This window comes from Lepus europaeus, chromosome 17, assembly GCF_033115175.1.
Source record: "Lepus europaeus isolate LE1 chromosome 17, mLepTim1.pri, whole genome shotgun sequence".
NCBI classification, from domain to species: domain Eukaryota; kingdom Metazoa; phylum Chordata; class Mammalia; order Lagomorpha; family Leporidae; genus Lepus; species Lepus europaeus.
In genome coordinates, this window is record NC_084843.1 from 10,353,951 (window position 1) to 10,426,039 (window position 72,089).

The window sequence follows — 72,089 nt, forward strand, 5'->3', positions numbered from 1 at the left end:
CAGCCCCTCCCTTTACTGGGAGCTTTTCTGCTTCCCAAATGAAGCTTAGAAGCTTCTCCCGTCACTGCTGCATCCCGTCTCGTAAACTTCCCGCAACTCCCGGACAACCCCTGGATTCATCTCACCACTGGTAGCATCCCTTTGCCTTTCACTAAATCCTGCTTTCCTGCTCAGGCCTATCTATGTCTCCTGGTTGTATTCCTACATGCGGAAGACAAGAACCTGGACTAAGTCTAGCCGAGGGTCTCTCCAAGCCCAGCCAGGGTTCTTGATCCCCACAACAAAAATATTCAAAAATCAAACAACTATTTTAAGTGTCTGAAAATTGTCCTAAGGCTGCATAGCAAATGAAGAAACAATGACTCAAGAAAATCTGTGCAAAGTTGGTAAGAATTCTGAGTCTGTGGCATTTGAGCCACCATCTACTCCCTCCCTCCCCTTAGCGCAGGCCACCCCCAGCTGAGAACAAACCGCCCCTCAAAAAGCTGCAAGGTATTCAAGAGAAACGCCGGCTAAGGCCTGGGTGAGGAGGGCTCTCTCTTAGCCCCCAGGTCAGTCTGAGTCGGGTGCAGGTGTGTGCGTGGGGTCTGCTCTGTCTCAGCCACCCAGAGCATTCCTTTGTTCTCTATCTACACTCTCCGTACCCATTTCCCGAAATCAATCAGAAGCCTTCATTGCACAGCTTCCTTCCAGAGACCACCCCCTCCCTGTCCCTGAAGATGTTCTGAGCCAATCAAATTCTAATTTGCAACCAGTAAGAATTCTTCCCTTCTCTGCTGACCTAAGGCCCGCCGTCTGGGGGCCCAGCCAGTGTGTGCACACTGTGTAATTCCTAAGTTCCAGCTAGAATCTGACCATTTGAAGCACTCCCCAAGCGGGGCTTGTGTCTCCAGGGCTAGACGACTCACACTGCCCTGAATAAACTTGGCATTTAACCTCTTTACAGAGCTTGTTTATTTCTGCCTGCGTCATTGCTCTGGGCAGTTCTCAGCTCCTAAGCCTGGGGTCCAGCTGCCAGGACACATCATCCCCTCCAAATCCATCAGGAGAGGGTGAATTCCTGGTGAGCACAGCTGAGAAGTGAGGGCTGCTCTCCTCCACCCACCCCTGCCTCTTGCTCTCTTCAGATGGAGACGACCCCATACTCAGCAGGCCAGGATGCTGCTCTCAGCCCCTTGTCCACACCAAGGCCAGGGGCTACTGCCTCGCCCATCGCCTGCAGCCCAGCCCTTGCCTGGGGATCAGAAGCTTTTTCCAGAGCAACTGACTGTTTTGGAAACCCAGTGTAGGAAAGTTAAGGCCTCCTGGCTCTCTTAGCAACGATGGAGATTGGGAGTTAAGGAAATAACAGGAGGCTGGGAGCTCTTTTCAATGAAGAGCAACAAGCCAAAACCAGAGATGCAGGCAAAGAGACAGCTACTGGGGTCCCAACAAACCACCCTTGCCCCCAGTTGGGTCAGACCCTAGAGCAATTTCTGCCCCAGGGCATCCTTGAAACCACAGAGCAATCAGTGGGCACTTGGTGGGCATGGTGCACACTGGATGAGGGAGGGAGACAGGAGGGCTCCAACACTTTCCCTCTGTGGATTTAGAAGTCAATACCTAAATTAAGTATCTCAAGGACGAAGAATAATTCTAAATCACCACATTTGTGGAATTAATTAGGTGCTTAAGTTACATAGTGTTCAGAAAAGCATTTTGCAAACTAAAACACACCGTGTGTGTTGGGTATTATTATTTAACAGAACAACCAATATAAGTGCATTAATTCTAGGGTCAGGCACATGGTCCAAAGCCACCACTTCATGACATTAGGGGTTGCCTAACTTCCCAGAGATGCAGCTACTTCCTCTGTGAAATGTGTCTCTCGGCCGGCGCCGTGGCTCAACAGGCTAATCCTCCACCTTGCGGCGCCGGCACACCGGGTTCTAGTCCCGGTCGGGGCTCCGGATTCTGTCCCGGTTGCCCCTCTTCCAGGCCAGCTCTCTGCTGCAGCCAGGGAGTGCAGTGGAGGATGGCCCAAGTGCTTGGGCCCTGCACCCCACGGGAGACCAGGAGAAGCACCTGGCTCCTGCCATCGGATCGGCACGGTGCGCCAGTCTCAGCGTGCCGGCCGCGGTGGCCATTGGAGGGTGAACCAACGGCAAAAGGAAGACCTTTCTCTCTGTCTCTCTCTCTCACTGTCCACTCTGCCTGTCAAAAATAAAAAAAAAAAAAAAAGGAAAAAAAAAAATGTGTCTCTCCCCGAGAAGATGCTTGTGAAGTTCTAACACGTTGCCTGGTACCCAGCCAGTGGCAGCCAGTGATGGTTTAGCAGAACATCAAGTCCACTAAGACCCAACCAAGTTGCCGCAAACATAGAATGTTCTAGAACCCCAAAACCAACGCTGGAAATAGCGTTTGATGCTAAGTCATTAAGTTGTCAGAAGCAAACAAGATCTGAGGACGATGCGCCTCCGCTTTTTAAAAATGCAGTCCCTGATCTGGCAGGAGTTGCTGGTACATTTCCATATTCCCGGGAAGGGTTCACTTTGTAAAGAGAGTTTCAGGGGGCATCCGAACGGGATTTGCCGATGCTGTACAGCCATGTACATTGTGGTGCTTTTGATTGACATTAGAAAGACTTTCAAAATTCTCTCAAAGGCACTAAAGGATTATTCTTTTGTCCTTCAACTTCCCTTTGATAGAGACCATACGAACAGTATTTAGCTGGAGCCCTGTTGCTTCTGGCAGAAACGCTGGGTGCCCTTTTTGCTTTTGTACCTGAGGTCGGTCCCTGTCTGGCCACCTTGTTCTCTAGATGAAAAGGTGACTCCGTTTCCATAGAAGAAACGGTTTGATGGTTCCCATCAATTCCGGAGGAAAGCAACATAGCCTTGTCACATTAACATGCTTTTTAAAGCAAGCTGCCCTGGGAGTTTTCTTTGATTACAGCTTCTGAAATGGATGTCACATCTAAGTGTTGACCTTCCCTAGGTATCTTGTAGATAATAAATCATCTCCAAACACTCATATTTACCGAGACATACCACACACTGCGTATGCGTTCATGCTTTAAACTTCCACTCTAACTTTACCTACTGAAAATACCCCCAGCACAATACTGCTTCGTTCTTTTCTGCATCCCCAAGTCAGAACACAGTGCACAAATGAATCTTTATGCTGCCTGACTGGGGTGAGATGGATGTGCCTTTGATAGTTTCATCAGGTCAAGTTGTTTTTCCAAAGCATCGCGACATTGACTGGGATACAGAACACACTCATTCCTCGTGGCTTTCACATTTTCAGTGTGTAGGTCACTGGACTCTGCCTGACAGCTACAAGTTAGGTCCCTGGGTCACTGCGCTGGCTCAGACACCTCTTCCCAACCCCACCAGCACACTCAGGCTCGGGCCTCCACCCTGTGTCACCCGGACTGATGCAGCAGCCTCCTCACGGGTCTCCCTGCCTCCATCCCCAGCCCCCACCAAGCCCCCACCAAGCCTCGCAGGGGAGGCAACAGATGGCTGCAAGGTACTAGCCCTTCCCTGGCAGTCCAAGCAAGCTAAGTAAAGGACGTTCCACAAGCACCTGGCCAATTCTCTCGCAGACCATCAAGGTCACCAAAGACAAAGTCTGAGAAACTCTTGGGCAAGAGGAGTTTGAGGGACGTGATGGCCGAGTGCAGTGGAGAACCCTGGACGCGATCCTGGAAGAGAAAGGCAGACTTCAGATTCCAAAGGAAGGGACTCTGAACCAAGCGTGGACTTCATTGATATCGATACTGACTGATTCCTTGCAAAAACGGGCGGACTGACGGGCTCTGGGGCAGATGGGAATTCTCTGTGATTACTTTAAAACTTTCGTAGAAACCTAAAGCTGGTGCTCAAAGTCCACTTCAAAAGACAGTGGTCAAGTGCTGGCACCGCGGCTCAACAGGCTAATCCTCTACCTGCGGTGCAGGCACACCGGGTTCTAGTCCCGGTCGGGGCGCCGGATTCTGTCCTGGTTGCCCCTCTTCCAGTCCAGCTTTCTGCTGTGGCCGGGGAGTGCAGTGGAGGATGGCCCAAGTGCTTGGGCCCTGCACCCCATGGGAGACCAGGAGAAGCACCTGGCTCCTGGCTTCGGATCAGCACAGTGCACCAACTGCAACGGCCATTGGGGGGGTGAACCAACGGCAAAGGAAGACCTTTCTCTCTGTCTCTCTCTCAAACTGTCCACTCTGCCTGTCAAAAAAAAAAAAAAAAAGACAGTGGTCGGACACTTGGAAAGTGACCCAGCACTCTGTCTCTGTCTACCTGTGCCTGCTTCTCTGCCTCTCAAACCTCAGAAAGGATTTTTGCAAAAGGCGCTCTGTCGTCGCAGGACACGGCAGGAGAAGGAAGTGGCCCGCAGAAGGCCCTCGATGAAAGCGACAGGGCCGTCGCCTGTCGAAAGCAAATTCAAATCACAGGGAGTCTCTGTTCCGAGCAGACCCAGCACCCACACGGGTGACAGTCTCACTGGGGCACACCCCAGGGTGGCTCCGAGACACAGGACACAGAGGCTCCACCAACAGTCCAGGCCAGGGAAGCGCCACACCGTGGCCACTGCTGTTCACAAGGCGAGAGAGCTGCCACCTCTCTCAGTGCACGTGGAGTGGAGCTGGGGGCCGGTCCGCACCCCAGGAAGGCTGCCAAGCTGTGACACGTCTGTCCCCAGCCTGTGCTGGGCCTGTCAGGGCGAGCCAACTGGTAAGAAAAGAAATCACAGCCTCCACACCATCCAGCCCCAAGCAGAGACGAAGCAGGGAGAGAGCCACACGGCGCCCCTGGCACAAAGCACTGCTCCCAGGCTGGAGGGGTCTGCATTGAGCTTTTCAGGCTGAACTGAGCCCGGAGCCACTTAGCAGGAAGGGAGAAGGCATCCACTGATGACATACATGGACTTCTTAGGCTTGCCTTCGAAATCCACATTCTCGATATAGATTCTGCGGTTTTTAGAAAGGCCTTTTTTTCTCCAAGGACATTGGGATCTGTCCTTGTCATTGCTTTTGAAAAGCAAAATCAACAGTTTCTCTTATTGGGTGAGAACCACAGGAGCCCCCAGGTGGCACGTTTGGTCCCCAGACCATGCCAGCCTCTGCGCACAGGAGACTGGGGATGCAAGGCTCGGCCCTGGGGTCAGCCAGGCTCTGGCACAGGCCGGCCATGTGACACTGGGGCCATGGGAAGGGAAGTGGGCAGCTCTGGGAGCTGCTCTGGAAGTCAGGCCCCTCACCTACAAGGCTCTGCATTGTGCTTACAGAGAAAGACCCTGCTGTCTCTGTGGCCAGCACGGGGCTCCCAACCTCAAACCACAGCAAAGTCCTCTCAGCTTCTCACCCGGCCTGGAGGTGAACAGGCCCGTGCAGCAAAAAGACACTGCACTGCCACCCTGCTCGGAGCAGCCTGACAGCTCAACGAACACCTCTGCAGGGCCAGATCCACGGACCTATCTCCTGCAGCCTGGCCCTCACCAGCCTTTGACTAAGGCAACACAGAGAAAGGAAACTATAAACGGAAAGATGGATCGAGTCTGCTTCTTAAAACCTTGGAAGTGTTCATAGGAAAGCATTCTGTAAATAAAGTTAGAAAGCAACCCCAGGCGAAGATGTCTGCACCTCGGGCCAGTGTGGCGGCCCAACGGGTTAAGGCACTGTTTGCCACGCTGCCATCCCATGTTGGAGTACCGGTTCGAGCCCCAGCTGCTCTGCTTCTGATTGAGCTTCCTGCTAGTATGCGTGGAAGGGCAGTGGAGGACGACTCAAGTGTTTGGGCCCCTGCCACCCACCTGGGAGACCTGGATGGAGCTCCAGACTCCTGGGTTTAGTCTGGCCCAGTCCTGACTGTTGTAGGCGTTTGGGGAGTGAACCAGCAGATGGAAGATCTCTCTCTGTCTCTCTCTCTCTACCCCACTTCCTTTCAAATATTCACATAAATAAGTAAATCATATATATACATATATATGTTAATATTGGCAACCTACTTCATGGATGAAGGATCAATATCCATCACATATCACATGGAGGAAAGAAAGAACTCCTTATCCTTACAGATCAGTAAGAAAAACAAAATACAGAAGGGAGGCCTGAATAACAGATTGTACCCCCTCATACTGAAGGCTCTGCATCCAGGAGAAGGAGGATGGATAAGAACATGCGGGCAGGACAGCACTGTGGCATAGTGGGTAAAGCTGCTGCCCACAGTGCCAGCATCCCATATGGGCACCAGTTCTAGTCCCAAGTGTTCCACTTCCAATCCAGCTCTCTGCTGCGGCCTGGGAAAGCAGTGGAAGATGACCCAAGTCCTTGGGCCCCTGCATCCACGAGGGAGACCCAGAGGAAGCTGCTGGCTCCTGGCTTCAGATTGACTCACCTCCTGTCTTTCCTGTCTTTTCAGCCATTTGTGGAATGAACCAGCAGATGGAATATTCTCTCTCTCGCCATCGCCCTTGCCCTCACCCTCTCCCTCCTTGTAACTCTTTCAAATAAACAAATAAATCTTTAAAAAAGAAGAAGAAGGAAGAAGGAAGAAGAAAGAAGAAAGAAGGAAGAAGGAGGAGGAGGAGGAGGAGAAGAAGAAGAAGAAGAAGAAGAAGCAGTGAGAACAAACAGGACTCAAAGATGAAAAAAAAAAAAAAAGAAATTCCCTTGGGACACAGCCTGGGCTGGGAGCAGGGCAGGGCTCCCCTCCCCACCAGTGCCCACACACCTTGGCTCATTCCCTGGGTTGTTCAGACCCTGCAAGGAGCCTTTCTCCTGCCCTGGGTGGCAGTGGTTCCTAGCCCATGATCCAACCACCATACCCACTCTGATAACAGACCATAAAAATGAAAGCTTCAATTTTTGGTTTCAAGAAATTGGGTAAGTGATTGGGCCCCTGCATCCATGTGGGAGACCCGAAAGAAGCTCCTGGCTCCTGTCATTGGATTAGCCCAGCTCCGGCTGTTGCGGCCATTTGGGAAGTGAATATCAGTGGATAGAAGACCTTTCTCTCTGTCTCTCCTTCTGTCTGTAATTCTACCTCTCAAATAAATAAATAAATCTTTTTTTAAAAAATTGTGTAACTTTCAAGTCAACCAAGCCTCAGTGTTAATAAGAGTACTCATTATTCATTTTCCCTGTGGATAGTGGGAAAGGTCACAGCCTACATCCTAATCATAGACTGTGTGTTTTGGGAAGAAAACTTTCATTTAAATTTCCTAGGTTTGGCTTTGTAGCCAATTCTGACTTTATTTTAATCCACTGTGAAAGAAAATCAGTACAGGTTGTGGCAAAGATAATTATATCACTTTCCCAAATGTCAAGGGTTAGCGCTTTTGTATTCCATGAGCTATCTGATTGTAGAAACCTGCACTTCTTTGTAATAGCAATTAAGTCAAAGTTGTAAGAACCCGTAATTTGGGGCTTGAAGTTGACTCTAGTGAGTGAACATGTTTATTTTTCCTTTGCGCTTTCCAAGGGCTTAGTAATGAATTAAATGCAGGGCTCTTTTTCTTGATTATTGCTTTAGAAAGAAATTGTCATGCCTCACTACTCATTTTCAAAAAGAGATGATGGCATACTTTATTATAGGATTTTATGTATTGCTAATGTCTAGAAAACTCAGCAGAGTAATTCTTCCTTTTCAAGGAGAAACTGATTGAGTGAATTGGAATCTGTAAAAGCCCATCAGTTGTGACCTGAAAAGTTTATAGGAAAAGCACACAAAGAACCTCCTCAGTAAGTATAACTCTACCACCAGGGATACACAGATAGTATAAATTACCTGTGGGAGATAGTAGGCATGTGAAAAACAACTTAAAATGTACTGAGATGGATAAGGAACATCCAAACTAAAGAAGCTCAATTATTTATAAGCATTTAAAAGCCAGGCATGGGGGCCAGCACTGTGGTGTAGTGGGTAAAGCTGCCACCTGCAGTGTGGGCATCCCATATGGGTGCCGGTTCTAGTCCCGGTTTCTCCACTTCCAATTCAGCTCTTTGGTATGGCCTGGGAAAGCAGTAGAAGATGGTCCAAGTCCAAGAGACCCAGAAGAAGAGACTTGCTCCTGGCTTAGGCCTGGCCCAACCCCAGCCATTGTAGCCACTGGGGAGAAGATCAGCAGATGGAATCTCTCTCTCTCTCTCTCTCTCTCTCTCCTTCTGTCCCTGTAACTCTGCCTTTAAAAAATAAATGAATAAATCTTTACTTTAAAAAATGTGGCATCAGTAGTCACAGAAGGTCCAAACCTTGGGCAGTGTGTGGTGGAAGAACACTGGCTCCAGTACCTCCTTCACCTGGGTAATGCGGACCCCTTGGTGTGTGTGTGCCCAGATGCTTTAAGGAAAGGGAGAGTGTGGCTTTTACTCCCCAGCCACTTCCCACCATCAGTTTCTACTGCCAAAGACCACGGCTCCTGTCAGATGGTGCTCCCAGGAGGCAGGCACTGTGGCTTCAGGCCTTGGGAGGTTATGAGCTGTTGAAGGTACTGTAATATCCCCTGCCGGATTCCCTTAATCCTCTCAAATACCCTGACAATAGTCCTTGTGTTAAGCTCTTTTCAAATTACTCATATGGACTGCACCGTCGATCCCCTGGGTGGGATCCTGGCTGGTGCCCCTTCTCCAACCATCCACACTCAGCTCCACGAATGAGCCTGGCCCTGGTGGTTCTAGGCTGAGACCATCCAAACAGCTGGTGCTTCCTGCAAAAACAATGCCTCTTTTTTGACTGCTGGAAGCAGGCTCAGATCTGTATTTGGAAAGCAAACTGTAGCGAGAGCATGCAGAAAGATGAGGAAGGAGACAAAGGCGGAGGCAGGGAAACCAGCTTTGTGTGCGTGCCTGCTGGATGCAAGGCACTGTGCTAGGTCTCCAGGGCAAACACGGAATAAGCAGCGTTATTCAGATGGCATTAAATAACCGTCTGAAGAACCCGCTGAGGTCGGGAGCCCAGCTTTGGCCTGCTACGGCTGCTGTCCCAAGACGGCGACCCCTCTGGGCAAGTGCTTCCGCGCTGGGAACGAGGTAGGATGCTGGATGTGCCTGCGGGGAGCAGCGGCTGCAGGGAGAGGCGGTAGACTTCGACCACCAGTCCAGAATGCTGCCCTCAAAATGCCCCCTTCCGGTGGAACGCCCACAAATGCTGACATTGTGCTTGCAGACCTGCAGAAGTGAAAACAATTAACGTGCAAACAGAAACCCCGGCTCCCCTAGCGCCCTCGGCGTCAGTAAGCTTGCCAGCAGAGCACAGGGGAGGAGGAGGAGAAGCCGAGCCAGGCCTGTGCGAGCAGTGCTGGTGTCTCCTAGAGGCCCAGCAGCTCTGCCAGACGGCTCACAAGACGGTTAAAGACTGGAAATGGCAAGAAGAAGACATCGAAGTCATGGAAGATGCTGTTTCGATACCAGGCGGACAACAGCAAAGGCGGAGAGCGGCGTGCGCTGAGCCCTGTACAGGAAATACGAAATATCTGAAGCGCATCTAAGGGAGGAGGAAAGCCAAATCACACCGCGGCAGCAACCACGGGAGGAGGCCGCCCTGCCAGCCGGGTCCACACCGCCCAGGACCCTCACCGCATCCAGCCCACAGGCTCCGGCCCAGGCAGGCCCGGGGAGGGAAGGCAGCCTGTGTTTGCTGTTGGCTCTTGTGAACAGTAGATCTTAGACTTGGACAGACAAAACACCCAACACAACAGAACGAGAGAGTAATTGAAAAGCTGACTGGCCGGCTTCCGGCCACCACGTCCTCCCCACAGCCCCTCTGGAACAGTCGCCTTGCTGGTTTTACGTTGGAGACTCCCTTTCCCGCTCTACCTTTCACTTCTGCCTTTCCGCTCCTAGCCTGTCTCTGCCATCCTGCTTTGTAAGTGGCTACTTTGCCTTCTAGTGATTGAGAGAAACTTTTCTATCTTTTCTTCCAAAATAAAAATAACAAGCGGTGACTCCATTTATTTATTTATTTATTTATTTATTTTTGACAGGCAGAGTGGACAGTGAGAGAGAGAGACAGAGAGAAAGGTCTTCCTTTTCCGTTGGTTCACCCCTCAATGGCCGCTGCGGCCGGTGCACTGAGCTCATCTGAAGCCAGGAGCCAGGACAAGCGGTGACCCCTGAGACCAGAGCAGCAGACAGAGCTCCCACTTTAAATTTGATTTTTCTTTTCTTCTTCTTTTTCTTCTTAATTTTTTTTTGCAGAAGGCATGGCTTGAATTAGTTTTATTTTTCTAAACTTTAAATATATATATGAAAAAATATATTAAAATGTTCTCTACATATTGACTGCTTCTTGTAGGTCTCTTTTTACTACATCATGGCCACTGTTCCCTCTGAGAATAGAAATGTAACACCTTCCCCACCAGCCATGGCCAGGCAGCCTGAGCTTGACCCTGGCCTGATTCACAGCCGGAATCTCCTGCCTGTACAGCCTGTGTGTGCAGCCAGAACTTGGCTCTGAGGGTTCCTGATGGCGTCTTCGTTTGACCTGTGTGTGTAGTGGTCTTACGTCTGGCCCAGACCTCAGGATTCTACCTCTTTTTCCTTCGTGGTACTAGAAGAGCCTCCTTGCCACGCTGTCCAAATGGAAGAGTCTGCTGCCCTTTCTCCTGTGCCTCTGTGCAAAGAACTCTTTTGCACGGCACATCTTAGCTCCTCCTCCTCTAGGGGTGGTTTTCTTTCATAAGAAACCTGGTGCCCATCTACCCTGACCTCTCTTCAAATCTGGATCCAGAGCCAGTAGCAGTAGCCCAGAAAGAGGCTTGGATGGCCTAGACTTTCTGTCCTCCGCCACCTTCCTGCTCTTAACCGTGCCCCCCACCCAGTCTTACAAACTGATGACAGTTTATATCTGATCAGCTGATGTTCAGAAAGCCTAGAAAGAATTTTTGGACTTTAGCCCACCAGGTGGTCTGGTTTGACAAACCTGCTGAGAGCCCAAACTGACACCCGTTGCCCCTGTGCCTTCAAGGGCAGTGTCAGGGGCTGGTCGTGTCACCCTCTGAATATCAGGCACCGAGTAGGGTAGGGGTGATGCTCATGAGACCAGCTAGAGCTCTGGGGGTGGGGTGGGGGTAACTACTATTTTTTGGCCATGATCTCTTTCTCCTTCATTTTTTAAAATTAAATAAATGGATCAAAATTGAATAATCTAAGCCCTGCCTTCAAAAATGAAAAAGCTTTTTAAAATATTATTTAGTAAAAACAATGAAACTCAAAATTGTTTAATCATAAAAAAAGTTGAATCCGAAGTATTGGTATTACTTTGATCTGGGCAGGCTCTCATTTGCAAAGTCAGCCCAGATTGAAACGTCCTATGCAGTAGTTTCTGAATTACTTTTCTAAAGTCGTATTTAGATAGATCAGAATACTCCAGGTGGGGAGGCGCCATTTACCTGGCTATTTCAGCCCTTCTAGGCATGATGCATTGTCTGATTTAATCTTCATGGTAGCAGAAGACAAAGCTTCTATTCTTATCCCAATTTTACAGAAGAAATGATCACACAACCAAGAGCTAATAGGGCTGCAGTTCAAACGCAAGAAATTCTACTTCCATACACTTGACCATCTTGACCTCTGTCATATACTGTTTCTTTCTTTTTTAAAAAAGTTTTATTTATTTGTTTGAAAAGCAGAGTTATAGAGAGGTGGGGGTGGCGTATCTTCCCTCTGCTGGCTCACTCCCCAGATGGCTGCAATGGCAGATCCAAAGCCAGGAGCTTCCTCCATGTCTCCCACATGGGGGCAGGGGCCCAATGACGTGGGCCATCTTCTACTGCTTCCCCAGGCCATAGCAGGGAGCTGGATCGGAAGTGGAGCAGCTGGGACTCAAACCAGTGCCCTTATGGGATGCCAGCACTGCAGGCAGCGGCTTTACCCGCTACACCACAGCGTCGGCCCCCTATACTGTTTCCTGCACACCAGTTAACACACCACCCAGGATGCCCACATCCTTTGCCAGACTGCCCAGGTTTGAGTCCTGGCTCTGCTTCCAATTCTAGCTTCCTGTTAAAGCAAAACATAGGAGGCAGCAGGTGATGGCTCAAGTAGTTGGGTCCCTGCCACTCACAAGGAGGAGACCTGAATGGAGTTCCAAGCTTCTGGGTGGACCTGTTGCAGGCGACTGGGGGAGTGAATCAATGCATGAAAGATATCTGTCTCTGTATCTCTGCCCTTCAAATAAATGAAAACATTTTTTAAAAATAATTACTAAAAATCACTATTAAATGGTTTAGTGGGAGAATGGAAATCCCCATAAAATTCACACTTCAGAAGCCATCATCAAAATGCACAGGCATATTTTCAGTGTTCACAAATCATCAAGCCGAGACATTATTCATGTCATTCCAGGGATGTTATCACACATTTCAACAAAGGGTTCTTGGTGAGGACTCTTAGCTCAGTCTAGTCAGGACCCAGTCTATTTTCCATTGCATCCAGAATACACGGCGACAGCTGGAGGCTCTCTGGTTCAATCCAGTGTTAGCACGGAGAGTTCAGTCAGCATTTCATTATCATTAGTTATGACTGAGCTGCAACACAACACTTTAATGACGTGCATATAATGTTCTCTTTATCATTTGCATTTGCCATCAAACCACGGGACTGTAAAGCATGTAACACTTGGGTTTTAGAAAGACGTGGGCACTTAGCATTGATTAGAGCGGCCTATTTTGCACCTGCTTCTCATCAGACATAACAGGGACTCACTGGCTTCTCTCCAGAAACTGAGGGATAGCATTTGCTGCATTAAAGCTCACGCTTTGCTTAAGCTGTCTCACTTCACTCAGGTGTTCAGTGGTTAGGAGTTAGGACACAAGTCCTGGGGATAGAAAAGGAAATGGATCCAATGGAGAAGAGAGTGGGGTGGCATTTGGCACAGTGTTCAAGACACCACCTGAGACATGTGTGCCCCATATCAGAGTGCCTGGATTCAAGTCCTGGCTCTACTTCTGTGTCCAGCTTCCTGCTAATGAATACCCAGGGAGCCCACACGTGATGGCTCAAGTCCCTGGGTCCCTGCCATTCGTGTGGGAGATCGGAGTTGAGCTTCTGGCTTCTGCTTGACCCAGCCCTCACTGTTGCTTGCATTTCGGAAATGATCTCTTTCTGTGTCTGTTTTTCAAATAAATAAACGAATGAAATAAAGACAACCCTAGACCATCAAAAAGAAGCCAAATTTTGCCTGTCTTTACTTGTTTCAGTGAATTTACTGCCACGGCTGAGTCTGTATTCTATATTCTAGGACTTTTATGAGAATATTTTTGTTTTTAAGAATATAAACAGGCGCAGTGGGTTAAGCTGCCGCTTGCCATGCTGGCATCCTACACTGGAGTGCTGGTCCAGATTCCAGCTGCCCTGCTTCTGAACCAGCTCCCTGCTAAGGTGCCTGGAAAAGCAGCAGAAAATGGCCCAAATACTTGTGCCCCTGCCACTCACATGGGGGACCTGGGTGGAGTTTCAGGCTCCTAGCTTTAGCCTGGCCCAGCCTTAGCCATTGTGGCCATTTGGGGAGTCAATCAGCAGGTGGAAAATCTTTCTTTTTCTTCCTTTCTGTCTGTAGCTCTGTCTTTCAAATAAATAAATCTTAAAAAAAAAAAAAAAAAAAAAAAAAAAAAAAAAACAGAAAAAGGCGGCAGCTCACTACTAGGCTACTCCTCTGCCTGCGGCGCCGGCACACCAGGTTCTAGTTCTGGTCGGGGCACCGGATTCTGTCCCGGTTGCTCCTCTTCCAGTCCAGCTCTCTGCTGTGGCCCAGGAGTGCAGAGGAGGATGGTCCAAGTGCTTGGGCCCTGCACCCGCATGGGAGACCAGGAGGAAGCACCTGGCTACTGGTCATTTGGGGGGTGAACCAACGGCAAGGGAAGACCTTTCTCTCTCTCTCTCTCACTGTCTACCTCTGCCTGTCAAAAAAAATAATATAAAAAAAAGTGGCAATTCAAGAATTTCAGAGGATCCATCAGACTACAACATTTCACTCATGACTGCCCAAATTCATGTACTTCCCATATAAAGACATTAACTTGATCGCAATGATTCCAAAAAAAAAAAAAAAAATAGAAAAAGGCAAAGTAGAGTGTACCTATTACAGCTCCAGAGTTCCCCATATGCCCACTCTGTTGTGGCTGGCAAGGTCACTGATTCTTGCCAACCCTAAATCAGACAACAGGCCTAGAAGACTTTAAACAAAACACACAGAGGTATATTATCAGCAGGCAGAAAAACTGAAGAAATAATGAAAATTAATGATTTTTAGATGCATGTATTAAAGAATATTTTAAAGCATTTATAACTGATATGGAGGGGAATTTTTAACTAACAATTGCATTTAGCTTTGTACAGAAGATAAGGAAAATATGATCAGGGTATAGTGAAATCAATAGGCAATTCCAATACACATTAAGCTCTAGACTGCGTTGAGATTATTTTTCAAGTAAGATCTCTATTGCTAGAGTACTTGCTAAGAGATACGTTACAGGAATCTATTTAGGGAAAAAAAAAAAAAAAACCTACTCAATTGCGAGGTGACCATAATTCCCTGAGCTAATGCAAAGCCACAGATGTAATTCCAAGTGTTAACACAGTAGTGAAATTTTAAACACCTTGAAGCAAAATGACCCCTTATTTTCCAGGCACTTTTTTAGGACACATTTGCCTCCAACCGTCCTTTCACCACCAACATCTGCCTCCTTGGCCATCTGTCCTCACCATCCAAGATAATCACTGGAAAAACACGGGCCCACAGCCAGCACAATTCACAGGCATCATCAATTTCCTGGAGTAGCTAGTCCTGCCTGAGACTCTGTGGGGTTCCCAGGAGTCTCCTGGGAGATGAGAAAATAATATGGGGAGAATGCTGCCTAAAACTCAGCTCTGGGGCAGCAGGTGGTTAGCCTACAGTTAGGACACTGGCATCCCACACTGCAGAACCTGGGAGGGATTCCTGGCTTTGACTCCTGACTTGAGTTCCCTGCCCGCAGAGCCCGGGAGGCAGCAGGGATGGCTCAAGTTCCTGGGCTCCTGCTATCCTCCTAGGAGACCTGGACTGCACTCCCACCCAAGTCCAGCCCCAGCCACTGTGGGCATTTCAGGAGTGACCCAGTGCAAGAGGGAGCCTTCTCCTCTCTCAAGTAAATAAATCAATAAAAAAAATTAAACTGGAACTGTGAGATTTACAGTAAATGCAAATGTACTGCAAGCTTAGTTATAAACCTCTTTTCCTGTAACTATGAAAATTATACTGTCTTCAAGTGTCTTGGGGACCTCAAGATATCATAAAATGGGAGCTTTTCAGAGGTCAAGTGCAGTATAAGTCTCCTGAAGCTTGCAGGACTCACTCCAAAATTTGTGATTATTAATAATCCATGGAAGGCCTGCTCTCCCCTCTTGTCCAATGACAGTTGTTCAAGATTTTAATGTCTTTGCCTCCATAAGTCAAAGAGGACCTCGATGTGGTCCTACAACGTGGGTGACTCAGAAACATCCAAGTCAGGTCTGGCAGTTCTGGAAGGCCAGAAGTAGAAACCCGAGCACACATTGTTTTGAGAAGGATCTGAAAAGTCTGGTTAGAAGGGACCTTCCCCCCCCCCCCCCAATCCTGGATGGAGTCTCCAGGACCCAGCAAGGAAAGCAGTGCCAGAAACTTGTGATCCTCAAGGGAACATCGCTGGCCTCCTCACAGTATACACAGGGACTTCAGAATGTTCGTGGAAAACACGTCTTAGGAAAAAAAACTATGCATGGGTTTCAAAACTTTTTGCACCAAAATAGAATTACCTTTTAGTTCCATTTTCCACAGGCTCCTTGAGAGAGAGACAGAGAGAAAGGTCTTCCTTCTGTTGGTTCACCCCACAAATGGCTGCTACAGCCATTGCACTGCGCCGATCCAAAGCCAGGAGCCAGGTGCTTCCTCCTGGTCTCCCATGTGGGTGCAGGGCCTAAGGATTTGGGCCATCCTCCATTTGGGCCAGAGCAGAGAGCTGGACTGGAGGAGGAGCAACCACAACAGAATCCAGCGTCCCAACCGGGACTAGAACCTGGGGTGCCGGCGCCGCAGGCAGAGGATTAGCTTAGTGAGCCGCAGCACCGGCCACTACTGCTTCTAACATCTGGCTTACGTGAGCTCCCTAAAGTCTGATTTCTCTTCTTTCCATGTCACAACTTGCGCTCAGATCATTGCTGGCCAGACTCTGTGTTCCTGTTAAGTTTTTAAGATCTTTAGTAGTGAGATCCTATCAGGTCCATTCTCTGTGCTGAGGGAAATATCAAAGGTTCAGGTATTTTTAGGAGCGATAATGTTACTCCTTTTCAGTTGCATGAATATTGTATTTCTGACAGAAGCAGCTCCAGGCTTCACTGTCATTTGCTTAGCCTGACAGTTTGTCAACCCTCCTTCCAAATGCAATTGATCAGCGCTTCTCACTCACAGGCTCGGTAATGGGCTAGGACACTCCTCATCAATTTTAAGCACTTGCCTTACCTTCTGGTGTAGAAAAACTCATAAGCCACTCAAGAACTCTAAGCAGGCCTGCGTTCACTGTGTACTGACTTCATTGTGAGGATGGACAGATACTCTGTACTCCACTTACCTCAAATCAGAGACACATCTCAATGACTCCTGCTCTGGCCACTTTTATCCCCAACTCCCTATGCATGGCCTGATCACCGGCAGGCTGAGCTATCTGCTCACGCTTTTAATTAACTTCTCTAGTTTCACTCTTTTGGAGAAATGAGTCCATAATTTGCTTAGGAGCTAACTGCATCCCAAGAAACCAGTATTTTCTCCCCTTTGAACGTAACATCGAAGCCTCTCTTGGGTTCTGATTGAATTAATCGCTTCTCGACCTTTTGGCTAAGATCAAGTGTAGTATCTGAATTCATACTATTATCAATGGGATACCAAGCACGTTTAGGGACGAGTGCTTAAAAGTCATACAGAGAGCACCTGGAAGAAAAGAATGAAAATAAATAAAAGGCTGCAAAAGCAAGACTTGGAAGAGGCTAAGTGAACTGAGCAAAAAGGCAGAGAAGGGAGTCCCTTATGCTACCAATCTCAGTGGTGTGAAAATCTCAAGTGTTTAAAAGCAGTTGTTTACATAAGTTACTGAGTTTCTATTCAAATCTTTCTGTTCCAAGTCCACAACACCATTGTCCTCTACCTCAAGATGGATTGAACTACCCCGAGTTTAAAGAAGTCTACCAATTGTGTGGCCCGGCTTAGGGTAATGTGACTATTACCCTCCAAAAGTTCAACACTTTGAGTTCCCTCATATAAGAGCAACTAAAAAACAAGATCTTAACATCAAACCATGAAGAGTGAGCGAGTTCTCTCCCAAGAACAAAGGAAAAATGTCATCCTTTGTATTTCCAAATCAGTCACTAAGATGCGCACATTAACCAGTCAACGTGTCTGATTTTTAATTCTATGCAAGGTACTGTCACTTTGAGCTATTTTTCATTTTTCAAGATTACCCAAATATTCCCCATCTTCAGGCTGCCCTTTTGAAGCTGTAGCTAGCACAGTGGCAGGCATACAATCAGTGCTCCATAAATATCTTGTGAATGGATAAGGTGGTGCGTGTGTGACACACAACCTACCAGTGGTTAACTGGTTAGTATAGCCCCAATGTAAACTGCGGAGTTAGACAGGCAATTCTGACCAGAGAACAAAGTTACATACAGTTCACTGTTTTGTTCAGAAGCTTCTACAGCACTGGCCCCTTTTTCTAGCATTTTATTCTTGAGAGTCTTCGGAGGAAATTAGTTAAACCAAAGCTGGTTGAAAGCCAGTGTGGACTCTGAGATGAAGCAAAGGAAAAGCATTTTGTGCTTGACTCCCTTACCTTGAAACTTTCAAGAAAGGAAAAAAAAAAAAAAAAAAAAAAAAGATGACGATAGAGGAAGGAAGAAGTCTGCTTCGTTGTCAATGGATCTTACTAATGCACACCGGAGGAGGCCCTGCCTCCCCTCTGGGTGATCCTGATGGAGTTCTTGGCTCCTGGCTTCAGCCTGGCCCAGCCCAAACTATTGTGAGCACTTGGGGAACGAACCGTTGGGTGGAAGATCTCTCCCTGTCTGTCTCTCTCTCTCTCATTCTTGCTCTCTCTCTCTTTCTGTTGCTCCACTTTTCAAATAAACAAAATTAATAAATAAAAAGAAAAAATACGAGAGAAATCTTTGCAATGTTGGTGTATCCTGCCAATTTTTAGAACACAAAAAGTGCTAGCAGCAAAGAAAAAGACTTCACTGAAAATAAGTGTGTTATTCAAAAGACATTACTAAGAAAATGAAACACTAGCCACACCAGGAGAAAATATTTGCAAAAATGGAAAGGACGCTCTGTCACCTTTTAATTCTAAATTATAGATATTATTGATAACATATTTACAAGGTTACTTAAAGAAGTTAATGGAAAATAGAATTAAAAGTTAAGTTGATTTCAATGCAAAAAAATTTGACATCTATACAGCTTTTACATAATGTGCATTTTCAATCATGTTTTTAAAGACCCCTATATGTGTGGATTTCTGGACCAGGACTTGTCTCTTAATTCCATTTCCACAAACTTTTTGAAATACCCGCATATAGGGGCCGACGCCATGGCACAGTGGGTTAATCCTCTGCCTGCGGTACTAGCATCCCATATGGGCACCGGTTCTAGTCCCGGCTGCTCCTCTTCTGATCCAGCTCTCTGCTATGGCCTGGGAAAGTAGTAGAAGATGGCCCACGTGCTTGGGCCCCTGCACCCACATGGGAGACCTGGAAGAAGCTCCTGGCTCCTGGCTTCGGATTGGCGCAGCTCTGGCTATTGCGGCCATCTGGGGAGTGAATCAATGGAAGAAAAATCTCTCTCTTTGTCTCTCCCTCTCACTGTCTGTAACTCTGCCTCTCAAATAAATAAATAAAATATTTTTAAAAATAAAAAAAATACCCACATATATAATTTATAATTACATAATACGGCCAGCGCCGTGGCTCACTTGGCTAATCTTCTGCCTGCGGCACCGGCACCCCAGGTTCTAGTTCCGGTCGGGGCGCCGGATTCTGTCCCGGTTGCTCCTCTTCCTGTCCAGCTCTCTGCTGTGGCCCGGGAAGGCAGTGGAGGATGGCCCAAGTGCTTGGGCCCTGTACTCACATGGGAGACCAGGAGGAAGCACCTGGCTCCTGGCATCAGATCGGCTCAGTGCGCCGGCCATAGCAGCCATTTGGGGGGTGAACCAATGGAAGGAAGACCTTTATCTCTCTCTCTCTCTCTAACTCTGCCTGTCAAAAAAAAATTACATAATACACTTATATTTATGTAACATTTGTTTTATATTATCTAATATATGTATTTATTTTTATTTTATTATTTACTATATATTTTCTATAATTCTAAAGATGATATATACTTATTGGCATCAGTATTGTGGCATAGCCAGTAAAGCCTCTACCTGCAACACCAGCATCCCATATGGGTGCCAGTTCACGTCCTAGCTGCTCCACTTCTCATCCAGCTCCCTGCTAATGAGCCTGGGAAGAATGCAGAAGATGGCCCAAGTGCTTGGGTCCCTGCCACACACTTGGGAGACCTGGATGAAGTTTTAACTCCTGGCTTCAGTCTGACCCAGCCTTCGCTATTACAGTCACCTAGGGAGTGGAAGTCATCTAGCAAATGGAAGATGTCTCTCTCTCTCTCTCTCTCTCTCTCTCTCTCTCTCACTCTGCCTTTCAAATAAAGAAATATTTTTTAAAGATTTATTTCTTTATTTGAAAGGCAGAGTTACAGACAGAGGGGGAGAGAGAGAGAAAGGAAGAGAGAGAGAGAGAGAGAGAGAGAGAGAGAGAGATCTTCTATCCATAGGTTCACTCCCCCAAATGGCTGCAATAGCCAGACTTGTGCTGATCTAAAGCCAGGAGCCAGGAGCTTCCACCGGGTCCCCCACATGGGTGAAAGGGTCCAAGAGCTTGGGCCCTCTCCTACTGCTTTCCCAGGCACATAAGCAGGGAGCTGATTCGGTAGTGGAGCAGCCGGAACTCAAAGCAGCGCCCATGTGGGATGCTGGTGCTGCAGATGGTGGCTTTATCCGCTACACCACAGCATCAACCCCATACATATTTATTAAAAAGATGATATATACTCATAGGTAACCAATCTACGTTTATTCTTATAAAACACAAAACAGTCGTTTTTGTCCAAGTTTAAGTTTCAAATTAACTGTGTGCAATAATTAAGATGAATAAACATAAAAATGCAAATCCTTGTGCCATGTGCATAAACAGAAGCCTCCGGAAAGGCACAATCGCTTTACATTCCTTTGGTGTTAAAAAATATGCTGGCCTGCCAGTGATTCTCACTGCTGCAGAATTTAAATTCTTAACATCATGAAAAGTACCCTCAGAGATTATTCATTTGTTGTTTACAGTTTGGAAAAAGTATCATGGTAAATAAAATACTGCCGTTGCAGAAAAACTAACAACCGTGATGACGGCACAACTGCACAAAATAGAGCTCCTCAAAAACTTACCACGGCCCGTGCTGGGCGTCAACTCGGTGGAGCCAGTTGGGTTTTAACAGTAAAATGATAATACTTGCCATCCCAGATTGCCAAACCATGATCATTTGAATGCATTTTACACATCTTAAATAATAATCATCACCCTCGTTTTCTACATGCTAGCTTTCATTCTGTGTTAAGTGGTTACAATTTGCACTCTCTGCTTCTAACTCCTGTATTTCTCTTCAACACCATCAAGCCCAGGAGCCAAGAGAAATGTGTTTTGGGTACTCGACCAGATCTTAGGATAGCGAGAAAGGCAATAGCCACATCTTTGCTTCCTCCACAAAAATAGCACTTTTCGCCCAATGTCTTCACTCAAGAACTTTGTGTTGTGATAGCTATAGGCTGCAGGTCTGTAGTCAGCACCATAAAGGCCTGCAGGACACTCCACTGGCACTGAGTACGCAGGGGTTGGGCCCAGAAAACAGAATGCCACAGACAGAGTCGAGGTTGGAGAGCCCTGGGTCCAAATTTATTGACCTCAGCCAGCGCCGCGGCTCACTAGGCTAATCCTCCACCTGCGGCGCTGGCACACTGGGTTCTAGTCCCAGTCGGAGCGCCGGATTCTGTCCCGGTTGCCCCTCCTCCAGTCCAGCTCTTTGCTGTGGCCCGGGAGTACAGAGGAGGATGGCCCAAGAGCTTGGGCCCTGCACCCCATGGGAGACCAGGAGAAGCACCTGGCTGCTGCCTTCGGATCAGCGCGGTGCGCCGGTTGCAGCAGCCACTGGGGGGTGAACCAATGGCAAAGGAAGACCTTTCTCTCTGTCTCTCTCTCTCACTGTCCACTCTGCCTGTCAAAAAAATAAAATAAAATAACAAATTTATTGACCCCAGACATCCTTTTCAGCTCCCTAAACCTCAGTCTCCTACTCTGTCAATTGGGAATAACTTTCACCTTGCAGGGTCCTATTAAGTGGGCTCAGTGCCATAATACATAGAGCAAGCTTCACGTGTTGGGAAAACAGTACCCCAACAAATGTCAGTTCTCTCCCCCTGGAGCCCTGATTTCAAAGGTCTTACAGCCAGCATCTAGCACACCACAGAGGAGGAAAAAACATGCGAGGAAAGCCCTACCTTTCACCAAAACATTCATGGAGATTAACAACTTTAAGGTTTCAAACGAAACTCTTAAAAGTAATGAAAAAAAAAAATTGGAGCTGTAGTTTCATTATTTCAAAATGAGAGAGCCCTTTATCAAACTGGGTAGGAAAGACACAGTTAAACAAAATATTAATGTAATCGGCACTGCAAAAATATAAATATTTCTGTATGGAAAAAATAAAAATTCTCCAAGTTAAAACATAAAAAGAAAAATATTTGTACTCTATACAACAAAGAGGTAATATCTTTAGCATATCAAAAGTTCTTCAAAATCAATAATAAAAAAGAAAGCACTCCAGAACCAGCATTATGGCACAGAGGATTAAGCCACCAGTTGCTACACCTGCGTGGCGTATTGGAGTGCCAGTTAGAGTTCCAGTCGTTCTGCGTCCGATCCAGCTTCCTGAAGATGCACTTGGGAAGGCAGCAGAACTTGGGCCCTGCCACCCACGTGGAAGACCAGGATGGAGTTCTGCCTCCGGGCTTCAGCCTGGCCCAGACCTGGCTACTGCAGCCATTTGGGGAGTGAATCAGTGGATGGAAACTCCATCTCTCTCCCTCTACTCCTCCTCCCTCCCTCCCTCCCTCTCTCTCTTTCCTACTCTGCCTTTCTTTTTTTTTTTTTTCCTTTTTTTTATTTAGTAAATATAAATTTCCAAAGTACAGTTTATGGATTACAATGGCTTTTCCCCCCATAATTTCCCTCCCACCCGCACCCCTCCTATCTTCCACTCCCTCTCCCATTCCATTCACATCAAGATTCATTTTCAATTATCTTTATATACAGAAGATCAATTTAGTATATATTAAGTAAAGATTTCATCAGTTTGCACCCACACAGAAACACAAAGTGTAAAAATACTGTTTCAGTACTAGTTATAGCATTACTTCACATTGGACAACACATTAAGGACAGATCCCACATGAGAAGTAAGTACACAGTGACTCCTGTTGTTGACTTAACAATTTGATACTCTTGTTTATGGCATCAGTAATCTCCCTAGGCTCTAGTCATGAGTTTCCAAGGCTATGGAAGCCTTTTGAGTTCGCCGACTTCGATCTTATTCAGACAGGGTCATAGTCAAAGTGGAAGTTCTCTCCCTACTCTGCCTTTCAAAATTTTTTAATGTAAGCGCTCTACAGGAAACAAATAAGCAAAGGAAGTGAAAGGTAATTAATTCAACATCCAGCATATATTTGAGCTGTTTCTTTGTGTCAAACATTCTTCTAGGAAAAAGAGAGAGAAAATAAACAGAACGGATGAAAGCCTCAGCCACGTGGAGCTGACCTAGTAAATAGGAAAGAAATACAAGTAGAGCAGAAATTTGATCGAGACTATAAAATTGAAACAGTGAGTTCCCACTAAGAATGAGGGATTGAATAGAGATGAGCAATATGGCATGTTTTAAAGGCTGCACACCTACTTCTCAAAATCCTTCCCTTAAGAATCCATCCTAAGGAAGTCTGTAAACACGCAGCCTGACTTTTGATCATATAAAACTGAAATAACCCAAATATCGACAAATAAGACATTGACTCAATAAATTACAAAACACCCATTCAATGAAACACAATATAGGCACTAAGAAATCATGGCATCCACAAAATGTGTCCACAGCACATTGTCAAATTTAAAAAGCAGGTTTCTAATTTTGTGTATGGTATGTTTATGTTAATGTTTATGTTAAAATATAATGTAGATACAGATATCCCTAAGTATAAAAAAGACTCTTGGCTGGCTATATATAAAAATATTATATTAACAAGAGAAATTTCAAGGTAGAAAGTGTTTTTTAAAGTATTTTAACACTTCCATAGGTTCTAAATTGCTGACCATAAAAATATATTTAGAAGCAGATAAAATTAGCAGACTACTTGCACCAGCATATGTTTTAAAAGCTTATAATCTAACTAAAAAGATACAGCAACAGGAAAACTGAAATGCCCAGGAGCATACGCAACCTGCCAGAACTATGCTCAGAGAAGTAAACACTCCACTATTGAATTTGGAACACCAATACCCAGAAGTAATACATCAGGCAGGCAAGAAATGTCTTCGCCTTAACCACTTCACAGGAAATGCCAGGCTCAATGGCCAGGGAAACCAATGAAATCAGACTCTGGGGACAATAAGGGAGTTTGTGCTAGAAACAAGATGTTCAGCTGGAAGAAAGGCAAGCCCAGGGCACAGCCAGGCAAGTTAAGTGAATATACAGCACCTGTGAAAACAGCCATTCGCAGAATACTCGCCCCACTGGACCATGAAGACCCAAGGAATTAGACTTAGAAGTGCTCTTTATCCAGGACACTCAATTTTTAATATGTGAAATCCAATTCTCAATCCCATTTATGAAAATCTGCTCCAATTAAATCACAAATCTCACAGAGTTCCATGGAGCTTCTATGCCGCTGGTCTCTTTAACAGGAAGCACTGAAATTATTTTTATTTCAAACTCATTTAAGTTTCTGTCCCTGGCAGTAACATTTACACCATACCAGGGGACTCTGCGGTTATCTGTGTTTCTGCCTCGTCTCTCCACATTTCATTTTTTCATCAAAATAAAGCCCTTTTATCTCCCAGAATATGCATATCATGTTCATAATGAATGCGTTTTTAAAGACAGGTCTCCTGACCCTCCTCGTTAACAGTGCATCCTCAACATGTATTATTAACCAGGGAACTAACACCCTTTTTGAGAAGCATATATATTCAAAGGGTTTAAATCAAAGGGGATTTTCCCCCTCTTTCCAAAAAGCACCACTTTGCTTGGTAACAGACCTGATAGGTTGCTGGAAAGCAGAAATCAGACAGCAGAGCAGCTCAGAGAGTGGGAGACGGGGATCCAAGACGGCTGGGTAAGAAAATCCCAGGACCACAGGCTTCACTGCCGAATTCTACCAAACGGTTAAAGAACTGACTCCAATTCTTCTCAAGCCACTCAAAACAACTGAAAGGGAAGAAATCATTCCAAACTCCCCCTGTGAGACTGCTATCACCTTAATTCCAAAACCAGAAAAGGATACAATAAAGAAAGAGAACCATAGACCAATATCCCTGATGAACATAGGTGCAAAAATCCTCAACAAAATACCAGCTAATAGAATTTTTTAAAAAAGATTTATTTTATTTATTTGAAAGACAGAGTTACAGAGAGAGGTAGAGACAGAGAGAGAGATCTTCCATCCGCTGGTTCACTCCTCAGATGATCGCAACGGCTGGAACTGTGCCGATCTGAAGCCAGAAGCCAGGAGCTTCTTCCAGGTCTCCCATGAGGGTGCAGGAGTCCAAGCATGTGGGCCATCTTCTACTGCCATCCCAGGCCATAGCAGAGAGCTGGATCAGAAGTGGAGCAGCCGGGACTAGAACCAGCACCCATATGCAATGCCGATGCTTCAGGCCAGGCAGGGCTTTAACCCGCTGTGCCACAGCGCTGGGCCCCCAGCTAATAGAATTTAACAACACATCACAAAAGATTATTCCCCAAATCAAGTGGGATTTATCCCTAGTATGCAGGGATGGTTCAACAAATCCAAATTAATAAATGTGACACAGCACATTAACAAATTGAAGAATAAAAACCATATAATATCTCAATAGATGCAGAGAAAGCATTTAATAAAATACAACATCCTTTCATGATTAAAAAAAAAAAAAACTTAAACAAACTGGGAATGAAAGGAACATTCCTCAACACAGTCAAGACAATGTATGACAAACCCACAGCCAGCATCATATTGAACGGGGAAAAGTTGGAAGCATTTCCACTGAGATCCAGAACCAGACAAGGATGCCCACTCTCACCATTGCTATTCAATATAGTTCTGGAAGTTTTAGCCAGAGCCATTAGGTAAAAAAAAGAAATCAAAGGGATACAAACTGGAAAGGAGGAAGTCAAGCTATCCCTGTCTACAGTTGACATGAATCTCTATATAGAGGATCCAAAACACTCCGCTAAGCAACTAGTGGAACTCATAGGAGAGTTTGGTAAAGTTGCAGAATATAAAAATCACACAAGAATCAATACCTTTGTGTATACAGACAATGCCATGGCTGAGAAATAACTTGTAAGATCAGTACAATTCACAATAGCTACAAAAAATGGAAATACCTTGGAATAAATTAACCAAGAATGTGAAAGATCCCTAAGGTAAAAGTTAGAAAACATTAAATAAACAGAAGAAGACACAAAAAAATGGAAAAATCTCCCATGTTCGTGGATTGGAAGAAATAATATAATCAAAATGTCCATACTATCCAAAGCAATTATAGATTCAATGTTTTCCCAACCCAAAAATCAAGGATATTCTTCTCAGATTGGTCTATCTAAATATATATAATTATATAATACATATATTATATATAATTATATATTATATAATATGAATAATACTGTGAATAAAATTCATATGGAAACACAAGAGACCTTAAATAGTAGCCAAGGCAAACTTAAACAACAAAAACAAAGCCAGAGGCATCACAATACCAGATTTCAAGACATATTATAGAGCAGTTATAATCAAAACAGCCTGGTGCTGATACAAAAATAGACATACAGACCAAAGGAAGAGAATAGAAATCAGAGAAATCAATGCACACATCTACAACCAACTAATGGTTTAGCAAACAAGCTAAAGTTAATCCCTGGAGAAAGGACAGTCTCTTCAACAAATAGTGCTGGGAAAATTGGATCTATGCAGGCAGAAATATGAAACAAGACCCCTACCTTATACTTTATACAAAAATCAACTGAAAATGGATCAAGGATCTAAATCTGTGACCTGATACCATCAAATTACTAGAGGGAAATATCAGGGAAACTGCAACGTAATGGCATAGGCAAATACTTCTTGGAGAAGACCCCAGAAGCACAGGCAATATAAGCAAAAACCAACAAACAGGATTACATCAAGCTGAACACTCAACAAAGTGAAAACATGGGGCTAGCGCTGGGGCATAGTGGGTATAACTGCCGCCTGTGGTGCCCACATCCTGTATGGGCACTGGGTTTGAGTTCCAGCTGCTCTACTTCTTTTTTTTTTTTTTTTTTTTAATTTGACAGGTAGAGTTACAGACAGTGAGAGAGAGACAAAGGTCTTCTTTCCGTTGGTTCACCCCCCAAATGGCCGCTACGGCCGGCACTGTACCGATCCAAAGCCAGGAGCCAGGTGCCTCCTCCCAGTCTCCCATATGGGTGCAGGGACCCAAGCACCTGGGCCATCCTCCACTGCCCTCCCGGGCCACAGCAGAGAGCTGGACTGGAAGAGGAGCAACTGGGACTAGAACCCGGCACCCATGTGGGATGCCGGCGCCACAGGAGGAGGATTAACCAAGTGAGCCACAGTGCTGGCCCCCCAGCTGCTCTACTTCTCATCCAGTTCCCTGCTATGTGCCTGGGAAAGCAGCAGAGGATGGCCACAGTACTTGGGCCTCTGCACCCACATGGGAGACCTGGAAGATGCTTCTGGCTCAGGCCATTGCAGCCATTAGGGAGTGAGCCAGCAGATGGAAGGTCTTTCTCTCCTCTCTGTAATTCTTCCTTCCAAGTGAAAAATAAATAAATCTTTTTTTAAAAAGTAAAGATGAAACCAACAGAATGGGAGAAAATATTTGTAAGCTATACAACTAACAAAGGATTAAAATCCAGGGTCTATAAAGAGCTCAGGAAACTCAGCAACAACAAAACAAATAATCCAGTCAAGAAACGGGCATTTTAGAACTGTACCTATAAAATACATGAAATCTGTTCTCTTTATATTTTTTTAAAGATTTATCTTTTTTTTTTTTTTTGAAAGTCAGAGTTACACAGAGAGAAGGAGAGGCAAAGAGACAGAAAGAGGGGCCCCTCATCTGCTGGTTCACACCCCCACTGGCCACAACAGCCGGAGCCTCACCGATCCAAAGCCAGGAGCCAGGAGTCCTCTCCAGGTCCCCCATGTGGGCGCAGGGGCCCAAGGCCCTGGGCCATTCTCTACTGCTCTCCCAGGCCACAGAAGAGAGCTAGATCAGAAGTGGAGCAGACAGGACCTGAACCGGTGACCACATGGGATACCGGCGCTGCAGGCAGCGATCCCACCCGCTACACCACAGCACTGGCCCCTGTTCTCTTTATATTTTAAAAAAATAAAAATAAAAACTCAAAAGGGCCCAAAAAAGGCAAAAAGAGAGAAGAGAAGAGAAGAGAAGAGAAGAGAAGAGAAGAGAAGAGAAGAGAAGAGAAGAGAAGAGAAGAGAAGAGAAGAGAAGAGAAGAGAAGAGAAGAGAAGAGAAGAGAAGAGAAGAGAAGCGAAGCGAAGCGAAGCGAAGCGAAGCGAAGCCGGAGCCATGCATCAGGGACCATTTCAAATGTGTTTCCATCCATCCTGTGCTTTCTCTTTTTGTGACTGTCCACAGAGAGAAGCAGACCCCTCTGCTTGTGACAGCTGGTTTAGAAGGTGGGGAAAGTGTTGGTGCTGTGGTGTAGTAGGTTAAGCCCTGGCCTGAAGCACCGGCATCCCATACAGGCGCTGGTTCCTGTCCCATCTTGCTCCTCTTTCGATCCAGCTCCCTGCTAATGTGTCTGGGAAAGCAGTCGAACATGGCCCAAGTGCTTGGGCCCCTGCACCCACGTGGGAGATAACGAAAGAAGCTCCTGGCTCTTGGCTTCGGATCAGCCCAGCTCCGGCTGTTGCGGCCATTTGGGGAGTTAACCAGTAGATCGAAGACCTCTCTCTCTCTCTCTCCCTCTCTGTGTTTGTAACTCTATTTCTCAAATAAACAAATCTTTAAAAAGAGCCTTGAGGTCCACATGGGGGATCCTCCCCCAAAAAAAAGAAAAAAGAAAGAAATGGAAGAGTGGAAGAATTTCCTCTTCCTCCCACATGCACACAGGAGAACAGTTTGTCAGATGGACCCGGGTAAGTTCAGCTGAGACTGGAACAGTGCCTGGTGCCCAGGGCAGCTGTTACCTCAAGAGCTTCATTTACTTGAGACTTCTGGGGAAGGCAGGGAGGCTGCGTGTGGAGTGGAAGACACGGCTCCTGGTCCAAGTTGTGACAACATGGGGGTGCTTTAAAAAGTTCATGGAAAATAACATGGAAAGATGAGCTGATCTTGGTAGAAAAACATCTCGAAATTCATGCACAAGTTTTTTTTTTTCTTTATTTATTGTATTCATTTGAAAGGGAGAGAGAGAGCTAGAGATAGCATGTTCTTATTCACTGTATCATTCCCCGAATGCCTGGGATTTAGGAACTCAATCTAAGTCTCCCACGTGATTGGCAGGAACCCAGTCACTGCAGCCATCCCTACTGTCTCCTAGGTTGTGCATTAGCACAAAGCTGGAAACAGAGTGGAGCCAGGACTCAAACCCAAGCACTCCCACAGGGGGCACAGGTGTCCTAGACGGCAGCTGAACTCTGTCCCAAGCACTCGCCGGCATGCACATTTTTTAATACCTGTTTTCCAGGAACTTTTTGAAGATCCCTCATATGCTTGGACTTCAAAATATGTTGCACCACAACAAATGCACCATTTAATTCCATTTTGCAGGAGCTCTGAAGCACACTCGTATGTTCAGAAGTCTGATTTTATCCTTTGCCCTCCATTTCCCCATGTGCTACTTACAAAAGTGTGGCTTAAGGCAACCAAACAGGCTAACGCAACAGCTGCTGAGCTGTCACACTCCAGATGTGAAGAACAGAGGAGGGGAAGCCCTTACTGCTGTGTGTGTGTGTATATATATATATATTATATATTATATAACATATATGTTATATATTATATAAATATAATAATTACATATAAAATATTCCAGTTACATATATAATATTCCAGTTATATATATAATATTCCAGTTATATATATTATATTCCAGTTATAATATAGATGTAGACATGGATCTGCATATACTTGCATGTACTAATATACCACATGTTACATATAATGATACTATACAATGAGTAACTATATATAATTAATTGTATGAGCTATAATTTTATAATATAAATTATAAAGTAGGTACTATACAATATAAAAGACAAAATCATAGTAAATATATAATAAAATATTACACTATAATATGAAGTTCCATGCATATCTCAGAGAGAGACAGAGATAATAAAACCAGATTCTATAGATATTTTTCAGATAAAAACACACTCCCCCACTGGGCAACAGCACTGAACCCGTGGTGCTGCCTGGTACTACTCCATCCAGTAAAGGCCACAAACGTCACAGTTTAGCCACTTCAGGTTCAACCCCACTCAGGGATTCAAAGTTCCATAAAGATTTTGGACATAAGAGGCAACAGCACATAATCTATGTCAAGCCTTCGACTGATCGGTTTGCTGATTCCTGCTCATTAGTTCCATGTCAATAGACAATAGGACAAAACGCACAAACTTACCTGAAAGCTGCGAGTGGCACAGCTTACTGATGTTCACACCCACTGACCACAATGGAGTCAAGGGCAGAGCCGCAGTAACCACCTGTCCGCAGACTGTGGGAGTCCACCTGAGCATCTGCCCACACCCACTGTGCGGACGCCATCGGTGCATACCACTCACTCCTCACCTAAACACTCGTGAGTTTTCATGATGAGGCCATTAAACCCATGACTTTTTAAAAACTTTTTATTTGAGAGACCTTCTGTCTGCTAGTTCACTCCCCAAATGCCTGGGAGCTGGACCTCAATCCCGGTCTCCCATGCAGGTGACAGGGAGCCCTCACTGCTGCCTCCCAAGGTCTGCACTAGCAGGAAGTGGGAGCCAGCAGCCCGAACCCAGAATGGAAGGCAGGCATGCCAAGGTGGGATGTGAGCGTGCTGCCCTGCAGCTACGTTCCCACGCCCTTGTTGCTTGGCTGTTGAAAGACAAATATCTGAACACAGGTAAAAAGATTAAAAGGCTACAAAAAGGAACAAAATTGAAGAAAGTTACTCCCTCTTCCCAGCCAGTCCCTCTCGCCAGAGGCAACCAGAGTTGGCAGTCAGAGACGAAGCTGAAAGGGTGCGAGGGTGCTCTTCTGATGTTGTGCTGCCTAAAACACCCCTTAGATTTGACTGATGATGGGGGCAGCACATAACAAAATCCCGATGAAGTAAGCTTTGCTCCCAGGAAATGAGAGGGCCATCCTGCCCTCTGGGGAGTAACTCACAGCCCCACCCACATCAGCCTCTGCAGGAGCCCCCAGGCCCCAGGCCCGGGATGGGGTGGGGCACCACTGACAATTGTTATCAGCATAAAGGTGCCCATAAGAAATGCTTGCCAGGGCCAGGGCTGAGCCTTGGGTCTACAGCTGCATGTATATCCTGTCTCGGTGGTCATCCCAGACAGAAGGCATGGGGCCGGCCACCAAATAGGATTTCCCATGAGCCCTTTCCTCCAGCACCTTTGGTATTAGTAGATGAAGACAGCCTGGGACACCTGCTGCGTGTGCAGGGGAGGTGTGACGACACGCATCTGGACTCCAAGTCCTGTCACATCTCCTTCACCCCTCAAAGCCCACGAGAACATCCTCACATTGGTTCAATCACAAACATTTACCAGGCATTACCAGGAGCCTGGCCTCCTGCTATCAGCTTAGTCTATTTACTCCTATCTGAGGTCACAAAGATTGGAAAGTGGCTTACAAAGCAATACACGATGAAAGAGCAAATGCGGCCAGCGCCGTGGCTCACTTGGTTAATCTTCCGCCTGCGGCGCTGGCATCCCATATGGGCACCGGGTTCTAGTCCCGGCTGCTCCTCTTCCAGTCCAGCTCTCTGCTGTGGCCCAGGAAGGCAGTGGAGGATGGCTCAAGTGCTTGGGCCCTGCACCTGCATGGGAGACCAGAAGGAAGCACCCGGCTCCTGGCTTCAGATCGGCCATTAGGGAGTGAACCAACAGAAGGAAGACCTTTCTCTCTGTCTCTCTCACTGTCTCTCTCTCTCACTGTCTAACTCTACCTGGCTAAAAAAAAAAAAAAAAAAAGCAAATGCAAAATATAAACCAGATGCAGAGGGAGTACCCATGAAAACACAAGATCCATACCAGCACAGGCAATGAGAACGCAGTGGTGTCGGGGTAGCACCCAATCGAAGACAAAGCCTGAGGGACAGGGGCACCTTCACAGATGCTCTAAGATGGTTCTGGGTTCTCGCCATGACCAGAACTCCTAAAACCCATTTCCGATTGAACAAGGCAAGTCTCTGGATATGGAACATTTAAGGAAACAGTAGGCCAATAACCAACTCTGGTTTCTACCGATGCCAAGTTCACTAGGTGCCCCATGTTCTATAAGGCCCACACCACGAGAAGTAATTCATGCAAAAGACATTTCCAATTTCATTGATTTGATATGTGCTCCTATAAAGCATGATTTAATGTTTTAAAAATTTCATCTACCAAGACAGTGTTGGAAACATGTCCATATCCTTTCACTGAATCACAGAGAACCAGTGTTAAACTTCTGACCTTCTCTCTTCTCAAGAAAGCACACACGCACGCACAGGTATGCTGCAGCCAGGAGCAGGGCTGCAAAGCTGACCCCAGCTGCAGAGTGGAGCGTGAGCCCCAGCAAAGAATGTGGCAGTGGGATGCACTCGCAGCTACTGAGGCGACAGCCACCTGCAAATCCGACCTGTGCAGTACAGCAGGCTTGTCTGCCCACAGACGTGTGTGCAGATGTAGAGCCTGTGTGAATTTCCAAGCGCGATGTCATCACCAAGTCAGAGCAGACTGTCCTGCGAGGGCCCTTCCCTTCACGACAGATTGCCAGTCCTGTCAGGCTCTCCCGGAGGGTTCTGAACAAATGCCAGGGCCCAGGCTCTACCCCTGGAGAATGACTTGGGCGGCCTAGCACGGAGTCCAGCATGAGTAAGGGCTTCCCAGAGGATTCTAAAATGCAGCCAGTATTGACAAACATGATTCAGGATGGTCCTTAAAGAATTATAACATTTAAAGAAACTTTAGAGAAATTTAAGGCAAATGCTGTTACCTTGCCTAGTTTCCAAAAACCTAATGATCTCTGTAGCCTGAAACATACAAAATGTCCAGAGGCACCTGCCATTCACCCACAGGTACAACTCCCCGCACAGTCACCCCCATTCACCCACAGGTACAACTCCCTGCACAGTCACCCCCATTCACCCACAGGTACAACTCCCCGCACAGTCACCCCCGTTCACCCACAGGTACAACTCCCTGCACAGTCACCCCCATTTACCCACAGGTACAACTCCCCGCACAGTCACCCCATTCACCCACAGGTACAACTCCCCGCACAGTCACCCCCATTCACCCACAGGTACAACTCCCCGCACAGTCACCTGCTGTTCACCCACAGGTCCAACTCCCCGCACAGTCACCCCCATTCACCCACAGGTACAACTCCCCGCACAGTCACCTGCTGTTCACCCACAGGTCCAACTCCCCGCACAGTCACCCCCATTTACCCACAGGTACAACTCCCTGCACAGTCACCCCCATTTACCCACAGGTACAACTCCCCGCACAGTCACCCCCATTCACCCACAGGTACAACTCCCTGCACAGTCACCCCCATTTACCCACAGGTACAACTCCCTGCACAGTCACCCCCATTTACCCACAGGTACAACTCCCCGCACAGTCACCTGCTGTTCACCCACAGGTACAACTCCCTGCACAGTCACCCCCATTTACCCACAGGTACAACTCCCCGCACAGTCACCTGCTGTTCACCCACAGGTACAACTCCCCGCACAGTCACCCCCATTTACCCACAGGTACAACTCCCCGCACAGTCACCCCAACACCTCACTGTCTGCCTGCTCTGGCTCGTCCTTTGGGGCTCAGCAACGCCTCCCTTCTTGGGCAAAGTCCTTCCTGACACTCTGGCCGGGCCTGGGGACCCATAATCAGGGCTCCCCCAAATTCCCTTCCAGGTTTCCACACTGGGCTGTGACTGGTCCACGATATCGTGCCCACGAGTCTCCTGAGGACACAGACTCTGCTCAACAACGTTATTTCATCCGCTTCCTGCACACAGCAGATGTCCAATAAAAACTCGATGGAGCCATTCATTCTGACTCCTACACTGTCCCGCAGAAGAGGAGCTGACCACATGACCGTTTATAAAACACACACGAGCAGTATATTAGATACTACACTTGATCTTAGCCAAAAGGCTGAGAAGTGATAAGCAGTACATTAGAAAACTCAGAACAGGCACAATGCTGCCAAAAAGATGGAAAGGGAAAAACCGGTACGTTTTTGTAAAGTTAAAAACTTACTTGAAAACAATAATGAGATATTTCACCCAGAGTGGGTATCATTTAAAAATGGGTATCTCTGGGGCCTGCATTATAGCATAGCTGGTAAAGTCGCTGACTGTAATGCCAGCATCCCACGTGGGTACCAGTTTGAGTCCTGTCTGCTCCACTTCCAATCCAGGTCCCTGCCAATGACCTTGGAAAGCAGTGGAAGGTGGCCCAAGTGTTTTGGCCCCAGCACCCACACGGGAGACTCAGATGAAGCACCTGATTTTGGCCTGGCCCAGCACTGGTCGTTGCAGCCATCTGGGGAGTGAACCAGGGATGGAAAATCTTTCTTGCTCTTCCTCACTTTCAAATAAATAAATATTTTTTTTAAACTGGGTATCTTTTAAAAGTAGGACCGTTAAGAGAATGAAAAGACAAACCATGGACTGGAGGAAATATTCACAAAACATATCTAATAATGGACTGGTATCCGAAATATAAAAAAATTATTGAAAACAGACAATAAGAAAATAAAATACCCAATTTTAAAAATAAGCAAAAATCTGAACAGATGCCTCACCCAAGAAGATCGTCCGAGGGTAAATGAGCACGGAAGATGCTCCATTCCACATGTCACTGGGGAAATGCAAATGAAAACAAAACACCACTACACACCCATTCCAACGATCAAGACCATGCTGCTGGGGATGTGGAGCCCAAGCACCACTGCTGAAGGGAATGAAAAATGGCACAGGGGCCAGCACTGTGGTGCAGTGGGCTAAGCCACTGCTTGCCACATCGGCATGCCATATCAGAGGGTTGGTCTGAGTCCCCGCTGCCCTACTTGTTACCCAGATCCCTGCTGTGTGTCTGCAGGCAGCAGACAATGGCTCAGGGACTTAGGTCCCTGCTGCTCGCAGGGGAGACCAGATGGAGTCCTCGGCTCCTGACTTCAGCCTGGCCTCGCCCTAGAGGTGGCAGTCACTTGGGGAGTGAATCAGCGATGCACAAAATCTCTTTATCTGTCTGTTGCTCTATCTTTGAAATAAGTAGACCTTTTTTTAAAAAAGAAAAATGTTATAATCCCTTTGAAGACAGTTTGGTAGTTTCTTATAAAACTAAACATCATCTAACTATACAATCTAGCATTCATGCTCCCTGGAATATACCCAAAGGAATTTAAAAAAAAAAAATTATGTCCACACAAAAATCTACACACAAAAGTTTATAGTAGCCTTATTCATTATTGCCACAAATTGTCATCAGTGGGACCAGAATTGTGGTGCATAGGGTTAAGCCACTGCCTGTGATGCCAGCATCCCATATGAGTGCTAGTTCAAGTCTTAGCTGCTCCACTTTCTACCCAGCTCCCTGCTAATGAGCTTGCGAAAGCAGAGGGAGACAGCCCAAGTGCTTGGGCCCCTGCCACCCACATCAGAGACCCAGATGGAACTCCAGGCTCCTGGCTTTGGCCTGGCCCAGCCCCAGCCACTGCCACCTCTTGGGGAGTGAACCAGCCAATGGAAGATCTATCTATCAATCGATCTATCTATTTATCTATCTTCTATCTTTCTGTCTCTGACTCTCCCTCTCTGTAGCTCTCTGCCTTTCAAATCAATAAATAAATCTTTTAAAAAATTATAATCAACTATGATGTTCTTCAATATGTTCATGATAAAGTGTTATGCATCCAGACAATGGAATATGACTCAATGATAAAAAGAAATGAGGTGTCAAGCCATGAAAAGATAAAGAGCTTCCCCACTTAATGCTGTATAATTGTTCAAACCTGGTAAATGCCACTCTTAGGATCATTGGTTACTATCCTCACTCTGTCTTTTATGACCTTGTCTAAATATGATCAGAGTCAGCAAACTTGGAAGGCTTCCATAGCCTTGGCAACTCATGACGACAGCCTAGGGTGGTTACTGGCGCCATAAACTAGAGTGTCAATTTGTTGGGTCAACAACAGGAGCCACTGTGCACTTGCTCCTCATGTGGGATCTCTGTCCTTAATGTGCTGTACATTGTGATTTAATGCTATAACTAGTACTCAAACAGTATGTTTCACTTTGTGTGTCTATGTGGGTGCAAACTGTTGAAATCTTTATACTAAATTGATCTTCTGTATATAAAGAGAATTGAAAATGAATCTTGATGCAAATGGAAGGGGAGAGGGAGCGGGAGAGGGGAGGGTTGTGGGTGGGAGGGAAGTTATGGGAGGGGGAAGCCATTGTAATCCATAAGCTGTACACTGGAAATTTATATTCATTAAATAAAAGTTAAAAAAAAAAGAAAAGATAAAGAGGAACCTCAGGTGCGTCTGAAAAGGCTACGTCCATATGATTGCAATTCTGTGATATTCTGGAACAGGCAAAACTATGGAGACAGGAAAAAGATCATGGTTGCCAGACGGATGGTTAGGTGGAGCACAGGGGATGTTTAGGACATGAAACCATTTAGTATGACACTGTCATGGTAGATCAGTGGCATCATATATTAATCAAAACCCGTAGAACTTTATGTAAACAGTGAGACCTAGTGCAAACTATGGGCTTTATTTAGTTAATAATATGTCAATATTGTTTCATCCAATTTTTTTAAGATTTATTCTATTTGAAAAGCAGAGAGAGAGAGAGATTGACAGAGAGAAGAGAGGGGCAGGGAGGGAGAGAGGGAGAGGGAGAAGGAGAGGGAGAGAGAAAGAGAGGGATCTTCACCTGATGGTTCACCTCCCCAAATGGTACCAATGGCTGGGGCTGGGCCAAGCCAAAGCCAGGAGCCTGGAGCTCCATCTGGGTCTCCATGTGGATGGCAAGATGCAAGTCTGCTGCTTTCCCAGGCACAGAAACAGGGAGCTGGGTTGGAAGCAGAGCAACTAGTACTTGAACTCACACTCATATGCCATTTGTGGAGTGAATCTGCCTTTCAAATAAATGAACCTTTTCCCAAAAAAAGATGGTAATGATAGTGAAATGGGGGGAGGGGCACAAGGGAAATAATACAGGAATCTTTCAGTTTTTGATCAATTTTTTTGGTCTAGGAAATAAATCCCATTTGTTTAATTTTTTTGTTCCATTTTCAAAGGCCCTCGTCCAGCAGCTAGACTCAGGTGCACCATGCCCATGCCCCCAACTAGATCATGGTTGGAGAAATTCATGAGATGAGCAGGTTGAAGGGTCTTGTGTCTGGACGTCCTCACCCCTTCATTAACTAAGCTGCCTGAGGGGGACCTCCCTGCAGCCATGCTTGACTGAACGCCGTGACCAAGCAGGACAGAGAAAGCTGCAGTGGTGACGGGAGAGCTGGAGACACTGCAGAGACCGAGATGAGATGCCCAGAAGACTTGTCACAGAGGCAGCAAGGCCACGCCTGGACTCCTCTACCTGTCTTCGTTTTTCTGATCTACTCGAGCCTTCTTTTTATCTTTTGCAATGTGACTTTTTCATTTTCCTATTGCCCAAAGAATTTTCTGGACCCCTTGAAATAGCAGCTTAAAGGTTAAAAATGTGGGCCCTGGAGACAGTGACACTACCTCCGGGCTGTGCCATGTAGGATGCACCTGATGATCTCGTGTAGGGCGGGGTGATCGTGGTGTCTGCACTGGGACGGGAAATGAGACAACGCACATGAGGGACTGAGCCCAGCAACAGCTTGGAAGCAATCACATAATCAACATTGGCTGTTACATTTATTCTTCCAAACCCTATGCTCATTCCACAATGTCACAGGCCTCTCCTGCAGCTGACAGATGGTAATGATTAATACTGGAAAACAATCGAAGATAAGAGATACTCTCTGATGCTGTCACTCCTATCCCTTAGCAAATCCCTTTGAAGGGACCCCAGATTGGACTTCTCAAATTCAGTCATTTTCAAAGCCCCACTTTGCAGATCACCACCAAAGTCTCAATCCATTGGAATAAAATCAATGAACTTTTACAAAGTGGATCAACAAAAGTCATTACAGCGATGCCATCCAAAGTCATGAGAGGGTTTACCCTGGACAAAAATCACACAGTAGAGCAAGTTTGTCCTCAACATTTCCCCTTCTAGGAGCCACCTCCATGGCTAGCTCCTCTGGCGAGGTGGCTGATAAATGTTGAAGATTCTGGGCTTCCTGGAGGGTCTGACCCAGGTCCTTAAGAACAAAAGCTGCTTGGAAGTACGGGAATGAACATAGCCTCTCTGGCTATTGCTCTGGACAGCAGTACCTTTTCAGGACTCCTTACATCCCACCAGCATGGCTGCCTGGCTGAGGTCACCTTGTAAATTTCACACCGAACCCTCTTACAAACAGGGCCGACACGACTATGTTGCCAGGAATTCCATTCCAGAATCCTAACACCGAAAATCTTCCCCAGGCATCCTCTAATTAGTTCTCAGCTTTTGACCACAATTTTTCCATTAGCATTCCGGTTGCGTGGTCGGTGAGCTGATTCCAGAAGGTCTGAGGCTGGTTAACTGAGCCTACAGGTGTTTCAGATAAATTTGGCGACTACAAAAGCAACAAGCATAGCAGTAATAGGTGCTTATCTTCATTATTGCTGGTGCTCAGCCAAAAAAGAGGGTGGACGCCCAAAATATTAATGAGAAGTAGCTCCAGATTGGGAAAATGCAAATAATGTTTCAGCTGCTGATTTTCTGCCTGTCAATGACCCAGCAAAGCTGAGTGAAGGAGCAAATCCATCTCTGTCACTTCCAAGCGGCTCCATTAGCCAGGACAACCAATTGGAACTTGGAACCATGCTTTATTGTCCCCCGCTTTGCCCATTAATAGTAGCAGGAGGACAATAATTCAAAATAATTACAGAAATGAAAGGTAGTAATTAGCGGTACAAATTAGCTATTAAATGATTCACAAATTTCAAAGTGAGACAACGACCTTTTCACTTCTTATCTGGCAGTGACAAATTGGGTTCTGATTTGAGAGGAAAAACAAAGCACTCTAACACTGTATGCATTTGCTTCACCTTTCACGGGAGCTGGGCTGAGTTCATCAGAAACATGGTAGACAGCATGAATTTTGGGATGGTCTTTAACAGCTTGTTCACCTGCTACCTGGACGGGTCACTTCCTCTCCAGCCTGTCCTTTGTGCCTTCTCTCATGGAAATAAGAAAGAAAAAGGGGGAATTCCTACTGCATGTATTTCATGAAACTAGTTGGTGCTATCATAACACAGGTTTATTAGATCATTTCCCACTCTGATTAAAAATTATTGGTTAAATATACCTGCAGGCTGCCTGTACCTTAACTCCTCTAACCAGTAACTTCACTTTGTGACAACCTGGCACCGCAGTTCTAAAAACTTTGCCAAGTTATCCTTGCCTGTTCACCTGCTGAGCAAAACCATGATTCCACTCACCTCTACCCACATACTAACCCAGGGCAGTGCTACACACACCTTGCATTGCCCCTTCTCTAGGAAAAGGCATCCTCAGCTCTACAATTGCATGTTCTTCCTGTAGTGATGTAGTCTCATTTGTCACCTCAGTCACCACGTATTTGCAATGTCACTTTACTTTAAGGCCCAAGATCAAGACATGAGAAAAACATGGTGCTCTGGGGCCCACACGGAGAGAAAGGAGATTGTCTTCTCAACACAAAGCAGCGAGTGACGCAGCAGTGACTCACATGATGCCTGTTTGGTTCCTGCGAGAGAGCAGAGTAAGAATCACCAACCCTCAGTGGAGGCAGAAAGGACCTTAGATGTAACTTGAGTCAGGCACCCTTGTTTCTAATGAGGCACGGAAGCCAAGAGGAGAGTTTTGCCCACCACACTCCAGCTGGTCGAGGTCAAGCAAATCTGTGTTCCTGGGTCAACACCTGATCACGAATTCGGAGCTCACTGTGGCTCACCTGCTGTTCTTTCACCCCCAAGCCATGAACACGGTCAACGTGCACTGTCTGTGCACTCCACAAGTATTTGCAAGTTAATCTACTCACTCAAACCCCAAGGCCAGTGCTCTGGGTGCGCTCACGGCTATCCACAGACAAGCAGAGAGCAGCAACAGGTCTGAGTCACCCTACAGGCCCACGTCCAGCTGAAGTCAAGCAAAGCCTTGCATTGTCTTCTTGTTTCAGCTCTCACGTTGTAAGCAAGTGTCCTTTTCATGGTCCATTGGATGCCATGCTTTGCACGGATGGTGATTTCATTCTTTAAAATGGCATCGTGCTGAAGTGCCGCCCAGGGTTGGAAGAACAAGAAGGTTGGGCTGTGCCTTATGAAGAACCTGTGGATGTTGAATAAGCTTCATGCAGGTGTAAGTTATGGTGCTGTGGGCAATGAATTGAACGTTAACGATATACTCATATTACCCCTAGGAATGATGGTTCGATGTTCACTAGTTTGCTGTCCATGGCAACTATCAGAACATAGCTACCATGAATAAGGAGACTCCTTAATATATCTGAACAGGCCCTCAACACAAACAGCCCTCAAAACAGCAACATGAAAATAATTCAGGAAGGGTAGGTGATCACATCCACGCCCCGGGCAGGTACACCCGAGGGGTGAGGCAGAGGGCCAGAGTCCCTGCAGGCACTGACCCTTATCCAAGGGTCTTAGCTTCTCAGTGCTTATTGGACAGAACCAGGTCCCTCAACGGGGCCTTCTGTAAGGATACTATATGTATACTCTTCCTGAGCACATGACAGGCCAGCCTCAGAATCGTCTCTTTGTCAGATCAACAATGATTTCTGAAAACAAGCAGAATCATAAGCATCGAAATTTCAAAAGAGCCCTTGTGTGCACGAGCCTCCCTGTCTCAGATTCTCCCTACATGAATGCCGCTCTCTTGAGGTTCAGCAAAAGCCGCCTTTTAGCTGAACCTTGGCTCTGGCCCTAGTCTTTGATTATTGCCAGGAAAACAGACCACGGAGCCCTAAGAAGTCACGGTAAAAAGCACAGTCATTGAAAGCCATAGTGATGCTCTGCATTTATGTACGTGCTTCCCCAAAAGACACGCAAATGTTCATACACACACAGTGAGTATTTTAATACACACCAACCATCAGCAGTGGCTTTACACGCAGGGTGTAAATGGACACTCTACATTCTTTATTTCTGCAATATTTGGATTCTTTGTAAAGCTTTTATTACTTTGGTAAGCAGTGGGAGGAAAGAGACACATTTCATCAGTAAACAACTCCCATTTCCAGGCCTCTGGTAGGCACACCAGATACAGACCACTCCACAGCGCTTCCTTTATCCTTATATTTAGCAAACATGGGATGCCAATGGCCTATTTGAAAATTCTCATTAAAGCTTGAGGAGAGGCATCCGTAAAGACGTTAGCAGCCCCTAGGCTTCATGGCATTGGTTTTTGCTCGACAGGCGCCTCCTGCGGCAGCTGTTGGGCAAAGAGAGCTCAAGCCTGCGCCCAAGAGCTCACCCGCCTGCAGTGTGCCCTGTCGTCCTGTCCCACACCGCAGGGATGGGAGCTCAGCCCTGCGTCACCCATTCCAGCAGCCATCGTGGGAAGCCCATGAGAGGTCATCAGCCACACACCTCCTCCAGCCAACACAGGTGGCCCCTAGCTGAGATGCAGGGGCATTGGGCTTAGGGGACAAGCTTTTCCAAAGAAACCAAATGCATCACATTTGTTAAGATTTTAGCCATTATCAAATATATATATACATATATATGTATATATATATATACCAAAACAGAAAATAACAAATGCTGGTGAGGCTATGGAGAAGTTAGAGTGCTTGTACTCTGCTGACAAGAACATCAAATGGTGAAGCCATTGTGGAAATCAGTAGATCAGCTCCTTAAGAAATGAAGACTAGACTAGCAAATGATGCAGCACTCCAGCTCTGGTGAGGACCACAAACAGCTCCCACCAGAGCCGGATGAGCCCTCTGCACACTCAGGTTCACAGGAGCGCTATTCTCAAGAGCCAAAGTGGAACCAGCCAAGTATCTCTCAGAGGAATGAATAAGCAAAATGTGGTCTACACAGTGGAAGCTTGTTCAGCCTTAAAAAGGCAGGAAATTTGGATACCACTGAGGACATTGTGCTACGTGACACCAGCCACTCAGAAAGAGACGCATACTGAATGGCTCCATTACCAAGACGTGTCTCAGCTCCACTGAGGCAGAACGTGGAATGGGGTGGCCACAGGCTCAGGAAAGGGAGAATGGGGGTCACTGCTTGGTGGGTACAATCTTAGTTTTGCAAGATGAAACAATTCTGGGCATGGATGGTGGCGATGGCTGCACAACAGTTTGAATGTGCTGATCGACACTGAACACTTAACGGTTGGGATGAGTTCCAGGGGCCAGGGCTGTGGCGCAACTGGAAGAGCTGCCACTGAGGATGCTGGCATCCCATATGGGCACAGGTTCAAGTCCCGGCTGCTCCGCTTCTGATCCAGCTCCCTACAAATGCACCTGGGAAAGCAGCAGAAGATGACCAAATGCTTGGGCCCCTGCACCCACGTGGGAGCCCCGAAAGAAGCTCCTGGTGTAGGCCTGGCGCAGCCCCAGCCCTTGTGCTCATTTGGGGAGTGAGCCAGCAGATGGAAGATCTCTCTCACTCTCTTTAAAAAAAGAAAAAAAGATAATAAATCTATGCTATGTGTACTCTGCCAAAAATTTTGCAAATAAACTAATGCAAACCCAGTGGGGATTTGATCCAATATAATCAAGAGAAGGAAGAAAAGATTTCAACCATACATTTCATAAATACATATACTCCATAGGAATTTTGTTAACTATTTGTGTCAAATAAGACTTGGCATTCATTCAGCCTTACGCTGTGACAGGCACTGGACTGAATTGTTCACATGCAGTGCTTTGTATCATTCTACCAAGGAAGAGAAATGGGATACCTCAGTGTCCATTTTATAGACGGTGAGAGTGAGGCTGGGAGAGGCCACTCAGGTTCACAAAGGCTGCCCAGTGTCGCGTAGGTCAAAGGTGGCAGAAGCAGTGAAACAGCGAGAGCATCTGGCCCGGACCCAGGTGTGGCCCTTACTGATTCTCACTCGCAGAAGGAATACTCAGCTGCCTGTGGTTCCGGAAGCCAGGGCCACCATGGAGTGAAATCCTGGTGTGGCTATAGAGGCCAGCCAGTCTAGTGATGACCGGTAGGGGCAACCGGGTGCTGGTGACCACTGGGCTTCTGGGGAAATAAAGCCCTGATCCCTGACCTGCTGCTGGTCACACAGGTGTGGTCACCCTGCGACGCTCTGAACCAGGTCCTGCACACCGTTCCTTCAACCCAACAATTCAACACCTGTCACCTTGGCATAATGGTTAAAAGTGTAGGTGTTTGTATTGCACATGCCAAATGTATGTCAGTGTGGATGCTTCTCCTCTCCCGGTGGGCCTTGTGGGATACTTTGAATCCTGCACTGGTCTTAGCCAAACAATCAAGATACTCTTGTGTCCCTGGAGGCACTGAGATGAATGTAGAATCTCCCTTCCTCGGCAGCCTCCCCCGAACAGCCATGAACACGCCGGAGGCCACCCGCCAGGAGCACAGAGGAGACCAGGGATCCAAAAGGCAGAATCGCCTCCCAAGCAGCAAATCGTTGCTCCTCTCCTTGGTCCCCAGAGGCCCTTGTTTTATCTCTTCCTCATGACTCTCAGTTCGTCCCCCGCTCTCTGGCCCATCTGAGCCCACTAGGCAGCTGCAGAGATGGTTTCTGGCAGGCAGACGGCTCACCAGTGCCAGCACCTCTTGCTACCCAGCCCCACCCACGGGAGCTGGCCTCACTGGAAGCAGGTGCAACCCAAGAGAGTGAGGGTCTTATCATCAACAAACAGGAGGTAAAGTCGCAGGAGGAACACCCAGCCTCCCCGTGCTCTGCTGGCTGGATCTCTCAGAGACTGAGTCCCTGCACCCAGAGAAGTCACTGCTCATGCACACACTAGGGGCTCCTGTCCTGTCCCTGTCTCAGTCCCCTCTTCCGCATTTGTACTCCTGACCCTGACTCCCAAGGAAACCGCCTGTGCTCAGATGCTTGTCTCAGGGTCTTCTTTGGGGAGCCCAAATTCAGACTGTGCTGTACAGATGAGATGGGGCAGGGAGAAGCAGGGCCTTGCTCAGCGTGAGCTCGCTTTCTTTGGACTTCCTGCCGAGATGTGGGGAATTGCCCCTTGTGCAATCCAGAGCTCTGGGAGACACTACAGATGCAGAGTCCCTGGCCTTGGATCCAGGTGCAGAGAGACCAGCAGTGCCACCGAGGTGCCAGGGTGGGCACATCTCAAGCCTCCATGGGTCTTCATTCCTGGGGACTTAATCTACGCCCAGCAGGCAATGGCACTACTGTAGCTGCTCACACCTCCTACCAGACAGCAAAAACCCTGATTGCACAGATGGGCGTCTGGCCGTGGGGTTAAGATGACATGTCACCATGTCGGGTTCGATGGCAGGCTCTGCCCCTGGAAGACAGCAGCAATCGCTCAAGTAAGTGGATTCCTGTCTACCCCATGGAGACCTGGGTTAAGTTTGCAGCTCCTGGTTTCAGTTCCAACTGGATTGTTGCAGGCATTTGGAGAGGGAACCAGTGGATGACAGCTCTGTCTCCCAAATAAATAGCTAATTTAAAAAAAAAAAAAAAAAACTGACTGCAGAGAAGCAGCCAGACATTGTGGTGTCTGCCTTCTAAGCAGGCAGCCATGGGGCCGTGGCAGCCTCACCGGGGCCCAGGAAGCTTCTCTCTTCACCCAGATAACACTGGATCTGGGCGCAAACGTGCAAGACCCCCTCGCTCAGAAGGCTCTGTCTTCCTAAACACAGCCAAGTTAACTGAGTAAGAAAACTGTATTCTTTCATCTCCAGGGACCCTCATTTGAGTCGAGCTGTCCCACCCCCAGCTCCTGGGAGCTTCGTCCCCCAGGCTGTCTCTGTCTCATGAGCCTGATTACTGGTTTCTGCTGGCAGAATGTTATCAGATTTCTCATGAAAATATGGATGTTTAGTTTTCCTTGATGAGAAAAAAAAAATCGAAAGATCAGGCCACCCTGAGTCCATACTCCCATGTGGCAAGCATTGGCCAGAACCAAGCAGGGGGGCTGCAGCCCCTCCTCTAAACAGGCCACGCCCTTCCGGCTTGCTTCAGTCCCCACGCCTCCGTGTTGCAAGGCACCAGCCCTGTCTCTCTTTGTCCTTATCTGCCTGACTCATGGAGATGTAACAACCCGAAAGCTTGTTTTAAAAAGTTAACATGTTAATTTGTCCTATGTATCACGTTTCATTATGCATGCTGTTTCATTTGTGCCACTTGGAAATCAATAAAATTATACTCAAAAGGGATATTCCAATCAAACATTTGGTTTGGAACTCTGAAGGGCCCAGCGCTCTCTTACCCTGAAGTAACCCTTTATAGCCTTTATACATATATAGTGACCCTCTACAGCCTTTACACGTATATAGGACCCTCTACAGCCTTTACACGTATATAGGACCCTCTACGGCCTTTATACGTATATAGCGACCCTCTACTGCCTTTACACGTATATAGGACCCTCTACAGCCTTTACACGTATATAGCGACCCTCTACAGCCTTTACACGTATATAGCGACCCTCCACAGCCTTCATACGTATATAGCGACCCTCCACAGCCTTCATACATATATAGCGACCCTCCACAGCCTTCATACGCATATAGCGACCCTCCACAGCCCTCATACGCATATAGCGACCCTCCACAGCCTTTATACGCATATAGCGACCCTCTACAGCCTTTATACGCATATAGCGACCCTCTAGAGCCTCTGGTTTCTGTGCAGGGGTATGGACCCCACACGGTGCTGCTGTTCCCAGACTGGGTGGCTCTCTCTTCCTTCTCAGTGAGGGCTGAGCTTACTGAGACAGGAACGTGTCCCATTACGGATCACGCAACCAACGACACACAATTTGCAAAGTCTGTTACTTGAGGAGATGAATTTCAGAAGCACACAGAGGGGCCTGCATTGTGGTGCAGGAGGTTAAGCCACCACCTGTGATGCCGGCAACCGTATCAGGGTGCCAGGTGGGAGTCCCAGCTGCTCTGCTTCAGATCCAGCTCCCTGCCAACGCCCTGGGGAAGAACTTGGGCCTCTGCCACCCACAGGGGAGACCAGGATGGAGCTGCATTTACACACAGGTTGCAAGCCAAGAGACCAGGATGAATGAAGTTCCTGGCTCCTGGCTTAGGCCTGGCCCAGCAGCCATTTGGGAAGTGAACCATCAGATGGACGCTCGCTCGCGCTCTCTCTCTCTCTCTCTCTGCCTTTCAAATAAATTGGTTTTCTCACAAAATATAAAACGCACAGAAAGAAAATGCTGTGACGTGTTCCTCTGCAGACATAAGTTAGATGCACATTCAGCACAACACGTTGTAAAACAAAACCAAACCGAGATGTGCGGCACCATTTCATGTAGGTAAATCAAAACGCATGCAGACAGAATAACTACTTACAAGTGTAAATGCCCTGGAGTCTGTCCACTGGGGAGGGGGTGGAGACAGTGGGAAGGGGGAGGAAAGGGCAGGGAACAGGCGGCCCCTCCCTCCCCGGCTGGCAGTGAAGGGGAACTCAATCCCGCCCAGGGGCCCAGACAGCCAGGAAGAGCAAACAAGGCTGGAGGCTCAGGAAGCCGCCCCTACTCAACACTCTCAAGAGAGAAAGGTGTTGGCGGCTTTCACGCTCTTGTTTTGTGTGTAAATGCAAGTACATTTAAACTGCAAAGAAACCAAATGTCAAAACGTAAGCAGCACCTGAGTCCCCCAAAGCGCCTGGACATATTCTCCTGGGGTCGTGGAACCGAAGCACTAATGTGGTGTGAACCCCCCAAGTTGCAGACTTCGATGAATGTGACGTCCCTTGCTCCCCACATCCCCGATACCCACCATGTCCCCTACGCCGCTGCTTGGCCATCCACAGTACCCACTACTTTCCATCTCAGGCTGTTTTTGTTTTTAACTTAAGTAACCACTTTAGCCATGCCCTAAGCAATAACATGTGCAGAATCATGGTTTTGCTGTACTATTTTCTTAACATTAAAATGAACATATTTTTTAACGTCACTCATGTCTACCCCAAATTGTCTAACATATTTGTTGGGGTAATGCTAACTGAAAAACCATAAAGATGTAGAATGTCTCAACACAAGTGACCCAACATGCAGCCTGGCCATGTCCTCTACAACGGGGTAGTCCGGGTCATGTCCATGACCCTGGCCTTGGGAAGCAGCGAGCATGGAGAGCATGTTGGGGGTGGCATGGCCAGGCCTGAAAAGGCTGCCCATGGCGTGCACTCAAATCCTAGGCCAGAATCCAGCCGCGTGTTCACCTCTACCTGCCAGGGAGGCTGGGATGTACTGCAGTCACCTGCTGGGCTGGATGGTGGTCTATTTGTATCAGCCTGCTCCTCACTAGGGTCTGGGTATGCTGCAGGCAGGGAGAGCAGCTCCTGCATCCCTGCCACGTTGACCAGCATGGCCAACCTAGTAGTCATTGACCAGCTGGTGGGGCGATCCCCGGAGCACGTGCCCTCTCACCCCACTTTCCCCAAGACCACGTGGTCCCCACCACAGCTACCAGAGCCATTGTAGAGGGAAACAGGAGGAAACATTTGCATCCCAGAGCTCCCAGGAAGACCAGAGTCAGCCTCCTAGGGAACAGGAGTCTTTCCCAAGCAAAAACAAAATTAAGAAATTTTGTCACAGTGACTCTCTAAAAACACACAAGGGATGATGTTAGTGATTTTCTTGTCAGGGAAGAAAAAGGGCCATGAAAACTTCCAGAAAGATAGGAAAATGCTCCCAAACTTCGCATCAGAGAAGAGAGGAAGCCAGCAGATTCTGGGTGTAGATGGGCACTTTGGAAGCCAGCAGGGCTGCAGGCTTTAGCTCGGCAGTTAAGAGGCTCACATCCCACATTCGGGCTCCTGACTCCAGCTTCCTGCTGACACAGAACCTGGGGAAACAGCAGTGACAGCTGAAGTTACATACTGGAAACCTGGGTTGAGTTCCCGGCGTTGGCTCCAGCCCATCCTTAGCCATTGTGGATGGGGAGCTAACCGGAGAATGACAGCACCAGCTCTTTCTTTTTTTATTTAGGGGCTATGCTACGGCGTAGCCGCTTGTGGCACTGGTATCCCACATGAGCACCAGTTCAAGTCCTGGCTGCTCCTCTTCTGATCCAGCTCCCTGCTAATGTGTCTGGAAAATCAGTGGAAGATGGACCAAGTCCTTGGGCCCCTGTACCCATGTGGGAGACTTGGAAGAAGCTATTGGCTCCTGGCTCTGGATCCGCCCAGCTCTGGCCGTTGTGGGCATTTGGTAAGTGAACCAGCAGATGGAAGATCTCTCTCTCTCTTTCACTCCAACTCTGCCTTTCAAATAAATAAATCTTAAAAAAAAAAAAGGCAGAGTGACAAAGAGAGAGAATGAGAGACAAAGAAAGAGATTTTCCATCTGCTGTTTCACTCTCCAAATGACCACAACAGCAGGGGCTAGTTCAGGTCAGAGCCAAGAGCTGGGAATTCCATCCTGGCCTCCCACATGGGTGGAAGGGGCCCCACGTATCTGAGCACTTGAGTTGTTTTCCCATGTGCACTGGTAGGGAGTCAGATCAGAAGCAAAGCAGCTGGAATTCCAACTGGCACAGCTCAGCCTGCTGTGCCGTGACACTGGCCCCACTGGCTCTCCTGCCCCTGAAATAAATCAGCCAAAGTTGAAAGCAAAAAGAAAACCAACAACTACCTTATGCAATTAAAACTCAGAGTGGAAATCAAGGGCATAAGGAAAAGCCATTTCTGGTACATCACTAAGTCTGGGAGAGGAAGTTATCACACAGCAAGCTTTAAAATGGTATGCCGGAAGGAAGCTAGTACAAACAATTTATGAAATGGAACCTGAGAGACAAAAAAAGAGACAAAGGCCCCAAAGCAGACTCCATGTCCGCAGAGCTACCTGGAAACACTGAAGGAGCTGATAATGATTTACAGTTCAGCGTCTGGACCGTGACAAACAGCTGATGATAAACGGCTTACAAGCAGACCCATGGATGCTGCCAGACCATTTCCTAATGCAGGCAGGAGAGAGGAGAAGAAAGGGCACCCCCAGCCCAGGTTAGGGGTTTCTGTTCATTTTTATTTGTGTGTTTGAGTTGTCCTTTGCCCTAGATGGCAGCTGTGATGTTAGTTGTTTTTTTGTTTTTTTGTTTTTTTTTCCAATCACCACAAATTAAAACAACACAAATTCCTTACTTTAAAGTCCGGTTGACCAGAAGTCCAACACAGCAAGCTGCATTTCTCTTTGGAGAGCCCTTGGCTTACAGCCCTTCCCTTGTCTTCAAAACCAACAACAGCAAACCCATTCCCTCTCCTTCCGCCACAGCCTCTGCCTCCCCCTTCCCCACTGGAGGATCTGTGACCACATGGAGCTCACCTGCATACTGCAGGATCAGCTCCCTAACTGCCTGGCTACCTTCAGCACCCTCTGACAGGTGAATAGTGTACTCCCTGGTTGTAGGAATTAGGCCATGGTCCTCTCTGGGAGGGCCATTCCTCTGCCCTGCTCAGATAGGGGGATGATTTTATGGATGGATTATGGATTTTTGCTTAAATTATAAACAATGTGTCCAGCATGCTTCACGTGCATTTTTAAAATTTTTTTCCATTTCCAAGTCTTTCTTAATTACCATAATTTTTAAAAGAACACTTAAAATGTTTTTGTTAATAGTAATCGCACATATTTATGGGATGCAATGTGATATTTCAATGCATGTATAGAATCTGTGCCTTCATCAAATCAGGGTAATGAATGTTCCCCTCATGTCGTTACTTCGTGATTGGAGCTCTGCAGCTCCACTCTTGTATTTGCTCAGAAAGCACAGAGTGGTTTATTGTGGACTAGAGACACCCTCTGCGCTGTGTAATGCTGAGGAGTTGCTCCTAACTATGATTTTCCGATTATCCAACCTCCCTCAGTTCTCCTCACCCCAACCTTCCCTGCTTTTGCAGTTATTTTTCTGTGTTTAACTTGACTTTTTTAAGCATCCACAAAAGAGGGAGAACAATGTAGTATTTTTCTTTCTGTGTCTGGCTTATTTCACTTAACATAATGTCCTCCTCTGCCATTCATTTTGCTGCAAATGACAGGATCTCATTCTTTTTCTGGGTGAATAATATTCCAGTGTGTGTGTGTGTGTGTGTATCACCTTTTCTTTATCCATTTGTCTGCTGATAGACACCTTGGTTGATGCCATATCTTGGCTGTTGTGAACAGTGCTCCAATAAACACCATGGTGTAGGAACGTTTGATGCGATGATTTTGTTTCTCTTGGACACATACGCAGTGTGGGATTGCTGGATCCTATGGCAGTTCTTCTAAGCATGTCATCTCAGTCCAGCCTTACAAGACCATGTAACACAAGGGTGAGCACAGGATCATTCCGACTGCACTGAGCCCAGGGGTCTCCATGGGGCTCCCCAGTGCCATCCTCTATTCTCTTCTTTCCCCAAGGCCATCATTGTCAAATCTGCTCCCAAGAGTCAGTGAGGCCAACTGCGAATGTGGGTCCCGATGGAATAATTGGATTTCTTTGATAAAGATGAGACCATAATAGACCATACCATACTGTGGTCTTACAATAAAGGTGCCTTTTTTTTTTTTTTTTTTTTTGAGAACAAGACCATAAAATTCTCAGGGGAAGATACAGTCCAGCATTGGCAGACTTGCAAATTATTCTCTGTTGCCTTGAATTTAACAAGAATAAAAGTTTTATCGCAAATGCAAGATTTTGCATTTGTATTCCTTTGGGTTCTTTTAGAAAATGTCCTTCATTTACAGCCTTAATAAGAACATGTGTTCTAAGTAATTCCCATGCGGACTACTGATCAGAAACAGCTAACCAGCAGAACCGCATGACAGCACCTTCCAAACACACTGACTTGAGAAAAAAACTTGCAGGGGAAAAAATAAATTTCAAAAAAATTCTGTTATAGCCAGGCAAGAGGAAAGATTTATGAATCCAGGCTTCTGCATTTCACAGCTGACTTAGTTGCCGTCAAAGTGAGCCAGACCATCTCTACACTGCTTCACAAAGTAAGAGGGAAGAATTACGTGAAGTTTTCTGATGGGCAAAGTTGCAGGATAAGGAAACAGGCATTTACCCATTGCCTGTGGGCAAGCAGTCACATGGCACAAGATCCAACCAGGGGGCAGGAGCTGTGGCATAGCGGATTCCTGCAGTGCCGGCTTCCCATATGGGTGTTGGTTGGATAGCAGCTGGTTGGCTGCTCCACTTCCTTTTTTTTTTGTCAGGCAGAGTGGACAGTGAGAGAGAGAGACAGAGAGAAAGGTCTTCCTTTACTGTTGGTTCACCCTCCAATGGCCGCTGAGGCCGGCGCGCTGCGGCCAGTGCACCCCGCTGATCCAAAGCTGGGAGCCAGGTGCTTCTCCTGGTCTCCCATGCAGTTGCAGGGCCCAAGGACTTGGGCCATCCTCCACTGCATTTCCGGGCCATAGCAGAGAACTGGCCTGGAAGAGGGGCAACCGGGACAGAATCCAGTGCCCCGACCGGGACTAGAACCTGGTGTGCCAGCGCCACAAGGCGGAGGATTAGCCTATTGAGCCGCGGCACCGGCCACTGCACTTCCAATCCAGCTCCCTGCTAATGTGTCTGGGAAAGAAGCAGAAGATGCCACCCATGTGGGAGACCAGGAAAAGCTCCTGATTCCTGGCTTCAGCCTAGACCATCCCCGGCTATCGCAGCCATTTGAGGAGTGAACCAGCAGATGGAAGTTCAGTCTCTGTCTCTCTCTGTCTCTCTCTCTCTCTCTCTCCTCTCACTCTGTAACTCTGCATGTCAAATAAATAAATAAATAATCTTTTTAAAAAATCAAATCAGGAGCCAGCGCTGTAGCGCAGCAGGTTAACGCCCTGGCCTGAAGCACCGGCATCCCACATGGGCATCTGTTCTAGTCCCGGCTGCTCCTCTTGCAATCCAGCTCTCTGCTATGGCCTGGGAAAGCAGTAGAAGATGGCCCACGTGGTTGGGCCCATGCACCGGCGTGGGAGACCTGGAAGAAGCTCCTGGCTCCTGGCTTCGGATCGGCGCAGCTCCGGCCATTGCAGCCATCTGGGGAGTGAACCAGTGGATGGAAGACCTCTCTCTCTGTCTCTACCTCTCTCTGTAACTCTGCCTGTCAAATAAATCTTTAAAAAAAAAAAAAAAAAACTTTAAAAAAATCAAATCAGATCAACAACTCAATCCCACGATTGGTGATCTAATCAATTTAGGCCAAATGGGTGAGAAGATGAGACAGCTTTTTACCAGAATAGTAGTTTCTCTGCCAAGTTGATGGGGCCACGCAGTGCCAAGATTAACCATTATTTCTGAGTGCGTTTGTAGGGGCGGTTCCAGAAGAGATTAGCATTTACATCAGTAGACCCAGTGAAGAGGATCACACTCCCTGGATGGTGGGCGTCATCCAACCGTGGAGGACCTAAACAGAAGGAAAGGCAGACAGGAGGAACTGATCTCTTTAGCTTCCTGTTTGTCTCCTGGAGCTGGGACCTTGGTGTTCTCTTGCCTTGGGTCTGGGGCTTATGTCAAGATACCTCTGGTCCTCAGACGTTCAGTCTTGGACTTGGATGACATCTCAGCTGTCCCAAGTCTCCAGCTTGCCGATGGCTGGTAGTGGGACTTCTCAGCTTCAAAAATCCCATGAGGCAGTTTCCACAGTAAGTATATATGCTGTTAATTCTGGTTCTCCAGAGACTCTTGTCCAATACAAAGCACTCAACGTTGCCCAAAGACTGGAGCTCTTCCTGGGAACTGGACAATGTCTGCTCACTGGGACTACACATGGGTCCTAAGGATTATTCAAAACCCAGAGGGGACTGCACCAGCTAACTTTGAGATGCTTGCCTCATGGATTCCTTCTGGCGTTAAGGAGGAAGGGGTCCCAAATGGGTAGCTCTCAGAATTATTTTGATCTTTTTTTTCTTCAGTTGAGAGGGAGAGACAGACAGACGTAGCTCACATCAGCTGGTTCATACCACAAACACCACAACAGCTGGAGTTGAGCTAAGCTGAAACTGGGATCTGGGAACTCAATCCAGGTCTCCCACATGGGAAGCAGGGATTCAACTACTTGAGCCATCACATGCTGCCTCCTGGGGTTTGCATTAGCAGGAAGCTGGAGTCAGGAGCTAGGACTAGAACCCAGGTACTCCATAAGGGATTCACGTGTCTCAACAGTTACCTTAACCACTAGGCCACAGGCCCACCATGTTTTGTTGAGGAATGCCTCTCCCTTGATGAATCCATAATTTTAGAAGAGAATGCAGTCATCACCCAACAACGTATTGAAACCTAGTCTCCTCCAGGAATATTTTTTATTATTCATTCAACAAGTATTTATGTGCTGGACATTGTGTTTGGCCATGGAAATAGGCTGTTTATCTCATGGGGATAAGCCAAATACATGACAAGGACACATTTATATTCTGATAAGTATTATAGATACCATCAGGTTACGGGGAAGACAGTGATGAAGGGGCACCTGTGGATCAAGAGCTGACTTCCTGTGGTAACCTTGGAGCTATGAGAACAGGTGAGTATCAGGAGGGTAGAAGCCTCCAAAAAAAAAAAAAAAAAGCAAGTTCAAGCCCAGAGCAGACGTGAGATGGGAGCATTTTAAGAAGGCCAGGGTGGCCAGAGTTTAGAGGGAAGAGGATGAGGTCTGAGGCGACAAGAGCCAGACCAGGAGGGACTTGAGGCAAGCTAAGGAGTTCCGCTGTTACTCTGCCAGATAGGCAGCCAGGAGAAAATTCTATGAGGAAGACCTCACCGGCCCCTTTGCTCAGGATTTTAAGATGCCTTAAACTTGAAAATGAGCAGAGTGGGGAGGCGCAGTCATGTCAACCCATGCAAGGGAGAGCAGGAAAGAGGTCTTGGTAAGCGACGAGGAGAGCCACGGCCTCTGCGGGGAGGGAGAGCAGATCTGCAGACCCAGTCCCAGTGCTCATCCGTGACAGCCCCACAGGGGACAGACCCCTGGGGGAGGAGGGCTGGGCTCATCCAGCTCCTCAGAGGCGCCCTGGTGCAGCCAGGCAGGGCACCGTTTTGCACCCTTTCAATGACAGGTTGATTGGCAGGCTCTGACAGCATGCCTGGACTCTAGCTCCCTCACCTAGGAGACTCCACAATGCCCTCAGGTCAACAGGCCTTTCTGACTGTTGGGGCTGCTGCTGCTGCAAGGTTAACATCAAAACAAGGTTTCAGACCACAGCTGAAAAGTCTTCAATTAGGATCCATTAACCAAGAAGGCCGCACCTAAGACTTACACAGAACCGTCTTCCTGGGAGCACAGCCACTGCCAATTACTCTGCTGGCTCCCTTCAAATTATCCTAACTTCCCACCGCCTTCATTTCTCGGAACCCTTGAGAATCCTTGCAGCCCCCTAATTGGACAGTTTGAGGCATACCTGTGCAATCAGATCCTGACATTCCCTGATAAGAAGGAAGGAATGCCAGAGGGAACAGGAGACTTTGCCTCCATCACAAAACCCGGCTGCGTTTGTTTCTTTTGTGAGAATCAAGCAACCCCAGGCGCAGCCACACTGGCACTGGATGTAAGACTTACTAACTCCGTTTTTATTGCGAGGCAATGGGGTTAATTAATCTAGAGACGCATCTGCTGCCAGCCCCTGCATTTTCTCAGTGTGGGTCGTGACCAGGTAGGAGCTGTCAGGCCCTCGCTGTGACCTGCGGTATTATTTGTCAATGCTGAATTAAATCAGAGCAAAGCATTGCCTTTAAATAAAAGCATCCAGTTAATAGCAAACCATGGAGGAAAGAAATTGCTTGTGGAGACTGCAGTCCCCAGCCACATACTTGTTCTACTGCAAAAATGAATGTTGGGAAGCATGTGAATGCATTTTAAACTCCAAGTACAATGAAATACAAAATTCCTCACAGGTGGATCAAGTAAATGACAGGATCTTGATTCCTTGCAAAGTAAGGGAAGTATCCCTTTTATCATTCAAGTTCCTTCTTAAAAATACCCATTCACTTCACATTCTGTAAACCATTATGGAAGAGATTGCACTATAAAGAATGCCATGGGTATTCTGACAAGGATTGAATTGAATCTGTAGATTGCTTTATGTAATGTAGACATTTTAATGATATTCTCCCAATCCATCAGCAAGGAATATTTTTCCATTTTTTGTGTCCTTGATGATTTATTTCATCAATATTTTATATTTTTTATTGTAGAGATCTTTCACTGCTTTGGTTAATTTTATTCCTACATATTTGAGAGAGAGTGTGTGTGTGTGTGTGGCTATTGTGAATGGAATTTTTTTTTACAGATTTATTTATTTGAAAGGCAAAGTCAGAGAGAGAAAGAGAACGACAGAAAGAGATCTCCATCCTGATTCACTCCCCAAATGGCCACAATGGCCAGGGCTGGGCCAGGCCGTAGCCTGAATCTCTAGGATCTCCCACAAGGGTGGAAGGTGTCCACGCACTTGGGCCATCGTCCACAGCTTTCCCAAACCATTAGCAGGGAAATGGATCATAAGAGGAGCAGTCAAGACCCTCACTGGCACCCATATGGGATGCTGGGGTTTCAGGCAGTGGCCTTACCCACTATGCCACAACACGGGTGCCTGGGATGTCTTTCTGATTTATCTTTCCATGGGTTCATAATTAGCATATAAAAATGCTACTGTTTTTGTATGCTTATTTTGTAAACTGCAACTACTGAATTATCAATTTTAACAGCTTTTACGTGGAATGTTTAGGTTTTTCCATGTACAACATCACGTCATCATGGATATTTTTACTTCCCTCTTTCATGCTTCTTACAGAGCGTGGTTACTTCGTTCTCCTCCCTAACTATGCTTGCTAATACTTGCTAATACTTCCCTAACTGTGCTTGCTAATACTTCCAGTAGCATATTGAGTAAGAGTGGTGACAGTGGACATCCTTGCCTCGTTCAAAATCTGAGGGAAAGTGCTTTAGGCTTTTCTGCATTTAGCATGATATTGGCTGTTCGGTTGGTCATATATAGCCTTATATCTTTGAGGAGTTCCTTGTTCACCTAATGCGTGGGGTGTTTTTACCAGCAGGGGATGTTGCGTCTTATCAAATGCTTTCTCTGCGTCTGTTGAGATGCCCATACGGTTTTGTTTTCATTGTGTTGTGATGATTTATGCTATTTATCAATGTGCAAATGTTGAACCGCGCTTGCATCTCTGGGATAAACCCCACTTGATCGTGATGTATGATCTTTCTGATGTGGTTTCGGGACTGGTTTGCTAGTATTTTGTTGAGAATCTTTGCATCTATGTTCATCAAGGATATAGGACTAGTTTTCATTTTGTGTTGTATCTTTGTTCAGTTTTGGTACTGGAGCAACGCTGCTCTCATAAAAAGAGTTTGGCAGAATTCCCTCCTGCTCAATATTTTGAAATAGCTTGCAAAGTATTGGAGTGAGTTCCTCTTTAAATGATTTATAGAATTCAGCAGTAAGGCCATCAAGTCCTGGGCCTTTCCTTGATGGAAGATTTTTAATTACCACCTCGATCTTGGTGCTTGTGATGGGTCTGTTTAGACTTTCCATGCCTTGATTTAATCATGGCAGGTTATATGTATCCAGGAATTTATCCATTTCCTCAATGTTTTCCAGTTTGTTAGCATATACTTGTTCATAGTAGTTTCTTATGATCCTTTGTATTTCAGTGGTGATGGTTGTAATATCTCCTTTTTCATCTCTAATTTATTTATTTGACTTTTTTCTTTGTTAATCTGAATAAAGTTTTGACTATTTTTTTAATCTTCAAAAAAAAAGAAAAACACAGCACTCATGCGAGAAATTCAGATGGAATTCCTAACTACTGCCTTCAGCCTGGGCCATGCCTGGCCACTGCAGACCTTTGAGGAGTGAAGATGGAACGGATGGAAGATCTCTCTCTGTCTCTCTCTCTTTGTAATTCTGCTTTAATTTTAAAAAAGAGAAGAAAAGAATAGAATGCACCATAAACATAGTAGAGATAAGGTTACAAATGGAAACTGGACCCAAGGCTGGGATTTTATTTGCATTTCAAGCCTGGGGGACTTTGAGGGAGTTCAGACTATTCCTGGTCCCAGTTTGCACATGTGTCCCTGCGACCTATTTGCTGGGGAAGGGGGACAGTGAGGCAGGGGCTGAGTCTTCTGGAAATCTGAGTTCAGGCACTACCAGGGGTGTGACAGTTGTACCCCACAAGAGTCCCCTGGCCATTTAGGACGGTCGGAGCCTCCAAGGATGCCAGCTATGGGACACCCCTGCCATTTTTGCCTTTCTAGCCCTCTGCCTCCTTCTTCCGCTCTGAAGTCCCCCATCCTTACGCTGACTCGACTCTAGCACAGCAGTGGGGCAATCAGACTGCCCCTGGGCTCTGCTGCTGCTGCTGTCAGGGAAGCTTGCGTCTTTGGGGGATGACTAAGGAAACAGGGGTGAGTCTGGGGTGTGGGGATCATCTAAACCAGCACGTGAAGGAGCCAGTCTTTGTGATGGGAGGCTGAATCCTGCTGGCAATTGTTTAAGATTCTGGATCCAACCAGCCATGAAGTCAGAGCACTTAGACTGGCAAGTTTTGAAAGTTGATACACGTCATTTATGCTTAAGTAATTTTTCTGGTCCCTTTACTTACAATCAAAAATATGAAATGAACCACTATACTGCAGACCAGACACTATAAGAGCTGTTTCAGATAAAACACCCAGTAGCATTTCTGGGCACAATTCAGAAAGTCCTTGAATATGCACCCTTTATCAGGTTTGTGTTCAACACCAAGCTGACGTAACACAGTCCCATGGTGGGGAAATGCTTCAAGCTGTTCCTGAAACTTGTACTGAAGAAGAACCAAGGATGTGGCCTGGAGCTCCTCCCTGGAAAGAGAAACGGAAGGCCCAATGGAAGCAGCATGTGGCATCCCCCACTGCCACAAGAAACCCGCCGATGTGCCCTGTGGTCACAGGGGAGTAACAAAGTAGGCCAACTCATGGACCAGGCCCCGGCAGCATGCAGGTGTGTCATGGTAGTCAGGTGGAGCCCAGTGGCAAAAGACTGTAGTAAACGGAAGTCCACAGAAAGCACCAATCTGGAAGCATCTCCAGTATGTGGAGTTGAGAGTTGTTGGCCCTCAGGGGGAATATAGGACCTTGATTTCAGGGCATCAGGATCCAGAAGCCAGGGTTCAAGTGCCAAGTCTGACATCTATGAGCTACCTGGCCTCAGGAAGCAGCCATTCTCAGTCTCAGTTCTATCACCTACAAATTGGGAGTGTTAATAATTATTATTATAATCAAGACATATACTTTATTTAGCTTTTATCTCTACTATTAGAGTGAGAAATAGTAAAGTTCTGGATTGTGGGTAATCATCTCATTATATATCTGTCCCTCAAACTCCAACCTTAAGAACAGAGATGGTGTTCTTACCTTTATCACTCCTCAACCTAAAACCTGGGACTCAAAATTACACACACAACAGGTGAATGAAATTGGACAATGCATAGAAAAGCACTTACACCCTGCCACACACCACACTATTGTCTGGAACTACCAGGCATGAAACAAAATGGTTGATGTGGATGGACATCATAGGACAAGCCAGAAACAAAATTATTGACATTAATATGCCGGCAGGGTTCACACTGAGGGAGAGTGCTGGACCCTGAGCAGGGTGACTTGATGCTGAACTCCCAAGAAATAGGAATAGAAACATTCCTGAATATTGATCCTAGACCTGAGACAGAGCCTTATTCAAGTGGCCCTAACTGGAAGTATATGAGGGGGTAAAGAGTAGGCAGGTGCCTCATTTCAAAAAATAACTATAATTACTGAATGGTCGTTGAAGGGCAACAGTGATTGGAATATGTGAGAACAAGTATGGTCATGATGCTCTACTATTCCAGCATTGGTCATCATTAAAGGAAATGGAAGCCAGTTTCCACTGGAGAATGTGAAACTGTATGTCCTTTTCATACTCTCAGGAGAATGAAGCACTATCTTCCTCCAAGAATCCAGAAGGTGTGGAGCTGAGAAGCTGTGGACAGACACTTGAATAAATCAGAGACAAGCAGTCACATAGCTTGTGACACGTGGAGACCAATGAACAGTCCTGCCTAAGACCCAGGCTGTACTTCCTAGTGTAGTAATGGAGTTCAAAAGTGTATGCTTCCATTGTGTTCCATGAAACATCCAGGGTTTCTGTTGTCTTCCATCTTGTTTTTCAAAGTTAATTGTAATAAAATCATATCTACCTGAAGTACTGAACTTAGTAAATCCCAATTAATTTTCTTGTTTTTTTTTCTCTAGTTCTAATAGGATCATATTTGATGCTCTCAAACATTACCGTATCTCAAACAAAGATGGCTACTACCAGTATTTTTCTACTTCCTGTTCATAGAATGGTTTGCTCAGAAAGCACATCTGGGGACAAAAACATTAAGGCTTCTTTTATGACAAAGAATGTGTCCCGTGCTTCTTTTTTTTTTTTTTTTTTTTTTTTTACAGAGCATGGTTCATTTTCTAAAGACTTTCCTGAGATGATATCCCATTGACCATGAACATTTAATAATTAATGTCTTGTTGGGTAAGATAAAAAATGCTATTGCTTTTGGCCAAAGGCGGCGAAAGGAGTTACAGAGCCAGGTTGCTAAGCGGAATCTATAAAACTAGAATTATATATAGAAAAAGAATTTTGTGTTTCTGTGTATAAAATGAGCGCATATTCCAAAGTCAATTTCAAGAAATATTGGGGCAAGAAAGAGGAAATGAAAGATGTATGAGGAAACAAAAATGATGGAAACAAAATAATTTAAGAGAAATAATAGAATGAATCAGAGTTTTCTAAATCACTCAGTTGCAACTCTCAAGAAAATAAAAACTGGTGTAAAAAATTATGAAAATGTTCAGATACAATGAGGCTTCTTTAAGCAGTTGTTTCCTTGAGCTTCAATTTTTCTTTTTTTATCTGTAAAATGGGGAGGGATATTAATCCTGTGAAAATTGTGAAGTTAAAATACATAGGAAGGTGCTGACACGATCCTGTGGGGATGGATTAGAGCTGGAGGCATTGGTGTAAGCTCATGTTTGGGCTCACATAGACATGAAGGGAGTCATGTATGTAAACATGTACAGTGGATGTACATGTATGTAAAATGTACATATATGTAAAAATGGAGTGGAGCACACAGAAGCATCTCCTGTGCTGTCGGCCGGGAAGGCCTAGGAGCAGCGGCACCTCAGCTACAGACATATCTAGCTCCTATACCTCTGTTTCTTTTCTTTCTTTTTTTTTAAGATTTATTTTATTTATCTGAAAGGTAGAGAGGAGGCAGAGAAAGAAAGTGAGAAAGAGAGCTTCCATCAGCTGGTTCACTCTCCAGTTGGCTACAATAGCTGGAGCCAGGAGCCTGAGGCTCTATCCAGGTCTCCCAGGTAGGCAGCAGAAGCCCACGCACTTGGGCCATTTTCCACTGCTTTTCCAGGCACATCAGCAGGGAGCTGGATGAGAAGTGAGGCAGCCGAGACCCAAACCGCTGCTCTGATACGAGATGCCCGTGTTACAGGTGGTGGCTTAACCAACTGTGTCACAATGCTGGCCCCTCTTTTTAAAAGATGTATTCATTTATTGATTTTAAAGGCAGAACAATAGAGGTAGAGAGGAGAACAGGGAGAAACAAGGAGAGGGGGAAGGGAAGAGAAGGGAGAGACAGAGAGGGCTCTCTCTTCCCCTGGTTCACTCTCCAAATGGCTACAACAGCAAGTCTGAGGCAACCCAACCCAGAAGCCAGGAACTCCATTCTAGTGTCCCACATGGGTGACAGGGACCCAAGCACTTGGACCATCTTGTGATACCAGTAAGCTGGGTTGGAAGCAGATGCAGAACTCAACTTGGAGCTGCAATGTGGGATGCTGGTGTTGTGAGTGGTGGCTTAACCCACTGGGCCACGACAGGCCCCTAGATCTTTGTTACTAATATAGTTCTCCAGTGAAAGGAGTCAGGGTTCATTGGAGAAATAGCAAATTTTAGAACTGGGACAGGAAACATCAAAGATCAGCCTGGAGCATTTTGTACTGTCAGTCCGGAAAAGCTAAAAAAAAAAATTTTAAGTCACAAATATGCGGCTATATCATAAAGATACTAAAGAGAGTGTTAGATGTCCAGAGCTGGGACAATGAGCAACAAAATAAAGTGCTGGGTCACAATCAAAGGTTAAAATAAGTTCCTGCGGAGGCTGGCACTGTGGCGTAGCGGGTTAAGCTGCTGCCTGCAACTCTTGCATTCCATATGGGCACCAGTTGAGTCTCCGCCACTCCACTTCCGACCCAGCTCCCTGCTCATGCCCCTGGGAAAGCAGTAGAAGATGGCCCAAGCCGTGGGCCCCTGCACCCGCCTGGGAGACCCGTATAAATCTCCTGGCTCATGAGAGTATCTCAGGCATGGAAAGCCAAGACACTGTGGCAAAAAATGACCTAAATGAAAGATCTCTGGGCCGGCACCGTGGCTCACTTGGCTAGTCCTCCGCCTGCGGTGCTGGCACCCCGGGTTCTAGTCCCGGTTGGGGCGCCGGATTCTGTCCCGGTTGCTCCTCTTCCAGTCCAGCTCTCTGCTGTGGCCCGGGAAGGCAGTGGAGGATGGCCCAAGTCCCTGGGCCCTGCACCCACATGGGAGACCAGGAGGAAACACCTGGCTCCTGACTTCGGATTGGCACAGCGCACCGGCTGTAGCAGCCATTTTGGGGGGTGAACCAGCAGAAGGAAGACCTTTCTCTCTTTCTCTCTCTCTCCCTCTCACTGTCTAACTCTGCCTGTAAAAAAAAAATCTATTTATCACTATAGATAGATATATAAAATGTAAAAAAAAAAAAGATCTCTGAGAGTGAGATCTTGGTGGAAAGAAGGGGCCATCAAAAAAGGAGGTACCTTTCTCTGAAGGGAGGAGAGAACTTCCATTTTGATTATGGTCTTGTCTAAATAAGGTCGGAGTTTGTGAACTCAAGAGGCTTCCATACCCTTGGCAGCTCATGACAAGAGCCTCGGGTGATCACTGATGTCATAAATAAGAGTGTCAACTGTCAAATCAACAACAGGAGTCACTCTGCACTTGCTCCCCATGTAGGACCTCTGTCCTTAATGTGTTGTGCTATGAGAATTAATGGTAAAACCAATCTTCAAACAGTACTTTATACTTTGTGTGTCTGTGAGGGTGCAAACTGTTGAAATTTTTACATAGAATAGAGTTGATCTTCTGTATATAAAGAAATTAAAGATGAATCTTAATGAAGAATGGGATGGGAGAGGGAGTAGGAGATGGGATGGTTTGCAGATGGGAGGATGGTTTGGGGGGGGGAAGAACCACTATAACCCAAAAGTTGTACTTTTGAAATTTCAAGTCCTGGTCGCTCCACTTCCAATCCAGCTCCCTGCTAATGGCCTGGGAAAGCAGTGGAGCCCCTGTACTCACGTGGGAGATCCAGAAGAAGCTCCTGGCTCCTGGCTTCAGATTGGCCCAGCTCCAGCCATTGCGATCATTTGGGGAGTGAACCAGTATATGGAAGATCTTTCTCTCTGAATTTGTTTCTCTGTCTATAACTTTGCCTCTCAATTAAATAATCTTAAAAAAATTAAAGTGAGAATTAAGATAATGTGATTACATGTTAGATGTTCCTTTTAACAGCATTAGAGACTTTCTTCCCATAACAAGATAGCTTAAATTATATATTTAGTCTCTAGGTAACCATAATTATTTCCAGATTTCTCTTCCTATTTCATTCTTAGCTCTCTCTTCCCAACCTGCATTTGTTTTAATTACCTTTCTGAGTCCACATAAACCCTGTGTTCTCCTCAGCAAATTTCAGCCTACACTTGGAATGCTACTCTTCTTTTTTAATTTATTTTCATTTTCATTTTTCCTGCTCCCCAACTTTCCAATCCCGTTTTGCCTGTGTCACCTGCTGCCATGGACAAAGCAGACCATCTTGCTCGTTGCCCTCGCTCTCACGATCCGTGCCTCACCAGCAGCAATCGTCTTTCTGATACATCACCTTCGGTGTGCTCCTGCGACTGTGAGAACGCCATTTCCCTTCTCCCACCAGTCACTGGGAGCTGACACCTTCAGAACCAGTGATTCTTTCCTTTTCCCCCTCATAGGCAACTGCCAAATCATGTCAACCACTCCTTTCATTATTTCTTTCTTTTTTTAAAGATGTATTTATCTATTTGAAAGACAGAGTTACACAGAGAAGGAGAACCAGAGAGAGAGAGAGAAAGAGAGGTCTTCCATCCACTGGTTCACTCCCCAATTGGCCGCAACAGCAGGAGCTGAACTGATCTGAAGCCAGGAGCCTCCTCCAGGTCTCCCACCTGGGTGCAGGGGCCCAAGGACTTGGCCATCTTCCACTGATTTCCCAGGCCACAGCAGAGAGCTGGATCGGAAGTGGAACAGCCAAGACCTCAACCTGCGCCCATATGGGATGCCAGCACTGCAGGCGGCGGCCTTACCTGCTACACCACAGCCCTGGCCCCTTCATTATTTCTTGAATTAGAGCCTTTCTTCCCATCAGACCACCAAGCAATTCTTACTGTCACAGACTTGTGTGGTTCACAGGCCATCTCTCCCAGAATCACCTGGGAGAAGGTTAAACAGGAAAACTCCTTGGTCCCTCCCAGACCTATGGAAGCTGAGGGCTTGTTTGGCAATCAACACTTTAAAGGAAGCACTCCCCAGACAATTGGACAGAACACTGAAGTTGTCGTCACAGTGTAAGCCCAGTGGTTCTCATGTCTGCCTGCTGATTGCAATCACTTCAGAGCATTTTCGAGATACTGATGGCCAGGCCTCTCCCCCAGAGACTTTGATTTAATGGTCTGAGATGGAGCCCAAGTATCAGTTTTGTTCTGTTTTTCATTCTGTACGTTGTCCTAATGTACAACCCAGACGAGAGCCACTGGGGTAGATGGCCCTTAATGCTCCATCCAGTTCTGAAGTCCCTGTCATCTCCACTCTCCCTGCGTAGGACCCTCAAGCCAAATGCTTAGTGCAAGCCCGTCTCACCAGAATAACGCTTATATACTCATGCGGGCTTTTAAATACATTGGTGCATAACAAATTTCCCAAAAACTTAGGTGCTTAATTAAAGCAACAAGCATTCATGATCTCACAGGTTCTGGACTGACTCAAGGCTTCTCATGGGGCACCAAGATGTAGACCAGGACTAAAGCCACCTCGAGCCCCAGCGGGACAGAGCTGACATCGGTTCATTAGTTGCCGTTCATTCCAGGATCAGTCCCATATTGGCAAATCTCAGAAGATCCACTTCCATGCTCACTCACCGTGGGCAGACCGAGGTCACCGCTGGCCGTTGATCCTTGCCACAGGCGCCCCTTCTTACGGCTACTCACGTTGGTTGCTTGCTCCCCTGGAGTGAGCACTGGGTAAGGAGAGAGAGAACGTCACAGACTTTTCATAGCCCTATCTCAGAAGTAACATCCCAGCACTTTTGCCATGGTCTTTCATTGGAAACAGGTCTCGATCCAGCCCCAGGTGGAGATTACTGCGGGCCACAATAGAGGCTGCCTAAGACAACATCCTTGTGTTACTGAGCAACACTGGCCGCTGAGAAGGCAACCTCAGGTCCCTAAAATAACTGAGGTCTGTTTCTTGCTCACCACAGCTACAAATAGGTGTTGCTGATCAGTAGACAGCACGCCTCCGAGTCCTCTCTCTCTCTCTCCCTCCCTCCCGCCCTCCCTCCCTCTCTCTCTCCCCCCTCTCCCTCCTGTTCTTCCCAAGCACTTCCCTCCATAAATCCCCCACACTTCTACTTCTGTCTTGGCCCCTGCTTCCCAGAGGACCTGAAATGCACAGGCATCACCAGGATGGCCTAGTACAGACAGCACTGTGTGGTTTAGACCCTGGGTTGTTAAATTTGTATAGGCTGTGTCACAGAAATCAGTATTCTGGTTATGGTCCCAAAAGAACAGTGGGCACATGAAATGGGACACAAGACTGTTAGAAATTCCTACTACTTACGTGATTTTAGAAAACCCAGGCAAACAACACGCAGTTCCTGTTTTTCTTTGACTTGCTATTTTTCTTCCAGTTTGTCTTTAATTCATATTCTGTCATTACAAGGCATCATAACTTCATATAAAACTCTTCTCATTTCCTTTCACTTTTGAGCTTATTACCCCTCATTTTGCATTTCCTATTGCTTTTCAAACTACCATAATATTGTACTTGGGGGGAGGCAGTACTTTTTTTCCTATGTTTATTTATTTGAAAGGCAAGGTGGGGCAGAGACAGAGCGAGACACACACAAGAGGGATCTCTCACGGGCTCATTCCCCAAATGCCTGCAACAGCCAGGGGTGGGTCAGGCCAAATCCAGAGGCCTGGAATGCGATCAGCGTCTCCCATGTGGGTGGCAGGGGCTGATTACCTGAGCACTAACTCCCAGGGTGCACATCAGCAGGCAGCTGAAATCAGGAGTGGGACTTGGACTTGAACTCAGGCGCCCCAATCTGGGATGCAGACGATCCATGCCATGTCTTAACTGCTGCACAAAGCACGTGCCCCACTCTCGGAGATCTTGATGTTCTAAGGTAGTAGGCTAAATGGTAGAAATAGTGGCCGATAGCTACATTAATAAGAAAGCTATGGTTTGGGGAGCAGGAGCCTAGCATCCCACAGAGGAGTACATGGCTGGGTTCAAAACCCAGTTCCAGCCCCCACCTGCAGCTTCAGCTAACGCAGGCACTGGAGGCAGCAGTGGTGACTCAGTGGTTGGATCCCTGCCACCCACATAGGAGACCCAGACTGGATTCTCTGCTCCCAGCTTCCACCCAACCCAGTGCCAACTGTTGTGGTTATGAACCAGTGGATGGAAGCTGTCTCTCTCTTGCTCTTGCTCTCGCTCTCTCTCCCTCCCCTCTCCCTCTCTCTCTCCCTCTCGCTCTCTCTGTCTCCTCTCTCCCTCTCTCTCCCTCCCCTCTCCCTCTCCCTCCCTCTCTCCCTCTCCCTCTCTCTCTCTCCTTCTCTCTCCCTCTCCCTCTCTCTCTCTCCTTCTCTCACCCTCTCCCCCTCTCTCCCTCCCCCTCTCCCCCTCTCTTTCTCCCCCTCTCTTTCTCCCTCTTCCCCTCTCTCCCTCCCTCTCTCCCTCTCTCCCTCTCTCCCTCTCTCCCTCTCCTCCTCTCCTCCTCTCTCCCTCTCCCCCTCTCCCCCTCTCTTTCTCCCTCTCTCTCCTCTCCCTCTGACTGGATTCTCTACTCCCAGCTTCCACCCAACCCAGTGCCAACTGTTGCGGTTATGAACCAGTGGATGGAAGCTGTCTCTCTCTTGCTCTTGCTCTTGCTCTCTCTCCCTCCCCTCTCCCTCTCTCTCTCCCTCTCCCTCTCTCTCTCCCTCTCTCCCTCTCTCTCTCCCCTTCTCTCTCCCTCCCTCCCTCCCTCTCTCTCTCTCTCTCCCTCTCCCACTCTCCCTCTCTCCCCTCTCCCTCTCTCTCTCTCCCTCCCCCTCTCCCCTCTCTCCTCTCTCCCTCTCTCCCTCTCTCTCTCTCCTCCCCTCTCCCCCTCTCTTTCTCCCTCTCTTCCCCTCTCTCCTCTCTCCCTCCCTCCCTCTCTCTCCCCCTCTCTCCCTCTCTCCCTCTCTCCCTCTCTCCCTCTCTCCCTCTCTCCCTCTCTCCCTCTCTCCCTCTCTCCCTCTCTCCCTCTCTCCCTCTCTCCCTCTCTCCCTCTCTCCCTCTCTCCCTCTCTCCCTCTCCCTTGCAGTGTAGAGGAGGAGAATGCTGAGTTGCTGGAGCTTCACAGACGACCCCTGGGCAGTTAGGAACGTGCGAGCCTTCAGGTCTGTGCTCAGATGCAACACTGGATCTTCCTACGCCCCTTCTGCCTGCAAATGTCCACAGCTATCTTAATTCATCGACTCTTACCCGGTTTCTGTCCTTTTTCATTTCAAGGGTCAGTAGTTTGTTTGTTTGTTTGTTTTTAATTTTTTTTTTTTTTGACAGGCAGAGTGGACAGTGAGAGAGAGAGAGAGACAGAGAGAAAGGTCTTCCTTTGCCGTTGGTTCACCCTCCAATGGCCGCCGTGGCCGGCGCGCTGCGGCCAGCGCACCGCGCTGATCCGATGGCAGGAGCCAGGTGCTTCTCCTGGTCTCCCATGGGGTGCAGGGCCCAAGCACTTGGGCCATCCTCCACTGCACTCCCGGGCCACAGCAGAGAGCTGGCCTGGAAGAGGGGCAACCGGGACAGAATCCGGTGCCCCGACCGGGACTAGAACCCGGTGTGCCGGCACCGCTAGGCAGAGGATTAGCCTAGTGAGCCGCGGCGCCGGCCCAGGGTCAGTAGTTCTAACAGGAGGCCCAGTTTTCACTTCTTGCTGATTTACTTCTAAGATATTCAGTCATATGCAGGAGATACTGTAAATGGGCAATTTTCCATTCCAATTTATTTATGAGCAGGCCCTCTACTTCAGGTTTCATTTACAGCAAGACAGGACTCCCTTTCCTTGGGATGCTAGATCTAGCCCGAATGCCACTTGAAAGTTTCCTGGAGTCTGTTTTTGAAGTCTCCAATTGAATCCTCTTGATTCTGTTTGCAATTTTGGATCCTTATCCAATCTCCCCTATGGAAAAGACTACTGCAATAACCTAATGTAATACGCTGCCTGTTTTCTTGCCCTCTCGAGGCCATTACTAAGTTATGCAGCACTGGGCTATTTCAATTCCCTCTTGGTCTTCCCCATCCTGAGTTCTTAACCATGGTCCCCATCGGAGAGGAGCCAGTAATCAAATGAGACTGCTGCTCCAGAAAAATCCGTGCAAATGAAGTATTGCATTCTGCAGTAGATTTCTGTCTTACTAAGGCTGAAAAATCTTCAGCTAGAGCCTTTAACTCAGCTCTAGACCATGATTTAAACGCAAATGCTACTCCTCCTTCTTCTGGTCTAGCGACTTTATCACGTAATTGTTACTGTCTCAAGAAAACTGTCAAGAAAGGATAACTCGTTTACAGGGGAAATGTGCACTGGATTGGATGGTGACGATAACACGGAGGGGCCCGCAGGAAGGGTGGGCTCAGATGGTGCAAGTGGGGGTGAACCAGAGCTTCCGTGAGAGGAGGCCCCGGAAGTCAACATGTGTCTTGAGGGCCCCTGGAGGCTGACTGCGGAGCTCTGAATGTCACTCTTCCCTCACTTTCCCAGGGTCCTTCTTACCTGTGTTAATTTTGACATGTTGTGTGACAGCAAACCACAGTCACGCCACCTTGGGTCTCACTGCTCCCTGTGATGGCTCCTCCTGCCTCAGAGGGACCTTGGCCACCTGCGCCTCTGGCTGAGGCTGCTCTCCCTGAAGGCTTACATGCAGTCCCAACCTTCCTGATAAGGTCGGGAAGACCAGCGGGATACCTGAGGGGCTTGCCCCCCCCCCCCCCCCGCGCAGACTTGAAGGAAACAAGATCCTCCCCACCTCCCTCTCACATCTGTCAATGGATAACGTCTTTTCCCATCCCTGCGGCTTCGGACCACAACGCCTGTCCATTCAGGCCTGGGTTCCCTGGGTAAGTCGCCTGAGCTACTCCAAGGAGCTCCTTTGAGTCCCTCTCGGCTCAGGGACAGTCCCTGCTCTCCTGACCCTCAGACACACACCAACATTTTCCTACAAGGGCATTGCTGTTCTAAAGCAAAAACGCATTGGCCATTTATCAACCCAAGTACACAAGTCAGGATTAGGGCACAAATTTGTGTGGGAAAGAGTGCTTGAGGAAAGTAGAATTTCAACACGGATGAACAACTCAGGAAGGACTGGACAGCACTATAGCTTTTACAGCCAGAGAGCAGCCTCGGCTAGAGGAGCAGGTGGCCTTGGTCCTATGGTCCCAAGGAGGGGTGAGACTCAAGACGGCGTGACTATGGTTCATTGTCACACAACGTGTCAAAACTGACATGATTAAGAAGGACTCTGGGAAAATTAGGAAACAATAATAACATTCACAACTCGGCAGTCAGCATCTTCACCATCGATTAATCAAGGAGGCTTCGAGACAACATGCTGACTCGGAGGTTAGCCTCTCGGGAAGGCTCTAACTCACCCCATTCGGCCATCAGACCCAGCCGGCCCACCGGCCCCCTGTGTCGTGGTCACCGTCCAACCCATCTGCAGTCCTCCCTTTCCTCTGCCCCTTCCTCTGCCCTCCCATAAATGAGTTACCCTTTCTTTAGAAATGTCTCAAGAAAACAGCAATCACATTATAAAATTATTAGACCAAATATAGATTATAGGAGCTGAATTTAGAGAGATCATGCAATCACTGCCAGATAATTACTAATTTCAGAATATGAACATGAATATGAACTCCAACTGACCTGGCGATGAAGCCAAGAGCCAGGAACTCAGCCCAGGTTTCTCTGCACGTGTGGCAGGATCCCAACTACCTGAGCTATCACAATGGCTTCCCAGGGTCTGCGTTAGCGGAAAGCTGGCGCCGGGAGCTGCCGTTGGCTTTCACACTGGGGACTCCAACAGGGTCTGTGGGATCTTAACCAGCTTCCTCATCTCTAGAGTAAACACCCAGCCCTAAAGGCACAATCTTATTATAAGCATTAAAATAAGAGGTTACCTCAAAGCCTTTGTGGAAAGATGGGTTAGAGGATGGGATTGTTTTGACCTAAAAAGTTTTTGAAATCCATGCATAGGTTTTTCATATTTACTTTTTCTATGACATTTGTGAAGACCCTTTGTATGCACAGGTTTCAAGATTATTTACACCAAAATAAACATATCTTTGGGGTCTATTTTCTGCAAACTTTCTACAGTACTCTTGCTTATATGGAACCTGTGAAACCTTCCCTGCAAGATCATTAATAGTAATAATAAACATATATATCAGAAAATTAATTAAACAACAAGAACTCATGGAAGCAAGTGAGAGACAGACTTAACAGGCAGCAAATGCAAAAGACAAATGAAATGTGGCCACAACTGGCCCAATAAACAGGTGTGCAGCCCAAGAGCTCACACGCTGCCACCAGCAAGGGTCCCCAACACGATTTGGGTGGAATTAACAAAAGGCAAAGGATGACATTGCCCCTTACAATAGGAAACTAAGCTACAAACACATTACCTGCTCAGGTAAGGAAGAGCTCTGACTTCACCGAGCAGAGCTCAGAGAAGGGGCGGCACGGTCAGCGCAGCGAGGTCAGCTCGGAGGCGCGCTCGCTGGAGCGGGCCTGGCCAGCGGGCGACTCCCGAGGCCGGCAGACTGCCGCTGACGGGCTGGCGTCCAGAGACAGGCTCGCTGAAGCTAGCCGGTGGATTGCTGTACCGGTTACCATGGCTGTGAAGCTGGCCCTCGTCTCCTGAGAGGGAGAGGACATCCTGGCTGCAACAACCTCCTGCATCACAAAGAAGTGAAGCGAAACATTAGGAACTCCAGGCAGGTCACACGCGTCTGCTACCCCTGGGCCACTGTCCCCGAGGAGGTGAGGCCACCTGGCGCTGGCTCCATTTCACCTATTGCTTCGCGGGACCGCCAGGTGGCTGAAGCTCCTCTCTGGGCTCTGTTCCTCCAGTCCTGGGTGCATCCACTGATAAAATGGGTAGTTTTTGTACTCCAGAATCATCCTTGCGTTTCCATTTTTCAAAGGGAAATGTTTTCATTTTTTAAGTTCCCTACAGCCTTCTGCTGCTCCTCTTGACTTCTACACAGTGGTCAGTGCCTCTGCACTTTAGGGCCGAATCGGTGAATCCACAAGGTAACAAATTCTGCTAATGTGAGGGGGTCAGACTTGCAGGATGGGAGACCAGACATATTCAGGGAAAATAACCTAAAATGCACAGCTACATGTTTTCAATGCCAAGGTTTGAGCAGTTAGGGGCTGCCACTGTGGCCTAGCAGGTAAAGCTACTGCCTGCAGTGCCGGCATCCCAAATGGGTGCTAGTTCCATTTCTGGCTGCTCCACTTCCGATCCAGCTCTCTGCTCTGGCCTGAGAAAGCAGTGGAAGATGGCCCGAGTCCTTGGGCCCCTGCACCCATGTGGGAGACCCGGAAGAAGCTCCCGGCTCCTGGCTCCTGGCTCCTGGCTTAGGATTGACGCAGCTCCAGCCATTGTAGCCATCTGGTTCACCGGACAGTGAACCAGTGGATGAAAGACTGACCTCTCTCTGCCTCTGTAACCATGCCTTTCAAATAACAATCTTTCAAATAAACAAATCTTTTAAAAATTAGATTTGAGGCCGGCGCCGCAGCTCAATAGGCTAATCCTCCGCCTGTGGTTCCAGCACACCAGGTTCTAGTCCCGGTCAGGGCGCTGGATTCTGTCCCAGTTGCCCCTCTTCCAGGCCAGCTCTCTGCTATGGCCCGGGAGTGCAGAGAAGGATGGCCCAAGTCCTTGGGCCCTGCACCCGCATGGGAGACCAGAAGAAGCACCTGGCTCCTGGCTTCGGATCAGGGCGATGCGCCGGCCGTAGCGCACTGGCCGTGGTGGCCATTGGAGGGTGAACCAATGGCAAAAGGAAGACCTTTCTCTCTGTCTCTCTCTCTCTCAAACTGTCCACTCTGCCTGTCAAAAAAAAAAAAATTAGATTTGAGCAGTTAGGCTAATAGGCAGTTTGGTCAGTTCCCTGTTGGAATGAGAAAAGAAGCAGAGTCCCTTTAAGAGTGGACAAAGTGCTTGCTTCCTCCCAGAAGCAGTTTAGCAATCCTGAGTTTCAACATGAGAATAGGCTAGACAGGATCACCAATTCCAACCCTCACTGGGTCTTTTCCCTGCCTCCTGATTGGTTGTTATCCCAGCCCTCTGATTAGTTCTTAGCTATTGTTCCACTCCTCTCCTCATTGGTTCAATCTAGGGCCAATCAGAGAGAGAGAGCTACCTTGTGTATAAAAGACCTAGGACCTGCAGGCTTCCCAGGCAGCTCCTCCTTTGGTGCTCTCCTCCGGTCTGGTGCAGCAGAAGACTTCTTGCTTTCAGTAAATCTCGCTTTGCTCACTGTCTGTGTCCGCATGGAGATTCTCCAGTGTGAGACCAGAAACAAGATCACCCTCATCCTCCCTTACAAAGGGAGTTAAAGGAACATTACATACCACGAGAGTTCAGAGGTGAGGGCAAATGAGGCTGGATCTGGTTCTACAATCCATTCACATTTTCCCCCCAGAAACCTTTTATTTAAGGAATACAAGCTTCAGGCATTTCATAAATACAACTTTAGGAACATAGTGATTCTTCCCACCATACCTGCCTTCCCACCTACATTCCCACCCTTCTT

The 72,089-nt window shown here is 47.1% G+C and overlaps 1 pseudogene; it reads right to left on the reverse strand.

Annotated features, from left to right (window-relative positions):
* Nucleotides 1-33,660: 33,660 nt before the first annotated feature.
* On the reverse strand, nt 33,661-33,749 carry LOC133776468 (U2 spliceosomal RNA; annotated as a pseudogene).
* Nucleotides 33,750-72,089: the final 38,340 nt, after the last annotated feature.